Source organism: Bison bison, unplaced genomic scaffold (assembly GCF_000754665.1).
Source record: "Bison bison bison isolate TAMUID 2011002044 unplaced genomic scaffold, Bison_UMD1.0 scf7180017864370, whole genome shotgun sequence".
NCBI lineage: Eukaryota > Metazoa > Chordata > Mammalia > Artiodactyla > Bovidae > Bison > Bison bison.
Window position 1 is genome coordinate 12154992 of NW_011494942.1, and position 69943 is coordinate 12224934.

The window sequence follows — 69943 nt, forward strand, 5'->3', positions numbered from 1 at the left end:
ATGGATTTGTGGATAAAGGAGAAAGAAGAATGATTTTAATTTCTTTAAATTTTTCTTAACCAAAGTCTAAAAGTAAACAGCTGGCAGTTTCTTTCTTGGGTGGGTGGTGGTTTTTATCAGCAGCAGAATGTTCTGAACGCTCTGCCAGGAGTCTGACTGCAAATATCTTTGGTTGGTAGAGTGGGCGAGAATGTGCTTAACATGGGGGAGGGGGGCGGAGGGTGGAGGAGAGTAGGACCAGGAACTGCTTTAAAAAATTTTTACCTGCAATTTGAACCTACCTGTAGAAGATAATGTAAGTAAGTACACTAGTTAAGTTTGACTAGTTAAGATGCACACTTAAAAACATAAATTGAGAATATCTTTTTTTTTTAATTGGAGTTTTTTTTTTTTTAATTTAAAACTTGTTGGAGAATGGGAAAACAAATCTTCCTCCCACTGCAGTTACCAACGAAAAGGGAGGACTCGGGGAGGGAGAGAAGCACAGTGGTTTCCAAAAATGTGGCAAAGTAAATGCATATTATAAAATATTTTAAACTTTTCTGTGGTTTCACATACAGGAAATAAACATGCAGATTCTTAGAAATTTTATGTCACTGCTTATCTAAAATGCTAATAAAAGTATGCTTTTAATTACCTGCTTTTTATAATTCTTTACCCTGAATAGAATTGGGCTTACCTGGTGACCCAGATGGTAAAAAATCTGCTGGCAGTGCAGGAGACCCAGGTTCCATCCCTAGGTTGGGAAGATCCCCTGGAAAAGGGAATGGCCACCAACTCCAGTATTCTTGCCTGGAGAATCCCAGGGACAGAGGAGCCTGGTGGGCTACAGTCCATGGGGTCACAAAGAGTTGGACATGACTGAGTAGCTAACACTTCCCCTGAATAAATAAGTTTTTATAGTTACAAAACAGATTTTAAATGTAGTTCATTTTGATAGGAGTATTTCATTATGCAATCTAGAGAATGTTTTTTTAAGTGGATGTTAATTATAGTTTTAAAAAGCCTAGTTGGTCTTGGTAAAAAACAAAATTCAACTGAGTAAAGTTTAAAAATCTTTTTGGCTTTGTTCAACAGTTCATGAATCAGGCAGCACCCCACCTAGCAGAAGGGAGTTCCAAGGAGCTGTACAAAATGAGACACTGTTACAGGAAAAGGAACAAGGAAGTTATACTAGCAAAAAGCAGGTTGGATGTGACAAGGTCACTTTCCTTTAGGGGATGGCAGGGGTCTGTCAGGCAAGCGACCTCACAGTGATTCCTGATTGAGTGATTTAAGGTTCCATTTCTGGAAGAGGCCAAAACTGTAAGTTAAGTCTTGGTTTGATGATATGGGGCTTAGCATAAGTGACTCCATTTGGGGCCTGTTTTCTTTTTTTTAACAGTCTTACAGATTAACTGTGATGACTGGTTAAAATAAGTGCTAGGCTTCTTATTGGTTATGAGGGAGGATATTAGAAATTTGTTATTTTTTCATCTTCGTTTACACTTCCATTTATTTTCTACAGCTGGTTTGAAATGCAGTTTATATAATATTTTGGAAGTCTCATTGGTGGAGTAGCATCAAGGAATTTGCTTTGTTTTTCCACCCAGGACACCACGGTAGTTTTTATATAGATAGAGGCAGGCAGAGCCCTGGAGAGCCATCTTGGCTCATGAACATCCCTAGACTGGGATCAGAAGTTCTATTTCTGGTAGTCTCTTGGCTCCTTCCTTGCTGCATGGTGCTGTCAGTCTGCTCCTTTCTGTTCAAGTCCTGAGTCTGTTTCCTCATTGATAAAATGGGGATAACAGTTATCCCAGTGAGCAAGATTCGGTATAAGGTTGTATCCCTTAGGTTCAGAAAGCTACCAACAGTTGGAATCTAACAGCTGAGGCAGCGTACTGATAGATAAATAGATCCAGAAATAGAGAGCTCAGAAACATACCAATACATTTATTGAGAAAACATACAACAGATGTGGCCGTAAAATTCAGTGGGGGTGAAATGTACTGTCCAAAAAATGGGAAATGAGACAATTGGTTGTCTCTATGAGAAAAGGAAAATACAATTAGATATCTTCCACACATGCAAATAAACAGCAATTGAACTAAAGATAAAGGCAAAACGTTGAGGATAGGTAAGATTCTTTACCGTCCGATCCATCAGGGAAGCCCGTATATCTCCCTGTCTAACCTGTTGTCAAGTTGGTAACCCCAGACACAGCTTAACTTTTTCATATTTCAGAAAGAAAGATTTATCATTATCTGAAAAGATTGCATCTAGATCAGGGCTCTGTTTCAGTTAATCTACAGATTCCTTTGCCCACAGAATTCTGAGAGCATAGCTTATGGGGAGAGGGCAGCTTACTGAATTACAGTATAGGTATTCGGTCACCTGTCACCTCATGCTGTGTGGGAACTTCAGTGCATTTTATTTGGAAACATCCTAGCTATTGTTTGTAGATGTCATGTTATTACAAAGCATAAAGAGGTTTCTTCTGATATTAGTCCCAATAATGTCATTTACATGTTGGGACATTTACATGTCAAGATCCTCATACCTGAGTTTTTCTGTTAAATCAAGATAAACTTCTCTCAAATCTTTTACAGCTTTCTCTGCTGCTGCTGCTGCTAAGTCGCTTCAGTCGTGTCCGACTCTGTGCAACCCCATAGACGGCAGCCCACCAAGCTCCCCCGTCCCTGGGATTCTCCAGGCAAGAACACTGGAGTGGGTTGCCATTTCCTTTTCCAATGCATGAAAGTGAAAAGTGAAAGTGAAGTCACTCAGTCATGTCTGACTCTTCGCGACCCCATGGACTGCAGCCTACCAGGCTCCTCCGTCCATGGGATTTTCCAGGCAAGAGTACTGGAGTGGGGTGACAGCTTTCTCTAGACTTTGCTTTTTTATTTTCTTTCAACATCTGTTGCAACCAGTTATTTTTACTGTAAGACATTTTTTTCTGTTTTTAAATGTAATTTTACTCTAAAAAATCTGATGTTCTGTAGTTAGTGGAATTGATGGGAGATATGGAGATATGGGGGCTTCCCTGGTGGCTCAGATGGTAAAGAATATGCAATGCAGGAGACCCGGGTTCAGTTCCTGGGTCAGGAAGTAGCTAACCACTCCAGTATTCTTGCCTGGAGAATCCCATGGACAGAGGAGCCTGGAGGGCTACAGTCTGTGGGGTCACAAAGAGTCGGACACAACTGAGCGACTAACACTCCGTCACTCATAGAGATTTAGTGACCCCCATATAAATGAGAAAGCTGTATTATTGCCTAGCTCTAATTTTAGGTAATTCCAGAAGGGCAAGGCCTTGTTGGAAGACATCTTAGATTTTAATGACTGTCCTTTCATGTTTTAACCTATAGTAAGAATTGGTTCCTTTAGTGGCCCTTTTGCTGTTGTATTTTGAAGTGCCCTTATCTAAATCTCCTAAATCTTTGAAGACAAATCTTTTGGTTGTTTTATCTAGAGAGACAGAAGTTGTATTAATTTCCAACTTAATTCTTAAAGCTCTCTGGAAATGTCTGGTCATATAGTGAACATTTTATAAATTGGCAGTTTTATTTTGATTAAATCTTCTTATTCAGCTTTGAACCTGTTTATAAAAACAGGACAACATACTCTCTGCTTCAGCTGTTGGGTACAACCACGAATGCTGTTTGAATCTTTTTTCATCTTTATTTAGTTTGCAATTTTGAATCTTTGCTAGATATAATCTTAATGAAAGCCTGCTAAAATGGTGGGATGTGTTGTATTTTATTTCTTTTAAAATGTTACACAGTTGGGTTATTTAAATCTCTTGCTGCATTTTTCTGAATCTGAGGGGCTAACAATTAACCTAACGAGTCCCATGTAGTAGTATCTTAAGAAGACCTATATTCTGTAGCAAATTCTGTCTTCCTAAACTTGGTGAAAATCCTTAATTAGAGCCCTTAACTTTGTTCTACACCTGAGTTTTAATTTAATTGCTATAGATTTGGCTTATGACATAGAAACATTACAAGGTAATTTTATTTTTTGAGAAAATCTTAAAGGGTGGCTCATATATTAACAGAAAATAAAGCAAAACAGTAGAAAGAGAAAAATTCAAGAGTGATAAGTGTCAGAATGTTAAAAGTTTTTGAGAGATTTTAAAATAAAAATTTTGTTTTGAGGTTTCAGCATATCAGTTGAAGAAGCTAACTATTGGCTGTGTTATGTTTTGTCTCCTAGTTTTTCAGCTCCTTTTATACATTTTAGTTATTGATTTTAACATATCAGAAGTTTTCCATAATGGCCAGTGTTGTTCTAAGTTAACACTTCCTTTGCCATTTACTAAGGAAAGTGCAAGAGTTAGAATTATTAAGAATTTTTATATGAGAAGCTGAAGTTCCTCCAGAAGGAGGTTGATCCTTTAGCGTAGCATGACACGTAGAGGCCGCTTTGGCTGGTTAGTAGTGTACGTTTGTGGGTGGTGTCTGAGGTCACCTGACCAAGCAGAGGCTAGGAAGGGTCGTATGGTCAGAGACCTGACAGTCACTGACTGTAGAATACGAAATAATAAAATGACCTTTTTTCACAAATGGCAAGATAGGGATTGCCCTCATGAAGAGCACAGTTTCTATATAACATTCAGTTCAGTTGCTCAGTCTTATCCGACTCTTTGCAACCCCATGGACTGCAGCATGCCAGGCTTCCCTGTTCATCACCAACTCCCGGAGCTTGCTCAAACTCATGTCCATCAAGTCGGTGATGCCATCCAGCCATCTCATCCTCTGTCGTCCCCTTCTCCTCCTGCCTTCAATGTTTCCCAGCATCAGGGTCTTTTCCAGTGAGTCAGTTCTTCCCATCAGGTGGCCAGAGTATTGGAGTTTCAACTTCAGCATCAGTCCTCCTAGTGGATATTCCGGATTGACTGATTTGATCACCTTGCAGTGCAAGTCGAGAGTCTTCTCCCACATCACAGTTCAAAAGCATCAGTTCTTCAGTGCGCTAAAGAATCCGCCTACAATGTGGGAGTCGCAGGAGACATGGGTTTGATCCCTGGGTTGAGAAGATCCCTTGCAGAAGGAAATGGCAACCCACTCCACTATTCTTGCCTGAAGAATCCTATGGATAGAGGAGTCTATATAACAAAATGTATTTAGTGAATGTACACTTTTGTCCCCACTGTATATTTAAGGTGTTTTAAATACATTCTGATTTTGTTCTCAAACTTTATATATATATATATATACACATATGTGTATATATGTAATATATAATTTTATATATTTATATATGTTGTGTATAATTTTTTGAATGTTATAAATTTACTTTTAAGTTTGTTCCATCTTAACAGAATCAAAACCACAGGTGTTCTTGGATGTTTTTCATGCTGAGACAGTGAACGATTCGCTAACAAATGTAGCTTAAGCATAATGTGTGTTAAAGTGGAACTAAAAATAAGATTGATATGCCAGCTTTCTTTTGAATGTTTTTCATTTTTAATCCTATGTATTCCTTTAGAAATGAGTTGCACCATTGAGAAGGCACTTGCTGATGCTAAAGCCCTTGTTGAAAGGTTGAGAGACCACGACGATGCAGCAGAATCTTTGATTGAGCAAACCACAGCTCTCAACAAGCGAGTAGAAGCTATGAAGCAGGTTTGATTTTTTTTTCCCCTGTTTATTCTATTTTTAAAAGACAGTCATTGACATTTGTGTGTTGCTTTTAGTACAAACTTCTGCTTAACTAGTATTTTATTTTTAATGTTTTCTGAAGTTTAAAAGTAGCTTGACTTGTGTGTTTTAGTTTACTTTAGATTGAAATATAATTTTGTCAAGGTCAACTGACATGTATGTGTCTATATATATATATCTTCTAAAACTTGTAGATTTGATCACTTAATTTCCTACAGTGATGCAGATTTGAGTTTGGAAAATAACATGAATTTTTTTAGGTCTAAATACATTTGACAAAGACAAGATAATATATTTTACTAATAGTGACTCATATTTTGTTCTGTCTGCTATTTTTATAATGTAGAAATATTTTTATAAGAATATTTTGGTGGTGCTGTTTAATAATAGTTTTTGAAGATGATGCAAAGCAGTATCTTGTTTTCACCTTTTGCAGTTACTGCATTTGTGTGTGTGTGCATGCTCAGTCGTGTCCAACTCTTCGCAACACCATGGACTATATAACCCACCAGGCTCTTCTGTTCATGGGATTTTCTAGGCAAGAATACTGGAGTGGGTTGCATTTCCTCCTCCAGGGGATCTTCCCAACCCAGGAATTGAACTTGCATTTCCTGCATTGGCAGATGGATTCTTTACCACTGAGCCACCTGAGAAGCCCTATTCATTTATACTTGCTACCTTATTTTTCATTTACTGCTGCCAATTAAGGAAGAAATGAAAAGGGCTTCACTTCTTGTTATCCTTACCATTGTGTATAAGAACTTTCCAGTGGGCTGTGAAGTTGAACTACTATTTTAAGCCCTCTTTTGATTTTAACTTTAAGTTAAGATTTTAACTTTAAGAGAACTATAGAATCTCTGAAACTATGATGGAAATCACTGTAGGAAAATATATATTTATAGCGTACTCTCGTGAAGCACATCTCTTTTGTAAAAGGAAGCAGCAACCTGGGGGTACTGATTTTAACAAAGCTGCTGAAAAAGTGAAGCAAGTTTACCTATTGGATTAGCCAAAAAGTTCATGACATCTTATGGGAAAGCCTGAACTTTTTGGCCAGCCCCATATTTTGTTTTGCAACTCTTCTGCCCTAAACACTTTACATACCTCCCTGTCTAGCTTGACTCATGCATTCCAGTGAACATACATATCTTGTATTGAGTTGTAAAAAGGGCGGGGGGGGAGGTTGACAACCAGAGTTAAGAATCATACCATAAAATTTACCCTATTTTTAAATTTCTTGGCTGCACCACATGGCATGCTGGATCTTAGTTCCCCAACCACAAAACAAACCCACATCTGCTGGAAGTGTGGAGTTTTAACCACTGGGCCACCAAGGAGGTCCCCTACAGTTTACCCTTTTGAAGGGTGCAGTTGATTGAATTTTAGTATATTCACATGCTCTGCAACCATAATCACTGTTAATTTTAGAACACTTCATTATCCCTAGAGCTGCTCCCTAAGTCTCCCTTTCCCTGGTTCCTGGCAACCATGAATCTGTTGGTCTATAGGTTTGCCTGTTTTAAACATGTTATATGAATGGAATAGTACTGTATGTGACTTATTGTGACTGGTTTTTTAAAGTTTTCAAGTTTCATCTGTGTTCTAGTATGTATCAGTACTTCATTCCTTTTTATTGCTAAATATTAATACATTGTAAGGATATAGCACCTTGTCTTTTTCTATTCATTGGTTGGTGAACATTTGGATTGTTTTTCTTCTGGGGCAATTATGTATAATACTGCTGTGAATACTTGTGTATACATTTCTATGTGGACATCTATTTTCAGTTTTCTTGGGTATATACCTAGCTGTAGAATAGAAGGGTCTTATACCTCTGTGTTTAACTTTTTGAGGATCTGCCTGTCTGTTTTCCAAAACAGCTACGTCATTTTACATTCCTGTCAACAATATATAGGCGTTAGCAATTTCTGCACATCCTCTGTTAAACTCGTTATTACTTGTTTTTTGACTAAGGTCATCCTGGTGGCTGTCATGTGCTATCTCCTTGTTATATTGAGCTGTGTCTCCTTAATGACTAAAGATGTTAAGTATCTTCATGTGTTATATTGACCACAAAAACATATACATGTGTTTGTGTATCATCTTTAGAGAAATGTCTCTTCAAATCCTTTGCCCATTTTTTTTAGCTTTATTGAGATATACTTGATGTACAACATTGTGTAAGTTTAAGGTATACAACACACATGTATATATTGTGGAACATTACCTACTAACCATGAGGTTAGTTAATACTTCTGTCACCTCACATAATTACTGTATGTAATTACTGTATGTGGTGAGAAAATTCCAAATATATAATATAGTATTGTTAACTTTAGACACCATGATGTCCATTGCATCCTCAGAAATTAGTCGTTTGCCCATTTTTTTAATTGGGTTCTTTTTATTGTTGAGCTGTAAAAATTCTTTACGAAATGTACACACATATATACACATATGTAAGATACGTATTTTCAAATATATTTTCTTACATCTTGAAAAAAAAATCTTTTCATTAGTATCAAGAAGAAATTCAAGAACTTAATGAAGTTGCAAGACATCGGCCACGGTCCACATTAGTTATGGGAATCCAGCAAGAAAACAGACAAATCAGAGAATTGCAACAAGAGAACAAAGGCAAGCTATATTATCACTGTTATAGCATATCAAAAGTGAGCTTTAATCTCCAATTGCACTATTGAATTCAGATCAGTTAATATTTTTTAAATGGGAAAATAGCCAGTTAAAGTTACTTTTTCTAGTCCATTATGCTTCAATTACATATATTTCTGTCTGTCTGCCTTACTTGGAATCATCTTAGGCTCTCACCTTCAATATCCATTTGTACCACTGAAATTATTACCTGTGAAATAACTCAGTTTCATTCTGCAGTCCCACCGCTTTGGCCCCTAGCTTAGGTGTTTATAGTCTCCGGCCTGAAGTATTCTCATTGGTCTCCTTGATTTCAGTCTCTTTCCGCTCCAGTCCATCTTCAGCACAGTCATCAGACAGATTTTACAAAAACATATCTGGTCATGTTGTTCCTTCTCTTAAGAACCCTCACTGTATGCTGTTTCCTTATTCAGAGGCCTTCAGAGCTGACTCTAAGGCTTCTTTTTCGTATTCTTTCCATACCTCCCTTCTCCATGAGACCTTTGCTCTTGCCACCCTGAACGAGGTCCCGAACATACCATCCACTTCCATGCCTCCCTGCTTAGAATGCCCTGTCCTTTATTTTCAACTGAAGGAATGTACATTCATCTCACTACTATACTTCTGTGAAGCCTCCACCAATTTTTCCTCACAGACTTTTTATATGTATTAGGGTAGAGCTCCACTCTGCACTTTACCACATTGCGTTATAATTATTTATGTTTTGTTTTCTCCACTAGACTCTGAACTCTATGGCCTTTTGGTATTCCTAATATAGAGCATGATCTGACACTCAGTTGTTGTTCAGTAAATAGTTGTTAAAGTGATTCTCAAAAAAATGAGCTTAAAATGGTTATTTTGAAAACTAATAAAGGACTCCATTTGGTGTCCTTTATTTCCATATGGCTAGATTTTTGTACCTCATGTTTTCTTTATGAAACATTCTAATACCCCCTTTATAAGTTTTAAAAAATGTGATGTAGAAGAGAATACATTGTGCATTTTAAACTCAAGTTTAAATAAAAGATGCTGTTACTCTTGATAGAATTACGTACATCCCTGGAAGAACATCAATCTGCCTTGGAACTTATAATGAGCAAGTATCGAGAGCAAATGTTTAGATTGCTAATGGCTAGCAAAAAAGATGATCCAGGAATAATAATGAAGTTAAAAGAGCAACACACTAAGGTAATCCCATTCTGTAAATATAATTTGCAAAAAGGACAATCAATTAACTTGTGTTCAGATTTTTTAAAAATCACAGGTGTCTTACATGATATTGAATACTTCTCTTTTTGACATTTTCTTCTTCTCCTTATTTTTTTCATGTTATGTGTCATTTTCTGTTTGATTTAGTCTTCAAACTCCCATTTTTCCCTAGTAGCTTATAATATGTATCATAAAGTAAACATTATTTGGGAAATAAAGGTAAGTCTATTCAATTCAAATTATTCAAAATTATAATGTTACCTGCTTCAAAGAAATATTTCTTCTAACTTGTGAATTGGTATATGTTGCAAAAATGAAAATTAAATGCCAGAAACCTTTTTAAAAATCTGAAAACAGCTAAAGTTAGATTTGTTTTTAAGACTGTCTTCTGAATGAGGCTAATTCATCCAGACTATAGATACTCCTGATTATTAATGGAAGCACCAAGGGGTGGGGGGAGGAAAAGAAACAATATGCTATATATTGCCTTCCCACCCATCCCATCCTCCATCACATACCACTCAACAACATTTTTAGAGACAGAGCTGAACTGGCTAGAAATCAACATTGTTTCTGCTGTTCATCTTACTAGTTGTGATTCCTGTGTTTGCTAGCAGCTGCTATGAAAAGATAGAATAGTCCTTTACCATTTACATTTTATTTTAAACTGATTTTTAACTGCTGGTGTGAAAAATATTAGAATAGATTGTGATTACAAGGCCATTATCTCTATTGGATAATGATGAGCTAACTGTTTTTTATTAGTTATAACGAGTGTTATCTAAGAAGTATTGACTGTTACAACGTATTTTTATCTTAATTATTAAAACACTTTTTAGATTCTTTAAAATATTTATTCCATCTTGGTGCTTTTAGGTATTTTTTATTATTAATTCTACTAAAAACAAATATTTAGTAAATTGCTTTAACATGTAAATTCAACTTTCCATATTAAGGAAGTTAGTAATAGCTCTTGTGTCAAATAGTATAATAATAAATTAACAAATGTGGTTTTAATATTATGTAATTATGCTATTTATCTCCTAACCAAAAGGAACCTTGGATTGTTAAGTGGCAATCTTTTGAGTATAAAATGTATCTATTGTTAATATCATTATAAAAACATTTTATTTTGAATATGTAATTTAAGAGGTTTTTTTAAGTACAAATATGAACTGACTTAAAATTATTGGTAAAATAAGTATGTTCTTGAGACATTCCAAAAAGCCCTTGTGTTTAACGACCTAACAAATTTTTTAAGATCTACAGAGAATACTCTGGCAAGCAAGTGCTTAAGAATAAGATACTGAAGGTAGCTAGTCCCTTGTGGTAGCAGCTATGTCAGAAGCAAATGTTTTCTAAAACACATTAGATTTTACCATTCATTACAGCTGTTTTATTAATTAGCAAGTTAAACATGTCTTAAGATAGCTGTAAGCCATCCTTTTTCATTATGCAGATGAAATTCTTCTTCTAAGTGCTGATTCTTGCCTTCCATGAAATAACAGTTCAGTTACTTGTTATTAATTCTAACTAATACATATTAATGTTTGTGATTTTGATTTTTCCCAAAAAGGAGATGCTTTGATTCAAACAAATATTTATTAACACTTGCACTGGCTTAGTTATCCTAATGAGATGAATGAATAAGTTTTATTATTCTACCATAGGACCTTTCAGTGCATTGGGAGATAGAGATACAAACATGATTATCTAACATAAGGTAGGATGTGATGAATCCTAAATAGAGATCTGGATTATTACTGGAGTACTAGAGAAAGCAAGATTAGTTCTCACGAGGAGAATCTAGGAAAGTGGCAAGGAAAGGTAGTAAATCCATCTAAATCTAGCCTCGAATTAATTTGGGGGCTTAACAAGCAGAAATGGGTGAGCAGAGAAACTTGCACGATAAATATGAGCTTCCAGGATATGTTTAGGTACTAGTGCTCTGATACACCTAAACACAAAAATAATTTTATAACACATTTTTGGGTAAAACACAGAGTTACACTTAACAGCATTTTGGAGTAAGAGGCTCTGTTGAGACTACGTAACAGAATTCTGCCCTCACCTAGAAGTTTTTGAGCACACATTTAAAAGCCAATAAAAAGTTTGAGGAGAACTCATTTTCATTCAAACACTCATTTTTACATTATTTTTGAACTACTACCTTTTTGGAAATCTTAAAAAAACAAACATTTCCAACAGTTGGCTAACTCGCATGAACTAACACTCATTCAGTTTTTAAATTACGGATATTGTCCGTATTAACATTATAATGACTCTGTACTACAGATTGACATGGTGCATCGTAACAGCTCCGAAGGATTCTTCCTTGGTGCATCTCGACACATCCTTGAAGCACCTCAACATGGACTGGAGAGGAGGCACTTGGAAGCAAATCAGAATGTACACTAAATAAAACAGTCAATTTTGGGGGTGTGGATGGGGGGGCATTTAAAAAGTTCTTTTACATTGAATTCTCCCAAATTAAATCAGCAAATAAATGAAATTGCTTTTAAAAAACACTATGCTTTTGATAGCCTTGCAAAAATACTCAGTGTAGAAACTTTAAATCTGTCATGAATTCGCTGTATATTGCATTATACATAGCCTGTTAGGTAATTGCAGGCTTTAGAAGGTTCTTTAGGCCAGCCTTTCATTTTGTTGTTCTAGTTAACTGTAGCTGCAAAATTTTAGGAAGCTTCAAATGGTTTACCTCTTTCTGGACATCAAAGACATTTTCTTGACAGTAATTTTAATCTGGCTTTGTAAAAGTTTTGTTTAGTCAATTAAATGAACTGTTTTAATTCAGATTTTCCATAGTTTATAGTCCTTTAATTTGCATTCACAATAAAATAAAATTACCTTTGTTTAGGTGTTACAATTAAGTATAGTAGCAGCCTCTCCATTGTGTCTGTTGTGTTTTGTCTTTTTTTTCCTCGAATGCTATTTCAAGAGAGTGCAAAGATTTTGTTGCTAGCACTTCTTGCTTTTAAAACATTTTGAAAGCACAGGTCTTGCCCTATTGTGCCTTTTAAGAGATCTATGATACTTCCCTAAAGATCTTATTGTAATAAGTGGATCATCCAGGAACCAGCCTGTAAAAATACCCTCCTGTTTGTATTGAGGTTTTTTTTCTTATGATGGTTTTGTTAGAACAGACTGTCCTGAAAAAAGTAGTTTCTTGTTTTCTTCCATTTTAGAAGCAAATGATTATTTGTTTCCTTGTAGTTGCCATATAAGACATCAAATCATAAACTGAGAAAGCTGTTGGTATTAAAAATTTTTACTTATTATCCTTATCCGACTTGCTGCTGCAGTTACCTGTACTTGACTTGCTTTTAAACGTTAGGCTCCCTTTATGGTAGGAGGGATTGTAATTATTATTTTTTTAATTGTTATAGGACATGACAGTTGCTTGTCTTGATATCATTCTTACCATCATAGTCTAATCCAGAGCTGTCTAATAGAACTTTCTGCAGTGATGGCAATGTTCTTTATCTGTGCTATTCAAATTGGAAGCCACCAGCCACATGTGGCTATTAAATGTCAGCAGTGCAACTGAGGGGCTGAATTGTTAATTTCTTAAAATGTATTTGACTTCAAGTAATTTCAATTTAAATAGCATCGCACTATACAGTGTAATTTATTTTGCCTTCTTCCTGTGTACTAGCTTTGTGTAGATTATATTAAAATAATATATAAGGATCTGTATTTTTGTTACTTAAGATATTAAACGTGTGGTTTGCTAAAGATATTCCTATTTGTTGTCTGTTTGAATATTTATATTCCTTCCACAGTTTACTAGTATTGTAGGTTTTGAGGAGTCTTGTTCAAATCCTTTTTCCAAATAGAATATATACAACTATTTAAGAGACTGCATGTTTATGTGGGAAACTGTCAACTTCTATATTTAAGTTTTGGCCTTAGTATAACAGAGTAAGCCTCAGTTGCCAGTGAGCAATGGTCTATAGAAGTTATTCATTTAAAAAAGTATTAGTCTTGTGTCCCTGCTGATTATAAACAACAGAGAAATTACAAAACCTTTCGTTCATCTCATTTCATTAACTGTAAGCTCTTTGGAATCAGGGAACATTTCTGTTAACATTTCTCTTAACAGAAATGTTCCCATTCCTCTCACCTAGTATAGTGCTTGCACACCATAGGTGTGCAAAAAAGAATAAAAAAAGCAGAACTCTGTTCATTTTATTCAGTACTTATTATTTACTCAATACTTATCATCTATTGGGCTTCCCTGGTGGCTCAGACGGTAAAGCATCTGTCTGCAATGCAGGAGACCTGGGTTTGATCCCTGGATTGGTAAGATCCCCTGGAGAAGGAAATGGCAGCCCACTCCAGTATTCTTGCCTGGAAAATCCCATGGACGGCGGAGCCTGGTAGGCTACTGTCCATGGGGTCACAAAGAGTCGGACACTACTGAGCGAAGGGAAGAAGATATCATCTATTATATACCTAACATTAAATAATAGGGAAACACAAGCAATGTATAGGTCCTGCTGTCAGTGAAGATGATAGTCTGGAAAAGATTCTAGATTGAATTGAGATCAGTTTTTAGGGATGGATAACATAGGATATATTTATAAATCATGAAGACTTCAGGAAGGAATAGATATTGAATGTGTATCTTTCCCATTAGTTTGGTCATGGGGCATGTAGGTACGAAAAAGAAAATGTTGCTGATCATTTGTGGTGAGAGGAATGTGAAATGAGTATTTTTCCTGTTCGTGGGTTTAGATATCTTGTGCTGCTTATCCTTAATCTAGTCCTAACAGAAATCTGACTTCACAAGGACATTTATCTTCAGTCAACAGTCTTGTAAATACCTGTTTGATATATTAAGTTTATGTTAAATGGCAGTGTAAAGGTATTAACATTCATATCAAGTAGTAATGTAGATTTTATAAAAAGAAGAGTTTTTTTTTTAAGCGTTTCATTGATTTACAGCTTCCATCTCCTTTTTTTTTAGGAATTACAAGCACATGTTGACCAGATAACTGAAATGGCAGCAGTAATGAGGAAAGCCATTGAAATTGATGAGCAACAGGGTTGCAAGGAACAGGAACGAATATTTCAACTTGAAGTAAGTTAGCACATGTAGGTGAAAACTATTTGTACAAAGATCTATGCCAGAAAATATATCTCATTTTTAAATATTTACTTTCTGGGATGCTAGTAATGTTCTTTTTCCTAATCTGGGTACTGGTTATTTGGGTGTATAATGCAAGACCATTTATAAAGTAATGTAGGAGTCAAAGATCAGTAATAAACTTATACCAGTCACTGAGAAAATTGACTTTTTGATCCTGTGTTGCTTCTGTTATTAGGTGAATATAATTCTTCAGCTTAGTAATTTGTTAAACTATCTCTTTTATCAGAGATCACAATGATGCAGGGGGAACTTCTTTTTAATCCACAAATAATATTCTTTGGCCACTTGTATTTTTCTAGGGATATAAAAACTTTCTTACCACCTGATGGCTCAGATGGTAAAGAATCCGCCTGCAATGCAGGAGACCTCAATTCAATCCCTGGGTCGGAAGATCCACTGGAAAAGGGAATGACAACCCACTCCAGTATTCTTGCCTGGAAAATCCCATGGACAGAGAGCCTGGAGGGCTACAGTCCATGGGGTCGCAAACAATCAGACACAACTGAGCAACTAACACTTCACATAAAAGCTTTTATCGCATCTGTCCTTTATTCTGTGGTAGCAAAAGCACCATTGTTGAATAGCTCAAATTGGTAGAAGAGGTGCCCTTTATAATTTTAAAACCTTCATTTTGAAATCATGGTGGAGAAATTGGTTATAGGGGACCAAAAATGATTTTTATAACCGTACAAAATTCTCTCATTCTTTGTGACTAAGGCAAACAAACTTTCTCAGTAGAAGGCCAGATAATAAATCTTTTCAGCTTTGAAAACCAGGCAGTCTCTGTTGTAGGTACTCAGCTCTGCCACTGAAACGAAAAACCAGCCATACACACACAAAATAAGATTGGAGTCAACTGTGTTCCAGTACAGTTTAATGTACAATAACAGGCCTCAATTCCGGCCATAGTTTGCTGATGCCTGCTTTATACCATTGAAACTTAGAAAGAAAGACAAGGCTGTAGAGAATAAATTATGATAGTTATTTTTAAATGTCTAAAAATTTCTTACAGTAGTTCAGTTACTCAGTCATGTCTAACTCTTTGCAACCCCATGGACTTACAGTAGCTAATCTAGAAGATAAGGGCAAAGTCATTTACTAGTGCTCAATTTGGTCGCTTACTTTCCTTCTTAAAAAACAGCACAATATATTCAGCCAGCCTGCTGCTGTTAAATCCCCACAAGGAAAGCAAACCAGGCTTGCCCTGAATTCCATGCTATCATGGAAAATAATAAAAGTATTAAAGTACTAAGAGGTGTTAGCCCCAGGGTTTTATTCACAGACTTTCTGAGTTTACACAAATAAAAATCTAGATGTTATTTTCTTCATCTATGTCATTGTTTAAGTGCTCGGTTGTGTCTGATGCTTTTGAGACCCCATGGACTGTAGCCCACCAGGCTCATTTATCCATGGAATTCTTCAGGCAAGAATACTGGAGTGGGTTGCCATTTACCACTCCAGAGGATCTTCCCAACCCAAGGGTTAAAACCCACGTTTCCTGCATTGCAGGCAGATTCTTTACCACTGAGCCACCAGGAAAGCTCCTCTTCATCTATATATACTGTGTTATAAAATAAGGCAGTTTCTGAAGTTCTGTAATTGAAGCTGCATAAATAAAAAGCCTTCACAGTGGTGGAAGACACTGAACACGTAATCCCTACCTCTTTAAAAAACTGTTCTCTGGATTCAAGTTGGTAAAGGCATATATCATTTAATACAGGGTTTCCTGACCTCCAAGATCCACTGCCTGATGAACTGAGGTGGAGCTGATGTAATAACAATAATAGAAATAAAGGGCCCAATAAATGTAATGCACTTGAATCATCCTGAAACCAACTCCTTCCCTCCTCCCACCCACCGCCTCCAGCCTATGGAAAAATTGTCTTCCATGAGACTGGTCCCTGTTGGCAAGAAGGTTGGGGACCCACTGATTTAATACATTTCTGCCAGTTACAGTACTTGCTTTTATTTATCATACCTTCATATGTTTGGTTTTTCTTAAGATATGTTTTTACTATTATAGCCACCGTGCTGACTGCTTTTTTTTGTTTCCTTCCTTATAGCAAGAAAATAAAGGCTTGAGAGAGATTCTTCAAATAACTCGAGAATCATTTTTGAACCTTAGGAAAGAGGATGTGTCAGAAAGTACATCTTTGTCAGCATTAGTAACCAGTAGTGACCTCAGTCTGAGGAAGAGCTGAAGAGCTTTTTAAATCTGTGAACTTCTTACAAGGTTCCAGCACACTCACTGGGACTGGCTTGTTAAGTGAATGAATTAACAGCAAAATCCATCTCAAGTTACCCTTTGTTTTGTTTTGTTTTTCTGTAATATGTACAGTGCACTGGCAAGGACATTTAAAAGATAGCAATGAGAAAATACATAGTTAATGGTCATAGACTTTATTCCAAATATAATTGAAAAGTAGAAATTAAGCCTTTGTTAATTGGTGAACAAGATTTTTGTAATTTTTATAATTACAAAATTACAAAATTTGAATTACAAGAATTTTGTAATTCTGCCAATTAAATGTAATTGGCAGAATTAAAGATTTTCACAGCAACTACTGAACCTAACAAGAGCTTTCAGCAGTGCTGTTGGCTTTCAGTTGACATTTAGATAAACATGAATATTCCCAACAAATGTCTTGGAATTCATAAAAAAAATCCCAATTTTAATATACAAATTTTGCCACAGTATTGTGAATGGAAAAATCATCATACTGAATTATTTTCTTCCTATTTGGTGAAAGTTAACAAATAGCTTATGTACCATGAGACTTCAGCTTTAATGATTGCCTATCGACCTTCTCATTAATTTAAATTTTTGTCAAACAAAGTTCAGTTTAAAAGGCTGTTAGGAATGTTTTATATGCACCATAAATAAAAGAGATAATTTAATTTGAGCTCATTTATCATCATAATGAGCTGACACTTGTCCATGACTTGCTTAAGTACATGAGATATCATTTCAGGAATGAAAGAGAAGGAATACTACTTTCTAAGAAAGAAGAGCTTATAAGAGACATATTTAGTAGGTTAAACTACTTCTTTGAATAAGTTTTGGCTCTAAATCAGTAATGAAGATGAGATTTTTCTCTTCTCTGGTTGATCTTTAAGGATATTATGTAGCTCATTTAGCTAACAGTTGAAATGTTTGATATAGCAAGCTAGGTATGGTAATTTCACAGTAAATTGGGAATTGCTCTGCCTCAGAACCCTTTTTTTTTTTTTAAGTAATTGCTCTTAAGAGATACAGAAATAGTAAATTAAAATAAATTTTTTTGCTAGGTCTAAAGCTCCATCTGGTTTTCATAAACATAAGCAAAAGATATTTCTTGTAACCTTTCAGTCAAAGGGTTGGGGAGTGCCAGGGGAAGAGGGGGAAATCTGGATTTATAAGTATTTGTTTTATTTTTTACAAAATGTATGTCCAATATGTAAGTTTTTAAAAGCCACTAGAAATAGAAATGTGGTGACATCAATCAAAATCTAAAATTTTCATATTTCGTGATGATTATAGAAAAAAGGTAAGAATGTCAAATACTATTAAATATACTGTACTCATTTATATTGAATATATATTAAAATATGCATGATAGAACATTCTACTTTGGAGTGTATAATTTGTTAATAATCACATGGTAACTTTTATGTATAATTTCATAAATGGTAAAATTAAAAACTGCTTTTCACTTCAGAATTTTTTTATCTTAAGTTTGGAATAGTTGAGGAGACTGATTGAATAGACAATGGGCCCAAACATTAAACAGATTTATTTTCTCATTCAGAGGCCTTGATTGGTATTTTATAAACAAGTAATAAATTTTATTTTTAAACTTCTCTATTGGTTTTTGGGAAAATATCCTTTAATTTGATGGCGCATTCATAGAGTTTTTATCCCAAGTCAGAATTAAAATAAGTTACACAATTGAAATTAAGTCTGAGGCAATTTGTTGGGGCAGCTCTATTATAAAACATTACTTGACAGATAATTATTTTTATAAATAAATAGGTTGAATTAATTTATTCTTGGTCTTCTTACTTGGATATTATTTTAAGAACTTGGTGTTTAAAAACATGTACTTTATTATATAGCAACAGTGTTCTATCCCATACATTTTTTTTTAAGCAGAACCCTTAAATTTATGTCTGAGACTATGTACTGCTAGGAACCTATTTTATCAATAAAGATGAGTAATTAAAATTGGTATGGTCTCCAAGTTAATTTGAAAACAATACTTACATTTATTCTTACTTGTAGGTATTTTTTTAGGGCTGTTTGTTTATCCTTACCACAAAATTAGTACTTAGCAACAGCTTCTACCTGTATTCCTTGGGAACTGGCCAGCAACTTAGTGCTGATTCTGCAGACCTTTGGATCATCTGTAGTGGGTTTAAAAATGTCTTTTGTGATATGTCCGGGTACTAACTGCTCTACCTATGGATGTGAGCATATTTGCAGATACAGTCTGTACAGGTTTAAGGATCTCAGGATAAGATCCTCCTGGATATTGTATGAATCCTAGATCCAATGACTAGTGTCCTTATAGGAAAAGAAGAGATTTGAAACTCACAAGGAGAAAGTCACGTGAAGATAGAGGCAGAGGGTTATGCACATCAAGGAACCCTAAGGTTTATGAGATGCCTCCAGAAGCTTGGAAAGAGGCATGGAATGACCTCGTCTCCCTCAGGCCTCCAGAAGGGATCCGCTCTACTTGATCCCAGGCTTATGGCCTTCTTGATTTTCAGGACTCTGAGAGAAGACATTTCTGTTAAGCTTCCCACCCAGCCTGTACCAGCCTGTAATAATTTGTTACTGCAGACTTAGGAAATGAATATATCATCTATTATTTATCATCTATCTACCGTATTATTTATTTTATAAAAGGAATACAATTCTGAAAAACCACTTATGTACATGCTCACAGATAAAATGTTTTCTGCTCAAATTGATATTAACATCAAGATATCTTCCAAAGTGTTGTGTTCCTAAACTGACTCTAATGAATGGAAGATCACAGATCCTTAATTTGTGGTGACTACTACCTTTTTTGACTTTCAGAGTAAAACAAGAGTACAATTTTTAGTGAACTGTTGAGGAAGAAGAATTTCTAATTGGTATTTGAGGAGATGTTTCCTTTTTAACTCACTGGCTGCAGCTCATTCTCCTTTGTTCTTTTCTTTGTGATTTCTTAACAGAGAACCACAGGGCTTGATTCTCATTCCTGTTCTGAATCTCACTCACTTCCTTGCTGATCTCATCCAGTCTTGGGACTTTAAATACCACCTATATGCTAGATGACTCTCACATTTACAGCTCTCATTAGACCTCGTTAACTCTAGACTCCTCCAACTGTGACTAAGAGAAATATCAAACTTAAGGTGTCCAAAGCTGAATTCCCTTCTGACTCTCAAATCTCTCTGTATTTTTCCCCATCTCAGTTGATGACTGCTCCATCTTTCCAACTCCTAGAGCCAAAATCCTTGATGGCATCTTTGACTCCACATCTTAAATCTTGCACCAAGTTCATCAGCAAATCCTGTCGAATCTCCATTCTAAATACCATTGACCCTTGAACCATAACGGGGTTTAGTAGTGCTGATTCTACACAGTTGAACATCGGAGTATAACATATCCAGTGTTCCTCTGTATTGTGAGGGTCTGAATCTGTGGATCAACCAAGCATAGATGATGTACTGCTGTAGTATTTACTATTGAAAAAAAATCCATTCAAACCTGTTATTCAAGGGTCAACTGTGTATCAGAATCTTAGCATTTCTCAGCATCACCACTGCTTCCATTGGCTAAAGCCACATTATGATAATGATTTAGTTAAACTGGATTCAACCTAAATACAACAGGAAAAGAGTTAAATTTAGTTTTTTAAATAATCTAAATTATTGATACCCATTCAGTGAGGTTTATTATATCCTGTGGCTTGATTCTAACAACAGGAAGGAAAAAATAAGTGCCTAAATTTGCATAAGAACCGTAATACTAAGTTGCACATAAAACAACTAAGTCCATGGGGTTGCAAAGAGGCGGACACAACTGAGCAACTGAACTGAACTGACTGAAGAATCAAATGCATGGGAGAAATGTCCAGAAGCAAACAACATCAGTATTCTAACAAATTATTCTATTGTTAACATACTCTAGCCAACTAAATTCTTTAACATACAAACCAGTATTTTGTAACCATCATTGGATAAATGCATTATAATTTTTTCAACTATTTCTCTTATTGGTGTTTATTCAGGTTGCAGTTTTTGTTAAATGCTGCATTAAACATTTATATAAATAAACATTCATATATGTATAGGCTTTTGCACTGTAATGTCTGGTGTATAAATTCCCAGAGCTTTGTTAGATTATGTTCACTTTTGTTATTTATTTTTCACATAAAGGAAAAAGAACTGTACATGGTAAAAAATCCAACATGTGGAAAATATACAATTCAGAGTAGTCAACCTCGTCCTAAAACCCATGTCTAGTAAGTTGCCTTGCTTTTTCACCATGGTTTTTCTTTTCAGTTAATGATACCCCTTGTAAGTCTTTTTCCACATGAGTAAAAGGGAAAGAGTAAGGCCACTGTTTTAGAGTAACCAAAAGCCTTCAGAAAATTCGCTATATTGAAATCAATATCAATGGATAGGATTGTGCCTAAAATAAAAATGCACTGATCTTGAAACACAGGGCCTACTTCTTGCGTATCAATAGGCTACATTTGAGTTTTCTAACAGAAATCCTTAGTGATCAATGCAAAGAAAGGAAAACAATAGAATGGGAAAAACTAGAGATCTCTTCAAGAAAGTTAGAGATACCAAGGGAACATTTCATACAAGGATGAGCACAAAAAAGGACAAAAATGGTATGGAACTAACAGAGGCAGAAGATAAGAGGTGGCAAGAATACACAGAAGAACTATACAAAAAAATATCTTCATGACCCAGATAACCACAATGGTGTGATGACTCACCTTGACCAGACATCCTAGAATATAAAGTCAAATGGGCCTTAGGAAGCATCACTACAAACAAAGCTAGTGGAGGTGATGGAATTCCAGTTGAGCTATTTCAAATCCTGAAAGATGATGCCATGAAAGTGCTGCACTCAATATGTCAGCAAATTTGGAAAACTCAGCAGTGGCCACAGGACTGGAAAAAGTCAACTTTCTTTCCAATCCCAAAGAAGGGCAGTGCCAAAGAATGTTCAAACTACTGCACAATTGCATTCATCTCACTTGCTAGCAGGAGAAGGCAATGGCACCCCACTCCAGTACTCTTGCCTGGAAAATCCCATGGATGGAGGAGCCTGGTAGGCTGCAGTCCATGGGGTTTCGAAGAGTGGGACATGACTGAGCAACTTCACTTTTAACTTTTCACTCTTGCATTGGAGAAGGAAATGGCAACCCGCTCCAATATTCTTGCCTGGAGAATCCCAGGGACAGAAAAGCCTAGTGGGCTGCTGTCTATGGGGTCGCACAGGGCCGGACGTGACCAAAGCGACTTAGCAGCAGCAGTAGCACATGCTAGCAAGGTAATGCTCAAAATTCTCCAAGAGGCTTCAACAGTACGTGAACCGTGGATTTAGAAAAGGCAGAGCAACCAGAGATCAAATTGCCAACATCCGCTGGATCATTGAAAAAGCAAGAGAGTTCCAGAAAAACACCTACTGCTTTATTGACAATGCCAGAGCCTTTGACTGTGTGGATCACAACAAACTGTGGAAAATTCTGAAAGAGATGGGAATACCAGACCACCTGACCTGCCTCCTGAGAAATCTGTATGCAGGTCAAGAAGCAACAGTTAGAACTAGACATGGAACAACAGACTGGTTCCAAATCGGGAAAGGAGTACGTCAAGGCTGTATATTGTCACCCTGCTTATTTAACTTATATGCAGAGTACATCATGCAAAATGCCGAGCTGGATGAAACACAAGCTGGAATCAAGATTGCTGGGAGAAATATCAATAACCTCAGATATGCAGATGACACCACCCTTATGGCAGAAAGTGAAGAAGAACTAAAGAGCCTCTTGATAAAAGTGAAAGAGGAGAGTGAAAAAATAGGCTTAAAACTCAACATTCAGAAAACGAAGATCATGACATCTGATCCCATCACTTCATGGCAAATAGATGGGGAAACAGTGGCTGACTTTATTTTCTTGGGCTCCAAAATCACTGCAGATGGTGACTGCAGCCATGAAATTGGAAGGTGCTTGCTCCTTGGAAGAAAAGTTATGACCAACCCGACAGCATATTAAAAAGCAGAGACATTACTTTGTCAACAAAGGTCCATCTAGTCAAAGCTATGGTTTTTCCAGTGGTCATGTATGGATGTGAGAGTTGGACTATAAAGAAAGCTAAGTGCCAAAGAATTAATGCTTTTGAACTGTGGTATTGGAGAAGACTCTTGAGAGTCCTTTGGACAGCAAGGAGACCCAACTAGTCCATCCTAAATGAAATCAATCCTGAGTATTCATTGGAAGGACTGATGTTGAAGCTGAAGCTCCAATACTTTGGCCACCTGATGCGGAGAGCTGACTCTTTGGAAAAGACCCTGATGCTGGGAAAGATCCAAGGCGGGGGATGACAGAGAATGAGATGGTTGGATGGCATCACCAACTCAATGGACGTGAGGTTGAGTGAGCCCCGGGAGTCGGTGATGGACAAGGTAACATGGTGTGCTGCATTCCATGGGATTGCAAAACATTGGACACGACTGAATGACTGAACTGAACTGAACTGAAACAAAGAAGAAAGCTCATTAGAATCGGCATTCCCTAAGAGCTTGTCCTTCGGAGAAGGCAATGGCACCCCACTCCAGTACTCTTGCTTAGAAAATCCCATGGACGGAGGAGCCTGTTAGGCTGCAATCCATGGGGTCCCTAAGAGTCGGACACGACTGAGTGACTTCACTTTCACTTTCACTTTCATGCATTGGAGAAGGAAATGGCAACCCACTCCAGTGTTCTTGCCTGGAGAATCCCAGGGATGGGGGAGCCTGGTGGGCTGCCGTCTATGGGGTCGCACAGAGTCGGACACGACTGAAGTGACTTAGCATAGCGTAAGAGCTTGTCCTTATCATGTTTGTATGTAACCCTGAACCTCAGCACATTGCTTTGATTTGTATAAATAGCTGATGAACAGGGCTAGTCATCCTTGGTTGCTTTCAATGCCAGAGGATTTTTATCTCAGATTTTAGTACCACTCAGGGATGAAATCGGAGAAGGCAATGGCACCCCACTCCAGTACTCTTGCCTGGAAAATCCCATGGATGGCGGAGCCTGATGGGCTGCCATCTATGGGGTCGCACAGAGTCAGACATGACTGAAGCGACTTAGCAGCAGCAGCAGCAGCAGCAGGGATGAAGTGCTCAGTCCTGTCAAACCAAAAGCTGATGTGAGAGAACATGAATGAATTTCTCAAATATTAACTTCCCCTAGAATATGTTCATTTTAAGACCTATCTCAATAATTGTAAGGTTTTTGTTCCCAGCTCATGCGGACTCTAGACATACATATTATGCAAGAGGTGAAAAACATCTCTATTCAGTAGAAAGAAAATCACTGGTGTGTTTTACGTGATATACACCACCCATGGAGAAGCAGGGAGCTTACTGCATTTTCTTCCTTGCTGTTTGCAGCTGCTTCTGATCCTCTGCCCCTGTCCTCAAAGCTCCCAGATCCTGCACCATGACTATAGGCAGGCTGAGCACATTGAAGCTAATCTGGGCAAAAGATAATCCACTAGAGGAGGAGCCATGAAACCTCATGTGAAATAGGCTTTTTCCTCCTTAAAGACTTCAAAGGGAAAAGACTTCAAAAAAAATGTGGCCATTTATTAACCTCCTTCCAGGGGAAGTAGTGTCATATATTATTATACTTGTGTGTACAGGACTCTGGAATAGAAGGAGTGATTCCAAGGGTCACGGCTTGTGAGTCACTGGGATTCTGCCAGGGAATGATCGCTAAATTCTAGGGTCTTGGGAGGAATGGAAAAAGGTAAATAAAAAAGGCAAGGTGTGCTCTGTGCAGTTTTGTAAAACAGTTAAAATGTAATAAGGAACAGAAGACTGATAATCAAGACAGAACCAGTATATAATCCAGCAATCCCACTTCTAGATATACACACACATACACACACAAAAAGGAAAACAGGATATTGAAAAATTATCTTTATGCCTGTGTTTATTGCATCATTCACAATAGCCAAGGTAGGGAAACTACCTAAGTGTCCCTCAGTGGATGAATGGACAAAGATGTTGCATATGTATGTAATCAAATATTATTTAACCATAGGAAAGAAGGAAGGTCTGCCATTTGTGACAACACAGATGACCCCTGACAGCATTATGCTCAGTGAAATAAGTCAGCAGAGAAAGACAAACAACCGTGGTACTAATCTGTGGAATCTAATGAAGCCAAACTCCTAGTAACAGAAGTCGAATGGTGGTTACCAGGGGTAGGGGCAAGGGGAGCTGGGGAGAATGTTTAAAGATATAAACTTAAAATGAGAAAGTAAATAGGTACATTCTGGACATCTAATTCACAGCATAATGATTACAGTCAGCAATACTCTAAGTTGCTGATAAATGAAATCTTAACTCTTCTCACCACAAAAAAGAATTATGTGACATGATAGAGATTTAGTTAATGCTCTAATGATAATTATATAGTAATATATAAATGTATTAAATCAGCATATGGTACACCTTCAACTTACACAATGTTATGTATCAATTGTAACTTGATTAAAAAAAAAAAAATGACATCCTGTCTGGATCAACTGCTCAAAATGACAAGAGCTGAGACTGGGAGAGCTGATTCTGCCAAGCACCAAAATGAAGGGCTATAATGACTGGTGGGCATACAAGTGAGATTCCACTGGGGCATCTCCAAAATGAGAAGGGAAGTCCCCCAGGCTTTGTTCATGGTTTTCCTCTACTGCATGGAATGCACTATGCCTCCCTGTGGTCCTAACTCATCTTCCAGTGAAAGTGAAACTGTTGGTTGCTCAGCCATGTCCGACTCTTCGTGACCCCATGGACTGTAGCCCTCCAGGCTTCCCTGTCCATAGTATTCTCCAGACAAGAATACTGGAGTGGGTTCCCATTCCCTTCTCCAGGGGATCTTCCCAACCCAGGGATCAAACCCGAGTCTCCCACATTGCAGGCAGATTCTTTACCATCTGAGCCACCAGGGAAGCCCTCATCCTCCAGCTGTTGTTGTTCAGTCACTAAGTCGTGTCCGACCCTTTACGATCCCATGGACTGCAGACAGAGAAGCCAGGCTTCTCTGTCCTTCACTATCTCCCAGAGTTTGCTCAAACTCATGTCCATCGAGTCAGTGATGCCATCCAGCTATCTCATCCTCTGTCATCCCTTCTCCTCCTGCCTTCAATCTTTCCCAGCATCACGGTCTTTTCTAATGAGTCAGCTCTTCACATCAGGTGGCCAAAGTATTGGAGCTTCAGCTTCAGCATCAGTCCTTCCAATGAGTATTCAGGACTGATTTCCTTTAGGATTGACTGGTTGGATCTCCTTGCTGTCCAAGGGACTCTCAAGAGTCTTCTCCAAAACCACAGTTTGAAAGCATCACTTCTTTGGTGCTCAGCCTTCTTTATAGTGGTGCAACTTTCTCAACCGTACATGACTACTGGAAAAACTATAGCTTTGACTATATGGACCTTTGTCGGCAAAGTGATGTCTCTGTGTTTCAATACACTGTTTATGTTCGGCATAGCTTTCCTTCTAAGGAACAAGCGTCTTTTAATTTCATGGCTGCAGTCACCATCCGCAGTGATTTTGGAGCCCAATTAAATAATGTCTGTCACTGTTTCTATTTTTTACCCTTCTATTTGCTGTGAAGTGATGGGACTACCTTACCTACCTCCTGAGAAACCTGTATGCAGGTCAAGAAGCAATAGTTACAACGATTGTTCTAACTATCCATTGTTCCATGGACTGGTTCAAAATTGGAAAAGGAGTACGTCAAGGCTGTATGTTGTCACCCTGCTTATTTAACTTACACGCAGGTTACATCATGTGAAATACCAGCTGGATGAAGCACAAGCTTGAATCAAGATTAACGGGAGAAATATCAATAACCTCAGATACGCAGATGACACCACCCTTATGGCAGAGAGTAAAGAGGAACTAAAGAGCCTCTTGATGAGGGTGAAAGAGGAGAGTGAAAGAGCTAGCTTAAAATTCAACATTCAAAAAACGAAGATCCTCCTCAAGGTCTGCACTTAAATGTCATTTCCTCAAGGAATTCTTCCCTGGCATCCCAGATTTTACCTCCAATTCCATGGTAAATTTCCATTGTGTATTGTATTTCTTTTGTATAACTATTTTAGTGTCTGCCTCATCACACGCTAAGCCCTGAAGCAGGGACTGGGCCTGATTTTTGCCAATGCCTGGCACTTAGGAACTTAACAAAATATTGCATGGATGAATGAAGGTGAGGTCCAAATCAGAGTATTATGGTATTACAATTTTTAAAATTTTGTCCCTGGTGCTGATATAGCTTGATCCAGAACTGCCAGCCTCCCCAGAGCCATGATTATAGGGTCCCTAGTGAGTCCAAGTATCCACTAACTTGAACCCGTCTCTACCTCAGTTTCATAAAGAATGGTCCTTGCAAAAGCAGTAGCCAGACTGCACAGGTGTCTTCCAATCAACAAGCAGGATTAAATGGACTTGTAAAGTGTAGTAATTTGCCAGGGTTGCCATAACAAAAATACCACAGGCCGGGCGACATCACATCAGAAACTTTCTCAGTTCTGAGGCTGCAAGTTCAAGATCAAGATATGTTTCATCTGAGGCCACTCTCCTCTGCTGGCTGGTGGCCACCATCTCACTGTGTGCTCACACCTACTTTGTCCCAGAGTCCTTGTATGTTCTAATCTTTTTCAGATAGGATTAAGGGCTCGCCCTGATGGCCTCATTTTCACCTAAGTGAAAGTGTTAGTCACTCAGTCATTTCTGACTTTTTGCAGTCCCATGGACGGTAGCCCACCAGGCTCCTCTGTCCACGGAATTCTCCAGACAAGCATACTGGAGTGGGTTGCCATTTCCTACTACAGGGGATCTTCCTGACCCAGGGATCAAACAGGGCCTCCTGCATTGTGGGCAGATCCTTTATCTTCTGAGCCACCTGGGAAGCTCGGTTACCTAATTAATTAACTCTTTAATAAAGCCCTTTCTCCAAATGGGCTTCCCCCGTGGCTCAGATAGTAAAGATCTGCTTGCAATGTGGGAGAATCCTGCAATGCAGGAGACCTGGGTTCGATCCCTGGGTCAGGAAGATCCCCTGGAGGAGGGCATAGAAACCCACTCCAGGATTCTTGCCTGGAGAATCCCATGGATAGAGGAGCCTCATGGATTACAGTCCGTGGAGTTACAAAGAGTCAGACACGACAAAGCAATGAACACTTTCACTTTTCACTTCTCTCCAAATACAGTCACACTCTGAAATACTGGCAGGTGAGGGCTTCAACATATAATTTTTGGGTGGATGGCACAATTCAATGCATGTCAAAAAGGAAAACACAGGCAGCCTTGCTCCTAAGGACTGGATCACAGTGGGAAAGCTTACAGTTTTCAGGAAATGAGAGCCTACTGGGGTCCAGCCCCGGTTGGATCCAGGGATTCCCTCCAGATGACAGCGTTGGCGAAATGGGATAGCGTCAGTGGAGAGAATCAGAGGCCTAATTATAACTGATTTACATGGGAAATTAATATACCCCACGCTCCAATTACGTTGGCCAGAAGAAAGAGTAGAGACAAAAGGAAAGAAAAGGAGACGAGAAAGAACGACACGGGGAGACTGAGCTTAGTGAGCAGGGTCCGTAGCTTTATTTCCAGCAGGGGCTTTTATACCCAAAGTTGTACATAGAAGATAATAGGGGATGTAAAGTCATGCAAGGTCAGCAGACCTTGAAACCAGGCTTTTCTTCAGATACAAAGGTTTTATGATTTACATCATCTTCTGGTCAGGAGACCTGCTAACATTTTTATTCTGATAAGAATTAGTCAACCAGAAAAACTTATTTTCTCCAAAGGTGACTTTAGAGTTTAGTACCACTCCCCAAAAGCACTAGGCAGAGTTGCATTCCTATGGGGCAAGGGTGCAGTGGGGGTAATAAGGGAAGAATTTATTAGCTTAGGGGTCCAAGGTTATTATTAACATTAAAGCTTCTACTTATATTTCTTATATATCAACTATATTAATCAATACACTCTCAGGGACACAGAGGGTGGGAAATATGGAAACTTGGCAGCAGGCATTAATTCCACAAAGAAATCTTCTATCAGTTCTGTTTTAACAATTTCCCGAGAGGCTCTGCATTGTTAAAGTAACTGAGTCTCCTTGTGTCTCATATGGTTGGGAGACTACAATCACATACATGGCTGTAGGAGTCTGGAAACCTGTTAGGCAGGTTAGAAGGCTTTCTGAGGGAAACACAATTGGAACACACCTTATTATACCCTGGAGACTTAGTAACTAGAGCTCTAAGTTGCTTTTCTTACAGATAAGAGTGGTTGGGGATAGCCCCTTGTGACTGGCAAAGGAGTTGGTGAAAGTCATGAAGCAGTAAAACAGACAGGCTCAGGTTTTGGGGTAGATGCTCAGGCAGGCCCAGAGAGGCACCCCTCGAGTTCTGGCTTGCCTTGCCCACCAGATCTCTCCCACATGAACTTGTCATGGGGTGGGGACTCCCGTGCTGGCTCCCGGCAAGAGCCAAGAATTCTAGGGTTTTAATGAAGGTTAACAACAGGTACCAAGTACATCATCAAGGAGTGAACTTGATACCAAAAAATTCACTACAAATGCTGCTGTGGTGAAATACTTATGGAGTTGGAAACTAAATATCTATTATATACTTTATAATGAATATAAAATGGTCCATGACCGTAACTTGGAAAAAACATGTTTTCACTGTGCAAAATTAACACCTTCCTAGAAGAAGAGATCATGGCAATATTAGGAGCATAGGAGCTTCCTAAGAATTCACTAACAACAGAAGAAAATTGAAAAAAAAATCAATGATTCACATTTTCATCACAATAAGAGTGTAAAGCACATTTGGATAGGGAGTTCTCAAATTTTGGTCTGGGCACTATTTGATAACTGTGACTTTATATAATTTACTCCTTAAGAATTTCCTCGAGTACAAAATAACATGATTACATGTTAAGATCAGATAACATTGTATCTAAAGTCCATTCCTGCTCTAACATTGTAGCAATTTCTTTGTTAGAATCAGTTTTCTATCCCACTTTATATAGAACTCAACAGGTTTATAGCACTGGTTAGCTGCTGTGGTTTGGCAACCTAATAGCTAATCCATAATAGATTAATCAGAACTAAAACATTTAAATGGTAGAAACAAGTTTCTGACAACACTATTATTTTTCTGTTTGACTCAACTAAAGTACTAATGACATCAATACAAACTAATGCATTAAAGACAACAGCTTTCCGTCTACTAAAGGATATAACCTTTAACGCATTATCCCAGATTTCCTTCATTTCCTATCATTCCATTTATGCTTAAACTGATTTTTTTTTTTAACATATACATGTATCCTTTTTTAAATTCTTATCCCAATTAGGTTGTTATGTAATGTTGAGCAGAGTTCCCTGTGCTATAAAATAGGTCCTTGCCGGTTATCCATTTTAAATATAGCACTGTGTACATGTATATCTCAAACTCTCTAACTATCCCCTCCCGTCAACCTTCCCACCCCCTACCCCCACACCGTCCTACAACCATAAATTTGTTTTCTAAGTCTGTGAGTCTGTTTCTGTTAAACTGATTTTTTGAAATAAAAAATTATTTGTCCAAATTAAATACTTGTGTTTATAGCTATTAAACTGTCCTCATGTCTTATTACTTTTGTACAAATACAGATGATAAAAAATTTTATAAGAATTTTATAATAATGAGACTTTTTTGCATTTGTTTCAAAATAGGTATTTATTATTAAAAAATTAAACAAACTGGCTTATTACTCACAAACTATCATGAAAAACTTTAAACAATTTGTCTCCCCTCTCAAAGAAAGCATGTTTTGTCTTTATAATCTTTACTGGCAGACATTTTGACGGTATAGAAAAAAAAAACACAAATATTCCAGGTCACTTTGTTAGAATTTATGATATAGCAGAATACAGAATCTCTATGGTGAATCATAAAAAAAAGCCCACAATTTTTTCCTTCACATTCAAGTGTTTTTTGAAGTTATATAAACAGTGAAGATTACAAAATAAATAGTAAACGAACACCTGTGTAATTTCAATTTTTCAATGCAAGAAATTATTATACATTTTTTTTTTCATTTTGTCTCAGGCTTTCCATAACACTTTTAAGAGCAAAGCTGAAAAGTTTCCAGTTACCGGAAGCCTCAAAACCTATTGTATATTGAAAAACCTGTAAAAGCAGCATCATTTAAATAGTGGTTAACTCACAAAGTAGGGCAACCATAACCAACCTCACGGCTACTCAGGCATCTCAGTCACGAGCTTCAGATACAAGGTAGAACCCTGGCGGAGACTCTGACAGTTGTTAGAAGGCCGTGAGGAGCAAGGATGCAGCCCCGGGCGTCTGGGTGCTTTCTTGTGACGCAACAAAGTCGGAACTGAAGGGACTCGTCTCACAGAATCCAGGGGCCTCACTGAAAGCAGCTTTATTCAACACCTAAATCCCTTCTCTCTCATCAATTTACAACACAGATAGGACAAAGACTTCATACTGATATTTTTGAAGTTGTACCAATGCTCTAACAACTTAATTTAGCAGAAAGAACTACAAAATGCAAATATTTTAAAGGTTTCCTTATAAATGGGACTATAGATGAAGCTAGGGGCCAATTTATCTCCCCCAAATAAAATAATTTATATGTCATTGAATGCAGTTTAAATTAGAAATCAGCTGTCAAAACTATGTTAAAAGGTTTCGAAAGGAAAAAAGTCATTTTTTTATCTGGAATATAAATAAGTCATCCATATAAGAGCTTCATTATCTATATAAATTGACCTCTTTTCAAATAATTGAAATATTTCAGCTATTTAAATTACTATTTTAAGCACTAAAAGGCAAAGATGAGGGGTACCAACTGAACTATATATACACTTAAAAATGATCGATAGGGTAAATATGTATTTTATCATGAAGATAAACAAAAGGGTAATTTTTGATAATATATGATATTTATGTGCAACTAAGTAATCAGATTGCTTGTAGTCAGAAAATAAGTTAGTTTTCCCCACTTTGTACTCTGAAGTTCAAAGATGCAATACCAAATCTCCAAAACTACAAACACAGTGGCAAATAAAAATTTATTTAAATAAAACCGCCCTCCGTGCCCTGGTCCCCAAGTTTAGACAGACTTAAGTGAGAGAATTGTTCAAGGAGTTACAAAAAAAAAAAAAAAAAAAGAAGGCAAAAAAACCCACCATGGCTTACAGAACAACAATTTTTAATTTTTTTTAAGTGTATACTTAACGGAGTAAATTGACACATAACTTATAAACCAAAAATGTAATTTCTTAAAAATTTGGTAATAAAGAAAAACCTCCTTACCACCAACATTATGACCACCTTTCTCACTCTCACTTAGAATTACTGTCATCTCCCAGGCATGCCCTTACCCTCTTTCAATAAAGAGACCACAGTACTGTACAAAGCACAGATGCAGAGCCGGTTTCTTAGCAGACTTGCCCCAGAGACTGCTGAAGCAGCCAGGCAGCAACACCGAACCTGAAGAGGTACCTGGGTTGTACTTCTAGATTGCCCTGACCAAGCGTTCTGGCATCTACAGAAGCAGGGGCGTTCTCTCTCCTGCTGGCTGCTCCTTCTGGAAGAGCCCTTCAATCTGGGCTAATCGGCTGAAGAGTCGCTCTCGCAGTGGAGGGATGTGGTAGCTGGGGTCCAGAATGTTCGTTACTCTGCGCTCACGCTCTCGCTTCCATAACTTGTACGGGTGAGGAGGGAAAAACGGCCGCCCTCTTTCTCTTCGAATCTGTAGCGTAATTCCACTTACAGCCAGCATCCCCCATACTGCCAGGACAATAAAGTCTACAGAACAGTAGAAAAGCACAGTTTGAACTCTTGTATTTTAAAACCAAGCACAGATGTTAAGACATTTTATAGCTTCAATCTGTATCGTCTTTTCACAGTTAATACTACACTTAATGGTGAGGATGTCCAAATATATGTGTATTTCTTCACTTACAAGCCAGGGAATAAGCAAGGAAACTATAGTCTTACATTTCAAGATAGGAATTTCCTATTACAGGCATTGGAAAGTCCAGAGTTATAAAGGAATCAGTTGTTTGGAGCCTTGGCATTCCAGTATTTTATGACTACAGGCATAGTGTTCAAAGGCAGAGTTGTTTGTTGTGTTTTTCCAGAGTGGAGAGGAAAGGCAGTGATCTCACAGACATACAACATGGAACATCAGAGACCACCATGCTCTTCTTTTCCCATTCCATCCTGTATGGGACCCCACCCCACTCATATAGAGTAGATACAGAAATGCATGAAGAGATTCAACAAATTGTACTGAACTTCCAGTAAAAGGTTTGGCCAAATACTGAAACTTCCATGACACGTGGATTTCAAGGTCTCTACCATCAACCTCTTAAACAATGATAGCAGGATAGCAGAGGGAAACAGGATAGCAGAGGGAAAAAGCTGACCTTAAATATTCAAAACAATTGCAATCATGCTTCTATACCTTCGATTCTAAGTCTTGCTTTACCATCCTCCCTATTTTAACATTCTGAAACCAACATATCTTGCAATCTTTGTGAACATTTGATTTAGTAGCCATTTTTTTCCTTCAAAAACTTAATGGAAAATCTTTAATGGGTCAACTCTTACAATTGAGGAAAAACACAACTACTGACTGAAAACCACTTTCTCTTTTTATTAGCAAATTATGTGCTTCTTTGTAGGAACGAAACAAGGGAATAACTGAAAAAATCAGGTTGTCCTTCTCACCCCTCACCCTACCCTCAATTCATAAGGTGCCAAACAGCTTTATTCTCAGCATTTTTCTGACAAACGGGAATGACTAGATAAACTTTAGTAATCCTGGTTTAGAAATTTCTTAATAAGTTCATTTATTAGATTTTCAGAAGTATGCATTTCAGCCATCTTACAAATTTAAATTCTTCGCTCCTATGATCATAAGTAATCATTAACACAGGGCTCTAATACCATCTGGATAGTGTGAATTTCCTCCTTATGTCCCGTTAACCTTCTTTCAATCTGGTTATAAGAGCTCTTGTTAGCACAGGTAAGCCAATATTCCCTACCTGACCATCACTTGGTTCTTGGATTTAGAGTCTTACCATTCGTTTGAAAAGGCACATTCACAAAAGCTCTGCGGAAATCCACATGGAGTGCTCTCCTGAGTATGTTCAAAGTGATGTAAGAAAGGCTTGTGTACAGGTAACTGTCCACGGCCAAGACCACGGAATAGGAGCCAATGAATCCACAGCTCAGTATGTTCAGCTGTGGAAAAGCAGAAGTGTTCAGGCATCACCTCTGGTAGGACAATAATAGTTTTTATAGCTTTCATCACTGGCCTCAACCCTGAGGAGCAGGGAATTACTCCTGCTCCTTCAGGGCATATGAAAATGGACCAAATCTTAGAACTGAATAAAGGTTACCTGAAAAGATAAACTGGGGGCTTTCTTGGTGGCTTGGTGATAAAGAATCCACTTGCCAATGCAGGAGACACAGGTTCAATCCCAGATTTGAGACGATCCAGTATACCTTGGAGCAACCAAGCCTGTGCACCATAACTATGGAGCCTGTGCTCTAGAGTCTGGGAACCTCAACTACAGAGCCACATGCCACATCTACTGAAGCCTGAGTGTCTGAGAGCCTGTGCTCAGCAACAAGAGTAGCCCCCGCGGTGAGAAGCCTGCACACTGCAACAAGTCCCTGCTCACCGCAACTAGAGAAAGCCCACTTGCAGCAATGAAAAGACCCAGTGCTTTTTAAAATTTATTTTGGCTGGAAAATAAATAAATAAAATTATGAAAAAAAGAACATAAACTGAAAAAAACTTTCAACACCTATGGTTCATAAAACACAGTTTCCCTCATCATAGAAAAGGTCTTCCCGCTAAAATAGCTTCAATGATAAATTCTAAGTAGATGAAGAATCTCCTGGAGAGACAGCAGAAATGTACAATCCATCAGGTGGCTGCATCACCGTACCTTCTCTGCTCCTGCTATTAGAAGTGTGATGACCTGCACCACTTATTGGAAAAAAATAATGTGATCATTGTAACAAGAACTTCTCTTGCTTTCACAGTAACAAGGCTATTCAAAATCAATCCTCTGATACAGACAGACAGCTCTCTCTAGTGAACAGAAATGCAAAATGATGCAATAAGTGAACAAAGGAAGGCTCAGGAAACTAGGGTGAATATCCTGACCTGATGAAACACTTACTATTCTTAAGCAGCCCATGAAAACCACTGGAATGAAAATGGCTATACAAGAGAAGGTCACCCAGAATACTGCGTCAACACGGAAAATCTTTAGGTTTCCTGGAAAAGCAGAAAGAAATCAGGAGTAAACAACAGGTTCGCCAAGTGAAATTTCATTTTCTCAACATATGAACACAGACATACCCTGAAGGTTTAAAGTAACAAACAGGCACTATGAAATGAATTGATTTCTTTTCACTTAACTATCAATACAATCCTCTTTGAAGGATGTGTCCTAAGAAAGTAGAGGGGTAGGAGGAAAAATCAAGCAGGTTATGCTCTGCATTTATTACAGGATAACTTAGAAGAGACTGGACTAGCCCAAGCTCGATCATTCACCAGCTGTGATGCTGGGCCTGTTTCCTGATCCTTAAAATGAAAAGGTTGAACCACTTTATCTCCAAGCTTCAAATCATCCCTTCTAGCTATAAATTTATATAATTCCCTGATTTTGTACTGTGAAGTAAAAAATATAAGTGGCATTCAGAGTGATCATCAGTCAGTTCAGTTCAGTCGCTCAATCGTGTCTTGATATATGAAATCCCATATAAGGAGCAGACTCTGTTTAGTAGATTTTGACCATCAATGCATTTCCTGTTTATCCACTGTACACTGGAAGATATGATTTTTTCTCAGGCATCAGGAAAGATGTGAGCTAATCATTTAGCTAAGACGTGAGCTAATCCATCCTACTAAAAACCCTTCTCTAAAGTGCAGTGCACCTTGGGGTGACCCAGGACGGATCTATTAGAACTCCTATTATAAATTATGTTTAAATAACAAAAATGTAAATCTGACAATTATTTAATACTGACACTGGCACCATCCCTCGGTCCAACTGGAGATGTCCCTGTATCTTGAGACCCATGTATCCTGAAAGAGTTGGAGGTCCCTAGTGAAGGGCTCTGACCTGGAGACCCCATGTTCTCAGAAAGCAAACTGCAACATGCTTCAGTGAGGTGAATGGATGGATCGTATCTCCAGTTCACCTATGCTATCCTTCACAACATGCACATGTGACTTAAAAAAAGGAATACAAGAGATTAACAATAGTAGTTATGATGCCAGGCATGAGAAGACTGACCCATTCAGAGGACACATAATAAAGTGAAAACAGTAATTTCATTAAATCTAGAAGTCAACCAAATCTTTTCCAAATTTTAGTGCTTAGAAATATGAGTTTGCACCCACTCTAATTAAGGTCACACTTACCCTAAATGTCCTTGAGGGATGAGATAGTTCATACATTAACTACTAAAAATAAGATGGTTCAACACATTAACTACAAAAGACTCTAATCCACCATCCCTCCATCTTCTAAACGTTAACAAAAAGGAAGCTTATTAAATAGTATTTGGGTTGGCGCTTCTAGAGTAGAGCTCTGAATGTACATTTTCAATAAACATCCCTGAGAGTCTGTGATTTAGCCAAATCTAAACAATGCTACTTTGCAGGTAGATAAAGAGCTACCTGTAAGGGGGCCTGGAATGAACTTGGCTATAGGTTTGCTAAAATCAGAGCAAAGGGCCTTGGAATTGTCAGTAAACACACAGGTCACCAATTCTTTCTGATTTAAAAAATTTTTAATATAAGAACTAAACATTATCCGAAGTAGAAAATAGCCTAATAGAGTACTTCTGGCCATAGATACCCTCTTATAAAATTTTATTTTTTCTTGAAATATAATTAATTAATAATGTCATGTTAGCTTCTGGGGTACAGCAAACTGATTTGGCTATACCACCCACCCACTCTCACTCACTCTCACACACACACACACACACACACGTTTCTTTTTTGAAGTATCTTCCATTATAGGTTATTACAAAATACTGAATATAGTTCCCTGTGCTATACAGTAAGGCCTTGTTATTTATCTATTTTATGCATAGTGTGCGTGTGCTCAGTTGTGCCTGACTTTTGTGACCCCATCAACTGTAGCCCGCCAGGCTCCTCTGTCTGTGGGATTCTCCAGGCAGGAATATCGGAGTGGGTTGCCATTTCCTTCTCCAGGGGATCTTCCTGACCCAGGCATTGAACCGACGTCTTTTGTCTCTCCTGCACTGGCAGGAGGATTTTTTACCACTGAAGAAATGTAAGTTATCATACAACTACAAAGTGAAGGGGAGCAGAACAGACACCCCAAAATGGGTCCCTTTGGCATGTGGATTATTTTGAGCTGAAGGCAATCAAGACCCAGCAGATTCAGGGGAAACTTTTCTCTCCCTTTACTGCCTAAAAGAATTTAGATCACAAGCCTGGCCCAGAATGAAAGCAATTACCAGAGACAGCTTTACATGTGCAATGGCAGACATCTGATTACCAAACACCTGCCCTTCTTACATTCCTGTGAAGTGCCCTCCACCTCTCGGAAGCCTCAGAATCCATCTGAATTCTTAGCTCAGGATGGCAGAGAAGCCTCAACTGCCCGACTGCCTTTGAGTCTTCTATTTTTATGGGACTCCTGTGGTACAGAATTAAATTTGTTTTTCTCCGATTAATCCATCTTATGTCAACTGAATTATTAGAGCAGCCAAAGAACCTAGAAGGTTAAAAGGAAAATCTTTCATCCCCTACAAAAGGGAGTTAACTTACGCATTACCTAGATTTTTTAAATGGATAGAAACTGAATAATTTAAAATCCCCCAAACCATCCCTGTGCTACTGTGCTAGGATGACTACAAGTAGGTACCTCAGGAACACTCAGGGCTTGCAAAGGGTGGGAGCAGGGGTTAGGGGTACAAGATAAGACTGGCAACAGAGCATCAGGCTCCCTGGCTCAGCTGCTATCAGAGTAGTGCCAAATTTATCTGTGGGTTGTATCAGGCTTCTGCTTAAGACTCACTCGAAGAAAGAGTTGCAGGGTTTTAAAAACTGAAAACCACTGTTCTGCCATATATCAAGAATTCCCTTTACCTCCGTTAATTTCAACAGAAATACACACAGACCCCTTATGACATGTAGGTCCAAGGCAACCTCTGAAGATGTTCTAGAATTCATCTACATAGGGCGCCTTTGAGGAAAGGGGGATTCTTAGTGGTACTGGCTTTCCCTAAAGTGGCACACTGTCAGTGCAAGTTTCCAGAACTCTCAGGAGAGGCCCCAAATCCCTGACGAGGAGTGGGGAGGGATGTGTACTGGAAAGGTGAAATAAAGTCTCTGACAATGAACTGCACACACATAAAATGAGTTATACATCTCCTACCCAGGGGAGTGAAGAAAGCCACTGACGCGACGAGGAAGCCCAGCACCAGTCCGACACACAGCATGCAGAGCGTGAGGACTCCAAATCGCCACCAAGCAGCTACCAAGAAAATTCCACCGATGCTTCCGGCGATGGCTGTCACAATCAGGCGGACTGCACAAGGAGAGTGGATGGACAGTTAAATCAGAGTTCTCAGATGCGTGCTCAGATGTGCTAACGTTACCAAAGCCAGCCTAGACTAGCCTTTCTCTGGGTTGGGCACCAAGTGTGCATCAGCAGTGCCATGAAACCAACATGGAGAGGCCCTCTCTAGGGAGCGTCTGAGACTGGAAACCAGCCGGGAGCTAAGCCTCTGAGGATGAGTGACAGGCATGGTCTGGTACAACCTCTATCTGGGACTGTGGAAGAAGGGGTGACAAGCATTCTGTTCAGCATGACAAGGAAGGAGGGTTGTGTTTGTTTTGAGGTAAAGAAAATCCTAACACTCTGTTGTAAATGTCATATTGTCAATATACCACATAGCTGGAACACAGGCTTATAATCCACATGGCCCTTCATTTCCCTGAGTACCAAGGAATTCCCCATGCAGATTAAAAACCTTGGAGAGACGGTCTGAAGGAGTAGTTCAGAAGATGTGTAGAGCATAGGTGGCCAGTTATTTTACACACATAGGAGAACAGCACACTCAGTACTGGTCAACCTATACAAGGGGTGCTGGGTGCAAACAGCACCCTGCTTTCTGAACCTCCATCAAACTATATTATGTTCACTTACCATCATACTTAATAGGTGTCAGTCTTGTAATCAGTATATAAAAGAAGAATCCCATGAAGATAAAGCCTATAAAGAATAGTTCTAGTAGCAGACCACCAAGAAAGCAAAAAAAAAAAGAAAAGCTACGGTTAGTAAATGCAATTTAAATGTCTAATCTACAAATACATTCTTCAGTCCCCAGAATGTATACATGAAGGCGTTCAAAGAAAAGAAATAATCATCTAAAAGGCAGGAAAAGTTCAGAAGTCATTGGGAGTAAATATTTTTATTAAATGGGTACAAATTAAAGTATTAACTATTGGATACATTTTTTGTATATAGGTCAGTTTTGATCAGTTAATTGTTAATTTCATAGCTTGGTTTAATATATTTATAGTCTTGATTTAAAACAAAAATAGTACATTTGCTATTATGTCTGATCTGAAATTACACACTAGATTTCAGTTCATTGTGCTCACTCAACCACATCCTACTCTGTGGCTCCATGGACTGAAGCCTGCCAGACTCCTCTGCCCATGAAAACTTCCAGGCAAGAATACTGGAGTGGGGTGCCATTTCCTACCATAGGGGATCTTCCCAACCCAGGCATCGAACCCACATCTCTTGTGTCTTCTGCATTGGCAGGTGGAAGTGCCACCTGGGAGCCCTTCATTACATGAGCAAAAATAGAATTTGAAAGGCTTAAAAAATATATTCCAAAGCAAAATGTGACTTTTATGTCTTCTTTTAGCTCATCCTCTCTTGTTTAATATGAACATCGACTATTGTCTTTAACCATAAAACCTAGTAGTATCTTTTAAACTCTACATACACAGCTTAACAATTAAATTCTGTACTATAGGGTCATTCTACATTTTGAGCAATTAAATATTCTTCACAATATCCTCTTCTCAATTAAGATAAAAAAGGTAGCAATGGAAGGAAAGGAGTTGCTGTTTCAAACAACTTATCAGTTCAAACAGTTTTCTAAGATGAGGATGACGTTCACTCTCCCCTTGTTATAACATTATATCCCCTGTTAATGAATTACATGAAGGGTTCATTTTTTATTTTTTAGTAACTACAAACATTAGGCTCAATGGGTAAAGAATCCATCTGCAATGCAGGAAACACAGGAGAGTTAAGACCCCCTGGAGGAGGAAATGGCAACGTGCTCCAGTGTTCTTGCCTGGAAATCCCATGGACAGAGAAGCCTGGTGGGCTACAGTCCATGGGGTTGCAAAGAGTCGGACATGACTGAGTGACTAAGCACTCATGCAAACGTTAGTTATATAAAAGGTAATCCAAAGAATTCAAGTCAACTTAATAAGCACATTTCATATTCTCCTCCCTTCACTGGGTTTCACTGAGCAGATCGTGGAGTTCCCACTTGCGGTTTGAACCTCCCAGGGTTGTACAGACATTTCAACCTCACTGATCTGCAGCCTGATTTGTGCAAAACCACGTCCATCACCAAAATCCACATATATTTTGTATACAGACATTCTGATTTCTAATTAGTAATCTTTGGTCAAATAGTCATTCTAGCAATTGATGAAGGTGGATGCACAAATCAAACTTTATACCCTGCTTAATAAGAGGAGTTTGCACTCCCTAGTGGAGAAAAGAGAAAAAATTAAAATGCACTGTAATTCAGTAAAATGTTTACTAAAAGACCCCAGCTACAAATCAATGAAAATAGTGGAGACAACCAGTTGCTTACTCTCCTTACAGGTCATAAACTCCCCAGCAGCATTTCAGGGGAAAAAAAAACAAACCACAAGGCATGTAAGTAGCAACTATCTTAGACAAAATACCTGTTTTCCAGAATCTGTGTCCAAAGAAACAGATGAAGAGGCCAAGCAGGGCAAAAAGAGTGAAGAAGACTTTGGTAGATACTCTTCCTAAAAGGAGTAAAAATTAAGTGGATAATACATCCAATTTGACACTTTGTATCTATTTAGTACAGAACAAAAGCTTCATGAAAAAAATGTAGAGTGAAGTGATAATTTATTCCATAGGTATATAAGTTATTTTAGAAACATTCTTGCCACCTCTAGTGACTTTATGTGGGTGATGAATACCAATGGCTGCAGGTCCCACAGAAAAAGAAATCAGACAACGCTGATTCCTGATAAGGGTCTGCAATTCTACCTGCGACGCGTTTGGGGAAGGGAATGGAGGAAAAGAGAAGGAAAGAGCATGTGCCTAAAACAAATAATTCTGTTTCTTCACAAAGAAACTAGAAGAAAAAGAAAGGAGAGAGTGGGGAGGGAGAACTATGGCATCAAGGGAATAAGACACACCAATTGCATGCAACGTACAGACCTCATGTGAAACCTGACTCAAACCAATGAACGGTGAAAAACAAGACTGGGAAGAGGTAAACGCTGGCTGTTAATTTGATGCCATTAAGGAATTACCTTCAATATTTTTCATTGAAACTCGTATTAATGCTACTGTGGCTATTTTTTTTTAATAGCCCTTTTCTTTAAGACACACATACCAAAATTCCATAAGCAAAATGACCATTAGGTACCTGCTCTAAAAAAATCCAGGGATAAAGGAGGGTGGAGGGGCAGAGACACGGATGGGTGTATAACTGAAACAAGATAACAGCCATGAATCAAAATCGTTAAGGCTGGATAATGGTATATGGAAGTTCACCCAAGTTTTCCCTAACAAACGAAGTTAACCGAAACTCACAATAAAATACAAGAACATGTATTATTCTACAAGTCACGCGTGAACAAGTCACTACCGATTTTATCAATTACGCATTATCAATTTATGCTCTGCATAAAAAAATATAGCTTAATAACTAATGATAAAGCACAACATGCTCCCTGAAGCAGAAGAATCTAATCCTGTGATCCTCAAGCAGTGCAAACTTAAATACAAAAACTAGAATTCAAAAGATAAACCCTACTGAAGGGAAAAATAGGCCCACTAAATTCACCACCATCATGACTCCTCTGAGATAAACACAAGAAAATAATTTCTGAACTAAAAATAAAAACCCAGCACCTACACAAACTTATGTGAGGTATTTACAAACCAACTACAAGCCAAAACACACAAAATACTCAAGCATTCCAGTGGATACCATGAAGACCTAGATAGACTTTATCTTTTAGATAAAGAACACAAGATAGAAGGCCAGAACGTGCAGGGCATAGAGTATAGCTACATATCAGTTTCTCTGTGAATGAAGAGCTGAAAGGAAAGATGAAATGAGAGTTACTGCCACATCCTGCTTATTTCAGACCTATTTGTTGTTGTTCGGAGAAGGCAATGGCACCCCACTCCAGTACTCTTGCCTGGGAAATCCCATGGACGGAGGAGCCTGGTAGGCTGTGGTCCATGGGGTCTCGAAGAGTCAGACACGACTGAGCAACTTTACTTTCACTTTTCACTTTCATGCATTGGAGAAGGAAATGGCAACCCACTCCAGTGTTCTTCCCTGGAGAATCCCAGATACAGGGGAGCCTGGTGGGCTGCCGTCTATGGGGTCGCACAGAGTCGGACATGACTGACGAGACTTAGCAGCAGCAGCAGCAGCAGTTGCTAATTCACATCCGACTGCTGGCAACCCCATGGACTACGGCACACCAAGCTTCCCTGTCCTTCACCATTTCCTGAAGCTTGCTCAAACTTATGTCCATTGATTTGGTGATGCCATCCAACCATCTAATCCTCTGTCGCCCCCTTCTCCTCCTGCCCTGTGATTGACTGCTGCTCTACAATTCAATCATTATAACAAAAACATGCAGTTTAGTGGGATAATTTTTTCAAGTGAAAATCTAGTGGAAGTTTCCAACAAGTACAATCGCCAGAGACAGCAAGTGGCCTGATAAAAACTGACCCAGTTTAGATAGGTTCCTCCAGGACATTAGACAGCAGAGGGGAACTAAGAATCTCCGATCACAACACCAGGAAGGAGAGAGAGAGAAAGTCAAACATATAAGCAAACCAGAGAGGAGACAAGGTTTCATAAGTAGAACTGAGAGGTAAAATACAGAGTGGGAGGGGAGGATGGAGGAGAGCCAACGTTTCCAGTGTTTTTAGTCATCACAGCATCGCTATAGGTAATGGCATAGGCAACAGTTTTAATTAAATGGCAAAAAAGAGGGGATCCATGTATATATGTACGGTTGATTCACTTTGCTCTACAGCAGAAAATAACACAACACTGTAAAGCAACTATACGCCAATAAAATTTTTTTTTTTTTTAATGAGGTAACGTGGATACATCCTCCCTACTCCAAGCTCAGGAAGGTCATCCTAGTGTGCATCGAGGTTGAAAAGGAAAGTGATAGAACTCACATGACCGGGAGGGTTCCACCCTGAGTTGAAGGAACAATCAGATGGGACCTTTCCCTCTCCTCCATCTAAAGTGGAAAGCCAGGGCCCAGAGTGCTCTGATCAGGAGGGGCCCTGGTGCAAAGAGTTCAGGGGAAAAGGAACAGAAAAACCCAGACAAGATCTAGCTTAGCCATCAAACCACAGAACTTATATCTGCCTGGTTTCTTGCACTGTATCTCTCAAGGCTCTTGCACGTGGCACTGGAAAACTGGGTGGGATACAGCTCTAGCAGAGAAGAGCAAAAATTAATCCCTGCTTGAACACAACCAAAAGACTTTATTTACGTACTTATTTTATTTTTTGGCCACACTGTGCACCTCGTAGGATCTTAGTTCCCCAACCAGGGATTGAACTAGGGCCTCAGTAGCAAAAGCGCCAAGTCCTAGCCACTGGGCCACCAGGGAATTCCCACAACCAACAGACTTTATTCTTTATAGAAAACTCCTTGAAAGAGCTCTTTGAACTCTTTCTCCAATTTCTTTACTCCTATTTGTTCTTGAACATACTCCAATCAGGCTCTTCTGAAACACTCCCAAGGGCACCAGCAGCCTCCAGTTGTTGCTACATCCAAAGGTCTTTTTCCAGTCTCTTTCTTAGCTGGCCCATCAGCTCAGTCCCGAGACCCCCTCCTTTTTCCTACAGCTATGAACATGAAAGAAATGATAAATAGAGCAAAATGCCATTTGGCAAACCCGCTGGTAATATTTCAGGCAAGTTCACTGGATCCTCCAGCCAACAAGTGAAGAATTTGAGAAGCGGTTATTTGCCTGCATTTGAAGTATCTCTCCAAAAGGGAAAAATGGTTACTTCTCAGTGGAGAAACCTGGCAGACACCCCTGACCAAGTACTCAGGATCATGACCACCAGGAATGGAACAGACAGACATCAGGTGTCTGCAGAGAATGACACTCCATCACTTCTTTTGTATTCCTGCCAAAAATGTATCATCTGAACTTAGTTAGGAGGAAACATCAGATAAACCCAATTTGAAGACTTTCTACAAAAATAAATACTAACCTGTATGCCTCAAAAAGGTAAAGTTTTTTGAAAGACAAAAACAGACTAAGAAATTATTTCAGATTAAAGAAGATAAAGCACCATATAATACTGAAGTGAACCCCAGACCAGAAAAAATTTTTTTCCTTTGGTTATAAAGGACATTAGTGGAACAAACAATGAAATTTGACATCTATAGATTAAGTAACAGTAATATATCAATGTTCATTTTATTTTGATAATGTCACTATGGCTGTATAAGGAACAGAAATATTTTAGGGTGAAAGGGTCTTTATGTCTGCAACTTACTCTCAAATGCTTCAGGGGGAAAACATGTAGATATGTGTGTATGTCTAGATAAAGCATGAAAAGCAAACAGCAAACATGTTAACTAACATTTGAGGAATGTTGGTGAAGATTATACAGAATTCTTTGAATTATTTTTACATCTTTTCTGTGAAACTGTTTCAGAATAAAATGCTAAATACACACACACAGGATGATGTTACAACACCCTGAGTGCCATTGTCCTCTCTCTCCTGGGCACTATGATGGCCTCCTCATCAATCTCCCTATTTCTGCTCTTGCCCCTGATTTTTCTCAAGAAAAGCACCAGAGTGATCCCATTAAAATATGAGACTGATCATAGTATTATTTGCTCAGGCCCTCCAATGCTTTTTCATTGCACTCGGAATAAAAGCTGTAGCTCAAAGGAGGACCTGTGAGGCTGCCCGCTCCTGCAGCCACACCAGCAGGCTCCCAGTTGAGGGCTCTGTGCTGGCTGTCTCCTCGGCCTGGCAACCCACTCCCCACCCCAGACATGGGCATGGCTCCTCGCCTTGCCATGGGTCTCCCCCTAAAGCTACCAGTTCAGTAAGGACTTCCCTAGCTAGCTTCTCAAATTCTCTCGCCCTCACTGGTTATCTCCCTTTCCTACTTAATTCTTGCTCCTTAGTCCTCATCACTTATCTTAGGTACTGTGTATTTTACAAATGTCTTTTGCCTGCCTCCTTCCCCCACCACTAAAATGCAGGCTCCAGGAGGGCAGGTATTTTGTCCATTTTGTTCACTCCTCTATCCTAGTGCCTAGAACACAGAGCAGAGTAACACAGGTGCTCAGGAGGCGTGTGCTTAATGCATGAATGAATAAACGAGACAAAAGCACTTGTAAATATCCTGAAGTTCTTTACTAGTTGATAAAGCTCTTCAAGGCCAAAGAAGAAAGTTCACAATTGAAATCTACATACTCACCAAGGGAAGAACAATTACCCTCCTCTGCCTCAAAGCTGCAAGCATACGTGTGAGTGGGCACGTAAGCTGTGGACGTGTTTAGAAATGGATCCCGAACGATGACGTTGTAAATGACACCCTGTCCCCGGAGAGAGGAGAAGGAAACACTTGTCTTATCGTCAGCTGTGAGGGTGACCACCTGAAGCCAAAAATAATGCATGATTAGTGTTTAAAAAAATCAAACCCCACAAGCTTTTCTATTATAACCCCACCTACATGTGCTATTAAATTCTAGTATGAAAGCATTGTTCTTGTTTAAATCCTACACCAGGCCATTTGACTTTTTTTTAATGTATTGAAGTACAGATGATTTACAATGTTGTGTTAATTTCTGCTATAAAGCAAAGTCACTCAGTTATATACACATATATTTTTTTCATCTTCTTTTCTATTCTGGTTTATCACAGGATACTGAATATAGTTCCCTGTGCTATACCTCAGGCTTCCCAGGTGGTGCTAGTGGTAAAGAACTCGCCTGTCAATGCAGGAGACTTAAGAGATACTGGTTTGATCCCTGGGTCAGGAAGATCCCCTGGAGGAGGGCATGGCAACCCACTCCAGTATTCTTGCCTGGAGAATCCCCATAGACAGAGGAGCCTGGAAAGCTACAGTCCATAAGGTCGCTGAGCCAGACTAGACCGAAGTGACTTAGCAGGCATGCACTTGCTATACATAGCAGTTTGTTATCTATCCATCCTATATATAATAGTTTGCCAACTCATTTGGTCGAAAGATTACCCTACACAGTCTGTTCGTGCTGACATGATCAAGCTCTTACACAAAAACATCGAAAGACTTTGCATATGTTAATAATTGAAGTAAAATGTGATATAATGATTAAGTAAAATGTACTAGTTAGGACGAAGTAAAAGAATTTTTCCCATCTGCTACTGCTGCTAAGTCGCTTCAGTCGTGTCCGACTCTGTGCGACCCCATAGATGGCAGCCCACCAGGCTCCCCCATCCCTGGGATTCTCCAGGCAAGAACACTGGAGTGGGTTGCCATTTCCTTCTCCAATGCATGAAGTGAAAAGTGAAAGTGAAGTTGGTCAGTCGTGTCCAACTCTTCGCAACACCATGGACTGCAGCCCACCAGGCTCTTCTGTCCATGGGATTTTCCAGGCAAGAGTACCGGAGAGGGGTGCCATCGCCTTCTCCACTGCTAGACTATAAAAGACATAAGGGCAGAAACCTTATACATCCTGCTCACTAGTCTCCTGTCAATACTCCAAACAGAGTGAGGGCCCAACAAACACTAGTGATCACTGAGAGCCAGCGCCAACAAAGGTCGTGGGGGTTAACAGCTCACAGAGAGCACCCACTTATTTTGTCTAACAGGCATAAGAAAAATTACATATAGCCGTGTTATCTTCTAGTCCTTCACTTCAATAATTCCCTTTTAAAGGTTGGTTTTTAAAAATTGTATTTATTTTTAATTGGAGGATAATTGTTTTATAATACTGTGATGGTTCCTACCAGACATTAACATGAATCAGCCATAGTTATACACGTGTCCCCCGCTCCTGGAACTCCTTCCCACCTCCCAGCCCTTTAGGTTGTCACAGAGTACAGGGTTGAGCTCCCTGCATCACACAGCCAAGTCTCACTAGCTGTCCATTTTACACATGGCAATGTATATGTTTGAATGCTACTCTCTCAATTCGTCGTCCCACCTTCTCCTTTCTCCACTGTGTCCACAAGTCTGTTTTCTATATCTGCATCTCCACTGCTGCCCTGCAGATCGGTCCATCAGCACCAGCTTTCTAGATTCCATATCTATGCATTAATATATAATATTTGTTTTTCTGACTGACTTACACTCTGTGTAATAGGTGTTCATCCACCTCATTAGCACTGACTCATGCCCTAGGTATTGTAAATAGGGCTGCAATGAACCCTGGGGTACATGTATCTTTTTTTAAATTCTGGTTTTCTCAGAGTATATGCTCAGTAGTGGGATTGTTGGGTTATATGGTGAGCTATATCAATTTACATTCCCACCAACAATGCAAAAGGGTTCCCTTTTCTCCACACACTCTCCAGCATTTATTGTTTGTAAATTTTGGGATGATGGTCATTCAGGCCAGTGTAAGGTAGTATCTCATGAGATCTCATTGTAGTTTTGATTTGTATTTCTCTAATAATGAGAGATGTTGAGCATGTTTTCCTGTGTTTATTAGCCATCCGCAAGTCCTCTTTGGAGAACTGTCTGTTTAGCTCTTCTGCTCTCTTTTTGATTGGGTTGTCTGTTTTTCTGGTATTGAGCTGCTTATATATTTTGGAAATTAATTATTTGTCAGTTTTTCATTTGCTATTACTTTCTCCCATTCTGAGGGTTGTTGTCTTTTCACCTTGTTTATAGTTTCCTTTGCTCTGCAAAAGCTTTTAAGTTTAATGAGGTCCCATTTATTTTTTTAATTTCCATTACTTTAGGAGGTGGGTCATAGAGGATCTTGCTTTGATTTATGTCAAGGAGTGTACTGCCTATGTTTTCTTCTAAGAGCTTTATAGTTTCTGGCCTTACATTTAAGTCTTTAATCCATTTTGAGTTTATTTTCGTGTATGGTGTTAGGAGGTGTTCTAGTTTCATTCTTTTAGATAGGGGATACATGTAATAAAAACAAAAGCTCCACTTAGCCCTCACACACAGATAGGTTCCTACTAACAGAAGAGAGAAAACTATAATATTAAGAGTTTCAGGAGTGAACAATTAGAAGCTTCTTAGAAGCTGGCAGTCCAGTGGTTAGGACTCTGGGTTCTCACTGCCAAGGGTCTGGGTTTGATCCCAGTTGGGGAACTAGGAACTTAGTCCTGCGCTAAGCTGTGCATTACAGCCTAAAATTTAAAAAAAGCAACCTAAAAAGACTCTGTTATATGACGTTTTATATGCTTCATGAGAATAAAAGTGGTCTTTGAAATTTCCTATGTACAAAGGCAAACTTTTCGAATTGAGCTCCTAATTTGTGAATAATCACAATATTTTTAAATTTAATTAATTATATTGGCTGTGCCGGGTGTTAGTTGTGACATCCAGGACCTTCATTCTTTGTTGCGGCATGTGGAATCTTTAGTTGCAGCACATGGGAAGCACAGAGTCCTAGCCACTGGATCACCAGGGAAGGCCCACAGCTGCCCTATTTCAATTGCTTCCTTCTATATAATCTGGTAGTCTGCAACTTTCTGGGAAGATCATAACAGTCTGGAAAAATGCTCCTCACTAACTATCAGACTGACAGATGTCCTTGTTTATCAGACTGATATCAGGTACCTTTTAAGACATAAAGACAAAATCCTGCCCTCCACAGAAATGATCGAGAGTATAAGTCTCAAACTTTAATGTGCAGAGGAATCACCTGGGGATCGTAAAATACAGACGCTGATTCTGTAGGTCTGGGGTGGAGCCTAAGAATCTATGACTCTAACAAATTCCCACGTGATGCCAGTGCTGCCAGCCTATACCCCCACACTTGAGGAGTAGCAAGAGTTTTCAGGGGTTCAAAAGCTCAGAGAAAATTTTTGCTGCAAGTTACAAACTTTGTACTTGCATGTAAATAGTAAGGATAATGCACATATCTTTAAATAGTTTCACATTATTTCTTCTCAAAACACTATACACTTTATATTTCCCAACTTTCTAAATCTAATAGTTATGGGAGTACATAGAAAATGACCACCCACTTCCACCCATAGTTCAAGATAACCAGCCACAGTCATGGCTGCAACAAAATATAACAAAATTTACATGCACCTCCTCAAAAGCCAATGTTACTCTGGGATGTCACTGGAATTGACTCCCAAGATGACAATGAAATCAAAGAGGATAAAATGAGAATCCTAGAAAGACCAAGAAAACAGTAAAAATAGTAATAATAATAAGCTCCTGGTAGCTTCTCCCCTTCTCAGCTCTTACAAAGGTGTCACAGTCTGGCTACAGGAATTACAGGCATCAGACTTACCTTGACAGCACTGGCCTGCACCTGAGGCACCTCGGCCATCCTCTGCAGATGTCTCAGCAACACCTCTTCAGTGAGGTCGTTCTCGGGCAGAAAATACTGATAGACATCATACTGCAACCTCCACCTGGAGTCCGGGCCCATCTTGACGTCACATGACGGAGGATCTGCGCCTCTAAAATCAACCAACAAAGCTGAACATTAATCTCTCATGCTACAAATCTCATCTACTAATGTAAAAAGGAATCAAAACTTCAAACTTCTGCAACAGCGATTCCCAGTTTGGCATCACTAAGGAAAGAGAAGCGGTATGTATGGTTAATTAACCAGATATGAGTATCAGTCAGGCTGCATCAGCTGCCAGCTTAGCTACGTGTTGGCCGTGTGTATGTGGGCAAGTCACTGAATCTCAACAACCCTTAGGGCACCACTCGGTAAAATAAGAACAACAGCCCCTTCTTCATAAAATTCTAAGGATTAAATGACAAAGAACATAGAGTATTCAGTAGCACTGTGAATGATACACAGAGAGTATTCAAATGTTATCTATCATTACTCTTAAAGTAGAAATTAGGGCAGAGTTTTAATTAAAAGAATAAATCCTTACAAACATAGGCATGTTTCACAGCTGCAGAATGCTTTCTTTTTTAATGTTTATTTATTTGGCTACATTGGGTTTTTGTTGCCGCACAAGGGATATTTGGTTGTAGCGTGTGAACTCTTAGTTGAGGCATGCGGGTCTAGTTCCCTGAACAGGGATCAAACCCCAGCCTCCTGCACTGGGAGCACGGAGTCTTAGCCACTGGACCACCAGGGGAGTCCCCAAAATGCTTTCTATATTTAAAATTCTTTACAAAAACTAAGATGTACTTCTAAGCTCCTAATAAAGACAACATTTGGCTCTTCATAAGAAAGGAGGGAAACAATACTAACTGTAAATGACACTTTACGTATTAACAACAAAGCTTAAATTACTTCTGTTTGGAAAAAAAAAAAAAGCAGTTCAAGTCTGCTAAGGAGAACTATGGATTTTGAATTTACTCAGTCTACACAACAGTGAGTCATGCTTATCCTAAAAAGAGTTTTGGGAGTTGGGAGACAGACATACCTCGCATAGCCTAGGTTTGCTGGAGCAAATTTGATAGTTGTTTCAAAGAAATTATACTCCAAGTAAATGTTTGGATCGATATCTACATCAAACTCCAAATTACAGCCACCAGGGATAGGATCTGGATGGGAAACCAGGAAGTTACTTAGGATTCTTATATATTCAAAGCACACTCAGAAAAACAGAACCCCACTCTTACAAGAACACCCAACACAGAAGTTCAGTGGAGAGCTTCTAGCTTTGTACTACCTCATGGACTGAGGGTAAAGTTATATGAGGTAATGGGCTGTGGAAGACCTTTTCTGTACAGAGCCAGATAGTAAATGTTTTAGAAGCTGTTCAGACTCTCTGGTCTCTGTGGCAGCTACTCAACCCTGCCCCGTGGCAGGAAAGCAACCTGATACGTTGCAACCTGATATGTTACATATCACAACAGATGATATGTAAGTGAACGGCTGTGTCCCAATAAGACTTTATGCACAAAACAGGCTGTGAGCTGGCTTTGCCTTGTGCTCTGCAGTTCGCCAACCTCTGCTCTACAGTTGAAAACATCAGAAGGGACAGCGATTCTGAAGCTGGGGTCCAAGAATGGGTTTCAGGAGCCCCGTGAACACCTGGAAATTGTATGCCAACTGTTGAATATGTGCATTTCCTAAACACATTTTCTTTAGATTCTGAGAAGGTTTCATTAGATCCTGGTAAATAGAAAAAGGGTGTCCACTTTTCACTTAACTCTTTCAACAGGAAGAAAGATGGTGTCAACCTCTCCTCCTCGCTGGAAGAGTCTTTGTGTATACATAAAAGAGGAAAAAATAAAAGATCTCAAGAACCCCAGGTTCATGTATTAGACACAGCATGTGCACAATTAAACACAAAATAAATTTGGGGTATTTGCATGCCTGCATGCTAAGCCGCTTCAGTTGTGTCTGACTCTTTGTGACCCTATGGACCATAGCCCACCTGGCTCCTCTGTCCATGGGATTCTCTAGGCAAGAATACTGGAGTGGGTTGCTATGCCCTCCTTCAAGGGATTTTCCCAGCCCAGGGATCAAACCTGCATCTCCTGCATTGGTAGGCAGGTTCTTTACCACTAACACCACCTGGGAATCCCCTTAGGGTATTTAATTTACATTCATAATATGGTTAAAACAGCTCTTATTAGGAATCCTATTTACAACCTTTAACCAAGACAAAACTTAAAGAAGTCACTTGACATTAGTTCAATTCCATGCAAAGAACTGTGTGTGGTGGGCTCAAGAGGAGAAGTTAAGACACAAGAAGGTAAACCAGTTTAAAGTACTTTAAGATCTCAGCTTCATAAACTCATTCAATCGCTCCCACAGCTGGTTCTTAATTTCCATCAACTGCTGGAATTCTGCAGCTCCACAATGGAGACACCCAGTGTGCACCGCTTCCCAGTGGACTCTGCCCCAGAATTCTATGCTCTTCTTTCACACTCTTCTTTTCCTGTATTTACAAACATTTACCACACCCGAGAAAAGCATGTGTACTGTAACTGACACTCCACTGCTCATTAATTTTCTTTGTATACGGACCTTGATGAAAGCTTGACATCTATCATTTTTTTAAAATCAAGTGATTACCCTTTGGCTATATATATCTGTTTTTCTTCAACTCCCATCACTTTTTGGAATTCTACCTCCTTTTCTAGTTATTGCAACCTCGCCTTCCCTTTACCACCAACCTTCAAGAGAATGTAAATCTCCTCCCTTCACCTTCACTCCTCAATCACTACGATCTGGTTTTCATCCTCATGGTGTCACTAAAATGACTCTCATTAAAGGCCACCACTGACTCTGGATTGTGCCACCATAGGGACATTTTCAGTCACTCTCTTGACCTCTCTGCAAAGTCCTATTTACCACTTCTTATAATGCTGGGCATCCAGTCTCTTTTCTCACTGTCCTGTCTACTCCTTAGTCTTCTAATTATTCTTCAGCAAAACTGTGGCAGGCACTAGGAAATTATTTGCTATAATTTTCCTCCCTAAATCTCTAAGTTCATGCCTGGATGACCTCACTCACTTCCATGACTTTACTAACAGCTATTCTGCTGTTCAGTTGGATATCTAACCCCAGTCCTCCACCCTAGGCCCTTATTTTCAGCTGCCTACTATGCAAGTCCATCCAGATGTCCTAAAAGTGTCTCAGAGTCAACGTGCCAAACTGAAGTCACCATGTAACCCCATCCCAACCACCTAGGACATCCAGCACCACAAATACCCCATCTGATCACTATTCTGATCATCTCCAAGCTGCCCAAATGGGAAGTCTGTGCTCCCCACTTTTAATAATCCATAACCACTGGTCATTGTATCTTGTGATTCCATATTCCAAATTTCTCAAATCCAGCCTGTCCTCTCTATCCCCTTCTCAGGGCCTCTGTTCAGATCTTCATTTCTCATTTTGAGTCCTGAAAGTTGTATTGTCTTGACTTTGTTATGCCCCCTCCAATCCACTCCCCGCATTGCTTCTAGGGTTAACCTTTTGAGAGAGGAAAGGCATCAGGTCATTTCCTCTGCTTCAAAAGTCTCTCTGCTGCCTCAGCAAAGAGTGAAGACCTCACATTATAAACTAGGACCTTCCCACTCTGGCTCCAGCCACATCCACTGTCCACCATTCTCCAAATACCCCATTCTTCTCCCACACCTTCCTTGGCCTAGAACCATCAACTAATGTGTGAGAACCATGTCTTGCCCTTTTTTTTTTTAATTTATTTATTTTCAATTGAAGGATAATTGCTTTACAATATTGTATTGGTCTCAGCCATACATCAACATGAATCAACCCCTCCTCTTGACATGTCTGTCACAGTTTCTCCAAGGGCTCCTTTAGTGTTTTCCAAATGAAGACATGTGTTCTTCTAGTCCTAGTCCCTTCCTGGGCTTTCACTCATCATGCTAATTCTCTGACTCCCCTGCTGTTAAAACCTTTCTAATTCAAAGTACTATACTTATAATAAACACTTTTAATAGGATTATAGTTATCTCTAAATTCTCACCCACAAGTCCTGCATTCTGGACAGTAATAAGGAGTGGATGATAGAAAGGTTACCGCTTTCCGAGTAGGACAGTGGAATGGCCACATTTTGGACAGGCTCAGGGTCTAATGTCTCCAAGTGCCAAGTGCACATACTCTGCTCTGGTCTAAGAATGGAAACCAGTCCTTTGTCAGTGCCCGTCTCCGAGGCATTAGGAAGGAGAGTCTGCAACAAGGAAAGAAGAGTCATTGCGAATTAGCAGTTGAACAAAATGCTTCAATGCCAGAGTAAATCTAGTGTGCATGCCCTATTCTAAAGCTTCTCAAAACCAAAAAGGGGTAAAAAAGACCTTCCTCAGATGATTAAAGAATTATTTTCACTTCTATGTGCGTGTACCCACAAATACACTGGAAGAATTATTTAAAATATACACTCTTTGATCAGGAATAGCAGATACACAATAACATTCCCAAGCTTTTCAGTCCCTTCAGTTAGGATTCACTATGTCAAGTTCTTGGCTTCGTGGGTGTTACTAGTGGTAAAAACTTGCCTGCCAATGCAGGAGACATAAGAGATGAGGGTACGATCCCTGGTTTGGGAGGATACCCTGGAGGAAGGGATGGCAACCCACTCCAGTATTCTTGTCTGGAGAATTCCATAGACAGAAGAGCCTAGCAGGCTACAGTCGATGGGGTCACAAAGAGTCAGACAAGACTGAATTGACTTCACACGCATTTCAAGTACTAAGACTACTGGGTTAAGGACTTCCATGGACATGACAAAACTAAAACAGTTTAGTAACAAGTCTGATGTCCTTTATTCAACGGAACACCACTGACGGATTGGGGGAGGACAGGGCCTCACTAGATGTGGAGCATGCTTCCCAAGGGATGTGGGGCATGAACTAGCTTTTTAGAGCATTAGAAGAGCATGCTCGGTTAGGAGGTTGGGATTTAGTCAGAAGACGAGCAAGTCCTATTTTCTAGGGTAAAGTGAGCTGGCTAGGCTGAGCTGGAGGATTGTGAGTTAGGTTTCCTTGACAGGCATTCCCTGTAAGTGCAGTCTTAGGTTTAGATTTGTGACGTGGGCCAAGTCACTAGGGTGGCCTCCATTCGTGGTCCCAATATACAAATTAACTTGACCACTACCAAGACAAAAAATAGAAGCTCTGCCCCTGAAGAGTTCAGTCCTTGAAAAGTTTTTTAAAAAACAGAGTTATAATTTACATATTATAAATTACACATAGAGTATACCAATATACATTTTGATAAATGCAGGCACCTGGGAAACCATCACCAAGACAGTGAACACAGAGATCATCTTCTTTATGCCCTGTTCTTACTCTTCCTTACACCCCCATACTCTCTCATCCCCTTCCCCCATCTGCTGGGAAAGCTTATTGAATAACAAAGTACTAAAGTTGAGAGGTAGTAGATTCAGAGTGTTTTCTTAAAGTTAAGGAAAAGACCCTGATGCTGCGAAAGATTGCGGGCAAGAGGAGAAGAGGGTGACAGAGGATGAGATGGTTAGATGACATCACTGACTCGATGGACATGAGTTTGAGCAAACTTTGGCAGATAGTGAAGGACAGGGAAGCCTGGTGGGCTGCAGTCCATGGGGTCACAAAGACTCAAACACGACTGAGCAACTGAACAAGAAGGAAATGGGAAGAAAAAAGAGCCACATGAGTTTCAATTTGACAAGCATAAGAGAGAATGACCAAGGAACTTAAGGGTCAGAAGTTTCAAAGAACTCACTGCCAAGATGACCCCAAAACTCCAAGATGCCACAAGTCATCAGGAAGTTACAACAGAAACAGCTCTCTTCATGCAGACTACTCCCTTCTAGAATTATGCACAGTTCTGGTTATCATCTTCTCAGCAGTATAAATTTAGTGAGAACTAAAGGCAGCCCAAGAAAGGAACATGATTATCATTAAGGATAACTAAGTGGCAGCCCACTCCAGTACTCTTCCTGGAAAATCCCATGGACGGAGGAGCCTGGTAGGCTGCCGTCTATGGGGTCGCACAGAGTCGGACACGACTGAAGCGACTTAGCAGCAGCAAGATCCTTTCTGCATGAAAACTGAGACCCAAGATGCTGCTCATCCAGGCCACTTTTATCACATCAGTCATGCAGGTACCCCGTCACCTAAAGGGTTTCTTTAGGTGAAGGGGTTTCTTCACCATTTCTTCCAAAGTAAAGATAAACATTAGGACTGCTTGGACGAACTGTTACAAGAATTAAATTAACTACATGGAAAATCAAATGCAAGGGGTCCTAACTAGGAGGCTCAATGCATTTCCAGAGACCTCCATGTAATTATACAGATGTAGTCATACATTCTGCCAGGTAGAGAGTCCACGATTTCAGCAGACACTTTGGCCCCAGGAGCTCAAGGATCACTGGTCTAGCACACACTGGGCATGCAATAAATATAACTGCATTTTTTTCTCCATCCCATCTCTTCCTTCAAACGTTGTCTTTGCTGTGATGTTATTAAGAAGGAAATCGTCTTTGCTGTGATGTTATTAAGAAGGAAGTCATCTATGTGCCATTTTACTGTGTCTCCTAGGTAAGTGCCTGAATAGAAAGTTTCCCTTTGAATTTAGTGCCATAAAAAAACTTGGCTTCCCCCTGAAGAATGAGAATGTTTTTTCCTTCTAAGAAAGTTATGAAATTCAACATGCTTTGATTTCTGCTCTGGCTGCAAAGAACTCCCGCAAAATCAATGAATGGGTCATATACACTATTATATCTTCAACTAGTATAATTTATTTTTTCCTCGTTTCCTCGATCAAACCCTTCTACTTCTAGTCTATTACTTTTTGGCTGTGCTGGGTCTTAATTGCTGCATGGGCTTTTCTCTACTTGTGGCGAGCAGGGACTACTCTCTAGTTGCAGGGCATAGGCTTCTCATGATGGTGGCTTCCCTTGTGGCAGAGCACCAGCTCTAGGGTGCTCAGGCTGCAGCAGGTGCAGCACATGGGCTCGCTAGTTGTGGCTCCCAGGCTCTAGAGCACAGCTCAACAGTTCTGGCACATGGGCTTAGTTGTGCTCCGTGGCATGTAGGATCTTCCTGAATCAGGGATTGAACCCATGTCTCTCGCATTGGCAGGAGGACTCTTTACCACAGAGCCTGCAGGAAAGCCCCCATATCTAGTCTATCAAACCACCACACACACACACACACACATCTTCAAAACATTTGTGGTAGGGGCAGGAAGGCAGGAACAAAAATTATAAAACACTTAGTGTGAAAGACACAACGACCAATGTCCATAAAATATATAGAGACTGGATGAAGACAGCTTCGTTTAGCAAATTCCAGAATAATAGAAGGTAGGCTTGTGCTGTGCTGAGTTTCTCAGTCGTGTCTGACCCTTTGCGACCCCCATGGACTGTAGCCCGCCAGGCTCCTCTGTCCATGGGGATTCTCCAGGCAAGAATATTGGAGTCCATTGCCATACCCTCCTTCAGGGGGATCTTCCCAACCCAGGAATCGAACCAGGGTCTCCTGCACTGCAGGCGGACTCTTTACCAGCTGAGCTACAAGGGAAGCCAAAAGGTAGGCTGAGGACAGACAAAAATGCAGTACAACTTCATACAGAGTGAAATTCATGTGTTAGTCTAAGGGGTCATATGGACTAAAAATAAGTAGACCTGTAAAGGGTAACAGAAATGGCAAAGCCTTAATGGCTTCAGCTGATTCAGGATATTTGAAAACTTCCCAGAGACGAGGTTGAGGCTCAGGGGTTTAGTGAGGACCTCTGTAAGAGGGTCCCAAATGCTGCTGGGAGCACAGCACTGCTCTGGTTAAACTAAGAGTTAGGATTCTTTTGTTTCAATGAAACTCTAAAGAATAAAGCTGATCCTATTAGGTGTCTTAGTTAACTTCAAGGCTAAATGGCTAAAAGACCACAGAAATCCATTAAAATGTATTCTGAGGTAAAAACCACTGAGGACCCAGTAGAATTAAGAAAAAGAAAAGGTGGGAAATATGGGGAAAGCTTAACTGCAGGCAGGAGACATTTGGCACAAGCCGCCCTCCCCGCAAACTCAGCAGCATCACCCCTTTCAGGTCAGAGGTCACTATTCAAGAAAGGCGTGAAATATTCACCTCCTAGCCAGCCTAATGACAGGACTCAATCTTGATCTTTTAAAAATTTAACACATAAAGAGGCGTTAATTTCTAATGCTCACACTAAATACAAGATACCAAACTGTGGAAATGGCTTTTATGGAAGTAACTCTTTGTACTTACCTCAGAAAAAGAAATTGTTGTATTCTGATACTGTGAGTGTATTTGGAAAATAACAAAAGTGACATTGCTGGAAATATGACGCAAAATAGCTTCCTCTGGAAAGGGCTTCTTGAGCTCCAGGTATCTAAATTTCCCCACAGAAAATTCCAGAAGACCTACAAGGGGAGAAATGTTTCATTATAACATTCATACCTCTCTGTAACCAATTTGTAGGAATTGTATACTTAAACACACATGCAAGGTTAATTTAATCCTCAGAAAAAACTGTTGAGCCCTATTCACTAATGAGGACAATGAAGCTTAAAAGGCAGAAGCAGCAGCCCCTCAACCCCCTCATAAACCTCCCCCCACCCACGCCCAAGGTGACTCATCTGGGAAGGGTGGAACTGAGAACTGAAGGGGAAGAAAGGTTATTTCCAAAGATGCAAACACCAGGATGTTCAAGGTGCTCGGCTTCCAGAGCCCAGGAAAATCCCCCTTTTGGTAGCAGCAATAACAGCTCTATTCAGAACAGAATCCCTGAATTTAAGGATTAACAGCCCTCATGAGTTACCACCGATTGTAAGTGCACTGGTACTAAAGAATATATTCTGAAATCGGTCCAGAAATTAAAAGACGCTTACTCCTTGGAAGGAAAGTTATGACCAACCTAGATAGCATATTCAAAAGCAGAGCCATTACTTTGTCAACAAAGGTCCACCTAGTCAAGGCTATGGTTTTTCCAGTGGTTATGTATGGATGTGAGAGTTGGACTGTGAAGAAAGCTGAGTGCTGAAGAATTGATGCTTTTGAAGTGTGGTGTTGGAGAAGACTCTTGAGAGTCCCTTGGACTGCAAGGAGATCCAACCAGTCCATTCTAAAGGAGATCAGTCCTGGGTGCTCTTTGGGAGGAATGATGCTAAAGCTGAAACTCCAGTACTTTGGCCACCTCATGCGAAGAGTTGACTCACTGGAAAAGACTCTGATGTTGGGAGGGATTGGGGGCAGGAGAAGGGGACGATAGAGGATGAGATGGCTGGATGGCATCACTGACTTGATGGACGTGAGTTTGAGTGAACTCCGGGAGTTGGTGATAGATAGGGAGGCCTGGCGTGCTGTAATTTATAGGGTCACGAAGAGTCGGACATGACTGAGTGACTGAACTGAACTGAGAGACACATCTGGCTTCAGTTTTATCCCACCCTTTACTAGCTATGTGATCTCAGAAAAGTTACTTAATTCCCTTAAACCTCAATGTCTTCATCTGTCTAATAGGACTATATTACTCAGCTTGTAAAGGAAAGTGTCATCAATGTGGGCAAAAATGTATATTGAGTGTCCACACCAGGTACTTCATGAAAAACAGGTCTTCAAGGAGTTTTTTGTTTGTTGAAGGATCAAGTTCAGAGTCCACATAAAAGGTAGGCTATAACAAGTTTTTCAACACCTCATCTAGGCTTTCCCACCTGCTGACCTGCCTCCACTGTCTGGATGTATTTCATTCACTCTGTGTGTCTTCCTTGTAGCTGCTCACCACTTCTCTTCTTTTCCAACCTAATTCTCAAGGAATCCACTAAATGGCTGCTTTGACTTCTGTGTGGTTCTGGGTTCCCATCTCACCCTCTGCCCTAGAGTCAGTGTATCTCTGCATAAACAGCAGAGTTCACAAGCATTATATAAGCTGGCTTGGGTGTGGGAGTCTAAAAAAAAACAAAAAGATTTCAATTTAATATAGATGAAAAGGAGTCGATGAGGTAAAGATTATATTCACCAGAGTCTTAGAGTGGATTAATCATTTTTTTTTTAAAGAAAGAAATTTGAGTCAGTTGGAGCTGAATGAAACACTCCAGACACTAAATAACTTCCTAACTCATTCTTATGTACCATTTCCAAAGAAAACTAACTTTTTCAATACTTCTGCTGTTTTTGTTGTTAAAACAAGTACTCCATCTGGATGATTAAAAAAAAAGAGACTATTAAGAAAGGCTAACCAAGAAAGCCAAACAGAACATATAAATAGTGGATGAGAATAAAGGTTTTTGTTGTTGTTGTTGTTTAGTTCCTAAGTTGAATCCAACTCTTTGCAACCCCCTGGACTGTAGCCCATCAGATTCCTCTGTCCATGGGATTTCCCAGGCAGAAATATGGGAGTGGGCTGCCATTTCCTTCCTCAGAGGATCTTCCCAACCTGGGAATAGAACCCATGTCTCCTGCTTGGCAGACACTGAGCCACCCGAGAGGCCCAGAATAAAAGTTACTCTCTAGAGTACCTTTGTAACTTAATTTTTTAACTGATGACAAAAGGTTATTTGTGGTTATAATTTCTAAAAATCCAGAGAAAATTTTAATGAATGTGGTGTATTTTTTATTTATGTAACAAGAAAGACATTTCATCTTTTATGTGGAACAAAACTCCAGCCCAAATAGAGGTAAAAATATTAACAAGTGACTAATAGAATCAACAGAAAAAGTGGTGAGTTTCTTGTTTTGTTTTTTTAAAGGGAGTAAGGAAAGCACTTTAATATATCCTAGGCCTTCCCATCACCATGATTACTCTATTGTGCTCAGTCTCTAAGTCATGTCCAACTCTTTGTGACCCCATGGATGTTAGCCCACTATCCATGGGATTTCTCAGGCAAGAACACTGGAGCAGGTTGCCATTTCTGTCTCCAGATTACTTTACGAGGAAACCAAAATTATATATAAAATTAAGTGGATCTCAGTAAATGGCCCTAAAAACCTTTCATGTTTTGCACTTTAATTTTGGTATCATCCATCCGCCATCTTCCAAGTCTTAAAATTATCCATAAATTCTAGTCTGCAAAACTCAGAGCAGGATCAATTTGTTTTCCTAGGAATCAGTTAGATTTCCATCCTTGAACTGTCCACAGCACTCAGTTCATTTACTGGCCTGCATTTTCTAGTTACATTTTCAGTTTTTGTGTTTTCAGAGCCTCCCCACCCCATTTTCTCTATTTGACAAATATTTATTTAAGTATTCTGCTGAACTAGTCACTCTGCCTCTTGGGTACTGTGACCAAAACTGATGTAAGCAAATTCATAAAGGTTATTATCACTTAACACTTAAATTTGCCCCTAAGCCTGTCTTGGAAACTCTTTTGATAATCTTTATCTCTGTCTCCCATTACATGGGCCTTGAATCAAAATGCTCTGTAGAACCTTTCAGTCAGTTCAGTCACTCAGTCATGTCCAGCTCCTTGTGACCCCATGGACTGCAGCACGCCAGGCTTCCCTGTCCATCACCAACTCTCAGAGCTTGCACAAACTCATGTCCATTGAGTTGGTGATGCCATCCAACTATCCCATCCTCTGTTGTCCCCTTCTCCTCCTGCCTTCAATCTTTCCCAGCATCAGGGTCTTTTCCAGTGAGGCAATTCTTCGCATCAAGTGGCCAAAGGATTGGAGTTTCAGCTTCAACATCTGTCCTTCCAATGAGTATTCAGGACTGATTTCCTTTAGGATTGACTGATTTGATCTTCTTGCAATCCAAGGGACTCTCAAGAATCTTCTCCAACACCACAGTTCAAAAGCATCAATTCTTCAGTGCTCAGTTTTCTTTACAGTCCAACTCTCACATCCATACATGACTACTGGAAAAACCATTTCTAACCTTTACAAGCCCTAAAAGAGATTGATGCTATCAACTAGTGAAATCTTGGGTTTCTTAAGCTTTCCTTAATCTATCACAACTCAGAAATACTTGGAGAAGCAAAAACTTCCAGTGATTTAAAAGACAGAAGGGAAAGACACAACCATAGAAATAAAAATATATTACTAAACAACTGGTAACTTAACAAAATAACTAGAGGTAATAAAAGTAGGTATTTCTGGGAACGTATGCTAAGTGATTTTTCTTTTCTTTTTTTTTTTGGACTATGTGATCTTAGTTCCACAACAGGGACTGAACATGGGCCCTCCCCACTGAAAGTGCAGAGTTCTAACCACTAGAGCATCAGAGAATTCTCCCAAGTTTTCTTTACACATTTCATTGTTTATAAAATTTCTACAGTGATCATGAGGTGTTCTTACCAGAAAGAAAATGCACAATCTGGAGAAAATCTCCTTCTTTGATGGCACTCAAAACACAAGTTCTACCTTAACTCTTCTTCTGAAACTTATAAAATAGGGACACATCCAACCTAGATAAAATGGCGACACTCTCAACGCTTCTGTCACTTATGTTCTTCCCTCAAAATGGTAACATTTTTTTCAGGTCATATATAACCATATTTAAAAAGGCTGATCATATTTAAAAATAAGATCATGCCATCACTTCATGGCAAATAGATGGGGAAAGAATGGAAATAGTGAGAGACTGTATTGTCTTGGGTTCCAAAATCACTGCAGATGGTGACTGCAGCCATGAAATTAAAAGATGCTTGCTCTTTGGAAGAAAAGCTTTGACAAACCTAGACAGTGTATTAAAAAGCACAGACATTACTTTGCCAACAAAGGTGTGTATAGTCAAAACTATGATTTTTTTCAGTAGTAATGTATGGATGTGAGAGTTAGATAATAAAAATGGCTGATCGCCAAAGAATTGATGCCTTTGAACTGTGGTGCTGGAGAAGACTCTTGAAAGTCCCTTGGAATGTAAGGACATCAAACCAGTCAATTCTAAAGGAAATCAACCCTGAATATTCATTGGAAGGATGGCTGCTGAACCGGAAGCTCCAATACTTTGGCCACCTGATGAGAAGGACTGACTCACTAGAAAAGACCCTGATGCTGAGAAAGACTGAAGGCAAAAGGAGAAAGGGACAACAGGGGATGAGACAATTGAATGGCATCACCGACTCAGTGTGCATGAGTCTGAGCAAGCTCCAGGAGTTGGTGATGGACAGGGAAGCCTGGTGTGCTGCAGTCCATGGAGTCGCAAAGAGTCAGACACGACTGAACAACAACAACAAAAATGCAAGAAATGTAGAGAAAGTTAATTCCTCCAGCAAGTACACTGTGCAGAAAAACTTACTATTAACAGATTGGTATAATCTTCCAGGATTTAGGAGATATCAGCATAAGCATCTCCATGTAAATGGGAAAAAGAAAAACACAAATATGTCTTGGTATAGCCCATCTTCTAGATCTTAGGTATCTTTCCACATCAACAGACAATCCTAGTTTTACCAGTTTAAAGGTTATATAACATTACATTCTATGTCACCATGATTATTCAACCAATCTTTTATTATTTTTTGATGTAAACCATTTCTAAAGTCTTTATTGAATTTGTAACAATACTGCTTCTGTTTTATGTTTTGGTTTTTACGGTCGAGAGGCATGTGAGATCTTAGCTTCCCAACCAAGGATCAAACCCATACTCTGCATTGGAAGGCAAAGTCTTAACCACTGGAATGCCAAGGAAGTCCCCAACCAATCCCTTATTAATAAATATATACGCTGTTACCATTCCAGCATGAATAATAAATAAGAAATAAAATTTTGCTGTTGTATAGTCACTAAGTTGTGTCTGACTCTTTTGTAACAGCATGGACCCACAAAGCTCCTCTGTCCATGGGATTTTCCAGCCAAGAAAACTGGAGTGAGTTGCCATTTCCCGCTCCAGGGAATCTTGCCAACCCAGGAATCAGACTCAGGTATCGAACCCAGGTTTTCTGCATCTCCTGCGTTGCAAATGGATACTTTACCGCTGAGCCACCTGGGAAGCACAAGAAATAAAATCATTCTATATATATCTTACCAAAAAATATATATATACATATATGTGTATATATCAGCAATACACCTACTTGAGAAGGTTTTTGCTGTGACAGTGTAGCAGATCACCTTTGATCCTAAATGGTTAAAATATCTAAGAAGTCTTGTTCTCCTTAAGAGAATGAGAAATGAAAACAAACAGCTTCTGTAAGAAAATATAATGACCAGCACCAAAACAGTAAGTGACAGCCCTTGCTTCTGACTTCTTCAAGAAAAACATGTAGCATTTCAGAAACAATTACAACTTTCATCTATTACTTTACAGATTTCCAAAAGCTTCCAAAAGGAAGATGATGCCTCACCAACCCTCTTTCCGCAGTCAAATGCCTCTGGCAAGAACCAAGCAGAAGCCAGAGAACAAAGGGGAGAGACACTGCATTTAACAAACTGGTTAAATATTTAACAAACCAGTCACTTGACAAATAAGTAAGGGTATTAAAAGCATGTATCTCTGGGGTATACTTTAAATAATATTTTCTTTACACATTTCCTGTTTTTCATATTTTCTATAGTACTCATGAGGTGTCCTTATTAGAAAGCAATTTTCAGTTGTACATTACAATTATCTGAAGGTGCTTTTTTAAAGATATTATTGCCTGGATTCCTCTCCAGATCAGTTAAATCAAAATCCTTGGGGTTAGGGCCCAAGTGTCAATTACAAAGCACATATTTATTGTAATAAATGCATGCAGATAAGGGCACAAAGTTTACACATCCAGGTCAAGAAACAGCATTCTAACCTCTCCTTCCAGGTAACCGTGATCCTCACTTCTAAAACCACAGATGGGCTCTTTGGGAAATTTAATAAAACAGACTCATACGTCATGAATTCTTTTATGGCTGGTTTTTAAGAAATCAACATCTTATTTGTGAGATTCATCCCAGTTGCTGTAGTAACCACTATTCACTCACTTCCATTGTTGTATATGTCCCGAAATAAACGCACCACAATGTAGTTATCTATTCTGTTAATGAACACTTGGATTATTTCTAGTTTGGAGTAATTATAAATCACTCCATTTAGGCATTCTTGTATGTATCTTTTGGTGTACATGTACACATTTCTACTGGGAGAACCTATGAGTAGAATTATCAGGATACAGGGTTTACTTATGTTCAATTTTAGTAGGTATTCTCCGAGTTATCCAACATTGTTTTGCCAATTTTGACCCTCATCAATCCATGAAAGAGCATTTCAGTAATCCAAGATGCTCACCAACACTTGGTAAGAATAGTTTGTTTTACTTATTGGCTATTTAAATATCCTCTCTGTGAAAGGGTCTTGCTGTTTGGTCTCTCAGTTGTGTCCGACTCTTTGTGACGTCATCGACTGTAGCCCACCAGGCTCTTCTGTCCATGGGATTTCCCAGACAAGAATACTGGAGTAGGTTGCCATTTCCTTCTCCAATAAGAGAGTCTATTTCAGCCTTCTGCCCATGTGAAAAACTGGATTATCTGTCCTTACTGAATTTTAGGAACTCTGTAGGCATCACTGATATGAGTATTCTGTCAGATATGTTACAAATATCTTCTCCACTCTTATAGCTTGTCTTTTCACTCTCCTGTTACCTTGAGATGAAGAGAAGTTTTCGTTTTCATGTAGTCCCATTTCTCAAGTTTTTCCTTTATTATTTTAAAGAATTATCTGCCAGCATAATTCAAGATCATAAAGATACATTCCCCATGTTAACCTCTAGAACTTTGTTCTACCTTTCACACTGAAGTCTAAAATCAACCTGAAACTGACTTTTACATAGGGTGTGAGGCTAGAGTCAAGGTTCATTTCCCATAGGAATATCCTGCTGACATAGCAACTTTGTTGAAAGTAGTTTTCCTACTGCTCAGAAATTCCACCTCTGACATAGGTCAAGTGACCAGGTGTGGGTTTCTGAACTCTTAACTTTGTACCATTGGTCTATTTGCCTATCCTAACATCAATATCACAGTCTTAATTTCTGCCCCAAATTTGTTCTTCAAGACTGTCTTGACTATTTTTTGCCCTTTTTCATTTCCACATAAATGTTAGAAAGCAACTTGTCAATTTTCACAAAACAAAACAAAAACCTGTAGAAATTTGATTGGGATGGCACTGAAAGTATTAATTTAGGAAGAAATGATATCTTTATAATATTTTTATAACACGGGAGTCTTCTGTGATTTTGAGATATCCCTCTATTAAGTTTCTTAATTTATCTCAAGAACATTGTATAGTTTTCTGTGTAGAGACTGTTTCATATTCCATTACAATCATCTCTAAATATTTAATGTTTCTTGATGGTATTATAAATTTGCTTTTTATTTTATATTTCAATTTCTAGTTGTCTCTTTATCAACATGCCTTTTTTCAAGGCACTCCAGGTGATTCTAATGTTCTTCCAGGTGTGAGAACTCCTAACACAATGCTTGATGAACCAGGGAAGGATAATTATATATTTTCCTATCCTTAGTTACCTTTATCTAACTTCTGTGTGAAAATTCTTTGGCAGCATTACACAGGCAATCCAAGAGCCATTTCACAATTTTTATAGAAGGTTGCATGTTAAACCAGTTACGGTTTGAGTCCTGACTTGCAGGGCTTTGTCATATTTGATATTTCAGGGCCTCAAACAGTCCCAGGCAACTGACTGGCACATGATAAGTGTTTGGTAAATGATGGCTGAATTTTGTGACCTTGGGCAAGGAATTATTTCCTCTGGACCTCAGTTCCCTCGTGGTAAAATGCAGGCAACTGTACTGCATACATCAAATGGCTGCTAAAAGTATCAAATGGGAAAAATATTTGTAAACTATCCAGTACTGCACAACAAAACATCATTATTAACTTCCATTGGCTTTCCAGTGTTTCAGAGGTTCATGTAGTTACCAATAAAAAAATATGAAGGCAGTCAGTATGGTTCTGTTACAAATACACTAGTGAAAAGAAGAGGTCTAACATGGATAAATGCCCAGCATATCCATTATAAACAGCATTGAGAAAGTGACTTCCATAGAGTGGCAGGGAAAAACACTGAAAGTCAAGACGACTTTAACAATCCCGCCTGGCAGAAACTGCATTCAATCACTAGTCATAAAAACATACATGGCAAAAGAAGACACACATACAAAACACATCCTGAAGAGGTTAACAGGAACTTAACTGCACCTCAAAGTCATCTGGAAAAGGATGCATCAGAAACATTTTATGAGGGATATTTAGGTCTTATGACTTGGGGCTGGGTGGGAAAGACAGCACATCAAAGGATATTACAGGGCAAATGGCTATCAGGAGACAGAGCACTCAGGTTGTAGCTCTTCTCTAAAAGGCAGTACCTCTGCCTTTTCGGCCAAAAATATTTCTTGCCATCTAACCCACAGCAGGGGATCCTTTTCTATTTTCATAGTCTTCTTCCTTTCCTACCCCAGAGTCATTTTTTGTTTTTAATATGTGTGTGTGGAAAAAAAAAATGTGTGTGTGTGTGTGCACGTGCTCAGTGGCTCAATCATGTCTGACTTTGCAACCCTATGGACTGCAAGCCACCAAGCTCCTCTGTCCATGGGATTTCCCTGACAAGAACACTGGACTGGCTTGCCATTTCCTCTTCTAGGGGATCCTCCCAACCCAGGGATTGATCAAACTCACGTCCCCTGCATTGCAGGTGGATTCTTTACCACTGAGCCACCTGGGAATGCCTTCTTTCCAATAATACCATTCTAAAAGGAGCTGCCTAATTCCAATATTTTCCTTTTCTTTCTCAATCAGAACCTAAATGTGCAACCTTAACATTTTCCAATTCTTCCTTTTTACTATTTTACTAAAACATATCTCTTTACGTTTGTGCTTTAACACAACAAATTGTAGGAGAGATCTGTCAACACTTCATAATTCTCTTCAGATGGAGTATTAAAAATAGTTCTGCCACTTGAGCTGGCTGGCATTCAACTGCCCTCCCAATTTCTCACTGATACCTTCTTATGGATTTTCATTAGCCCTAAAAGATGAAAAGAAATACAAACATATACACACTTTTGAGAGAAAGAGAACACTTGCAACTAACTACACAAGTGGCCTGCAAGGCACTTGAGAAGGTTCAAAGGGCACGATGCTAAACTCCAATTACTGGGTAAGTTCCATGTGAGTTACTAGATATGAACCTGAAATAATACTGAATTAAAGGTGTTAAGGGTAGCAGGGAACCGGCACTCCAAGAGAAGGGAAAACTGTTTAGATGTATGATTCATCTCCTGTGCCCCACTGGTCACCATCCTCAGACATCCTAGAAACTCAATCTGCTACCTTTAAAGTTTCCCTTAGCTTCTAAACCACCACACAAGGTATCAAGTTAGCTTATCCTGCTATAAAATGGGTAAATCCTTCTAACTTATGGCACTTGCTCCCTGGTGGCTCAGCTGTAAAGAATCCGCCTGTAACGCGGGAGACCTGGGCTCGATCCCTGGGTTGGGAAGATCCCCTGGAGAAGGGAAAGGCTACCCACTCCAGTATTCTGGCCTGGAGAATTCCATGGACTGTTTAGTCCATGGGGTCGCAAAGAGTTGGACACGACTGAGCGACTTTCACTCACTCACTTCACTCAAGTTATCAGAATCTTCCAATAGAAATCCAGCCGTTTTCCAGGAGGATCATGCAAGTGCTGAAGTGTCTGTTAATTCCCACTCTGATCTCTACCTGACAGATGTGGAGAATATCAGGTTTCATTACCACTCAGCAGTCAAGTTCCCACATGCTGCCCTTCTCCTACCCAGAACAACAATACTGATGCAAGGACAGAAGAATAACGTGGCTGAGGAAATGCTAGTGCTGTAATCACAGAAAGGAGGTGAGAAACAGCATCTGAAAAACATTAATTTCTCAAATTACTTCACGAGTCTGATCATCTGCACACTCTAATCTCTCAGACTCTTCTCCTTGGAAGAATGGAGCTGGCCTGATGAGGAAGGGAGAAGAGATTCTATTTCAAGGAATAAGAATTCAGAGAAGAATTAAGGGTAGAGCACCATACTAGATAAAGCATTCTCATTGGAGGGCAGCTTTGTAGAAGGGGAGGACCATGAAATTTACACGACACATGGATTCATAGCTACCTGTGCCCCACTGAGCTGTTTACTCCTGTAGTGAGCATCATCCTGGGTCTCAGCTTCATCCTCCACCAGTGAGGGACAGTAATTATCTCATAGGGTTGTGAGGCGTGAACAACACTGCCATGAAAAGCACCTGGCACACACTGCACGCAGTGAATGTGAGTGCCCTGTTAGAAACAAGGCTTTTTTTTCTTTTTCTTCAAAAGTATAACTGCCCTTTTCAGCTTTGGTCTTAAGTCCTAGGCAAAAATTCTAGGATTCAGTTTGCACAGAACGTTTCACAGATAAGCATTTACAAGCACAATCACATTTATTCAGAAAATGTCATGTTTCAGAACTACAACTACTAGTCTCTTAAGCTCAATACATAACCAAAATACGCTTGACCTCACGACACGGAAAAGCACATGATTATCAGCTTGGTACAATTAGTGCTTTTTACAGTTTACATTAACAAAACACCAACTAGTGCTAAGATCCATTCACCAAGCACATGACCTATGAACTGAAGTCCCATTCTGGGTTCACTTTTCCTCTGAAACTCCGCCGAGGATAACGAATTTGAAAAGCATCTAGATTGGGGGAGTACAAGAACCGCGGCAGCTTGGCCTTATTAAGCTTCGCAGTCCAGAGGTTCAGATGAGCCACTTGCGAGCAAGGGGGTGTTTTACGGTGTTAAATTAAACCTGCAAACATGGCTACGCCGTAAGGGAGAGAATAATGTGTCTGAACAAGCGGGTTTCCTATCTCTTCCCATTTCCCCAGTATAGATTAGGAGGTTGACAGTAGGGCCTTCTTAGCCAATAGGACTTGCCTCCTGCAGGAAAGGATCTCGATCCATTCCTGCCAGTTCTGAACGCACCGCCTCCCCGGCGTAGTGGACTGACCCCAAGGGCGGATTTTGACTCTGCAATAAATGCAAGACCAAGTTTGGGTTGCAGAAGTCAGGCGCCCCCGACCTTACCCTCGCTGGAGTTTCCGACGATCTCAGCTCCGCCGGCCCCCCGGGTTAC

At 39.3% G+C, this 69943-nt stretch overlaps 2 protein-coding genes across 4 annotated transcripts in view; one reads left to right on the forward strand and one right to left on the reverse strand.

Moving 5' to 3' along the window:
- FGFR1OP2 (FGFR1 oncogene partner 2) overlaps nt 1–18890 on the forward strand; it is a 21434-nt gene extending 2544 nt beyond the window's left edge. The window contains exons 2-7 of one of the 2 annotated variants that reach the window (XM_010856006.1): nt 5476–5612; nt 8168–8285; nt 9346–9488; nt 11805–11918; nt 14500–14613; nt 16746–18890. In XM_010856006.1, the coding sequence (XP_010854308.1) occupies nt 5478–5612; nt 8168–8285; nt 9346–9488; nt 11805–11918; nt 14500–14613; nt 16746–16883 (762 nt within the window). In that variant the 5' untranslated portion in view covers nt 5476–5477 and the 3' untranslated portion in view covers nt 16884–18890. The remainder of the gene's footprint in view (nt 1–5475; nt 5613–8167; nt 8286–9345; nt 9489–11804; nt 11919–14499; nt 14614–16745) is intronic. The other variant, XM_010856007.1, reaches the window with a different exon arrangement.
- An 11763-nt stretch (nt 18891–30653) lies between these two features.
- On the reverse strand, nt 30654–60196 carry TM7SF3 (transmembrane 7 superfamily member 3). Of its 2 annotated transcripts, XM_010856010.1 has the most exons (12): nt 59590–60195; nt 58137–58291; nt 53947–54097; nt 50873–50993; nt 49768–49939; nt 45774–45951; nt 40979–41065; nt 39183–39263; nt 38409–38561; nt 35166–35263; nt 34053–34215; nt 30654–32772 (listed from the first exon to the last, which is right to left on the reverse strand). In XM_010856010.1, the coding sequence occupies exons 1-12, from the start codon at nt 59615–59617 to the stop codon at nt 32510–32512; spliced, it is 1650 nt and encodes a 549-aa protein (XP_010854312.1). In that variant the 5' UTR covers nt 59618–60195; the 3' UTR covers nt 30654–32509. The 2 variants fall into 2 exon arrangements, with proteins under 2 accessions (XP_010854312.1, XP_010854314.1); XM_010856012.1 differs by lacking the exons at nt 39183–39263; nt 40979–41065 and having other exon boundaries at nt 59590–60196.
- Nucleotides 60197–69943: the final 9747 nt, after the last annotated feature.

What these genes read in the sequence shown, in the direction of transcription:
- TM7SF3 (XM_010856010.1), bottom strand. Translation starts at nt 59,617, where the DNA reads ATGAAATACATCCAGACAGTGGAGGCAG. An exon ending in GGGTAATTGTTCTTCCCTTG is followed by an intron (nt 41,066 to 45,773) that starts GTGAGTATGTAG and finishes TACTCCTTTTAG; the next exon opens with GAAGAGTATCTACCAAAGTC. An exon ending in GGCTTTCTTCACTCCCCTGG is followed by an intron (nt 35,264 to 38,408) that starts GTAGGAGATGTA and finishes CTGCTTTTCCAG; the next exon opens with GAAACCTAAAGATTTTCCGT.